We start from the raw sequence: 72089 nt of genomic DNA on the forward strand, positions 1-72089 counted from the left end.
GGGCTACTCTTCACATATACACGTATTCAAAACAACACGCTAAAGCACATCAGATTAGTCAGTCAATGCACAACAACCCATTAGCAGGGTTTCATGGTTGTTTTGTGCCAGCCAGATTCAGTGTGTTTTGTTTCTGCTCTGAACACACATGGAAGTAGTAACACAGTCTTTCACATTTTTAGGAACGGTCCTCAGAGGATTGAAGCTTCCCATTTTTAACAGGTTTGTTTGAAAGAGGAGAAAAGGAAGTCGCATAATAAATGGAGACCATCAATCATGGTTGAGCAGAATTCAAAACAAAAAACAATTTCTACAATTTGATTCTTTTCAACAGACTGTCACAAAGTGGTTAAAAAAAGAATTATGTAAAAAAAATATATAATTAGATGTATAAAATAATGTGTTTCCAAAGGAAAAAAAACATTATAGTCACAGATATTATTGGGTTACTAATAAAAAGTAAAAAAAAAAATTCTAGTTTTTAGACCTACAGTATGATCGTCAGTCAGAGAGATTTGTATGTAAATTCAAATCAAATGACAACTATTTTAAACTAACCCCCACAAATTAAAAGGCATTACACTTTTTCATAATGAAACACCAAGTTTTTAAGCTGTTAAATCATACACTCTCAGAAAAAAAAAAAATTAAAAATACTGAAGTTGTCACTGGGGCGTTACCTTTTCAAAAGGTACTAAAATGAACCATTTAGGTACTAATTAGAGATGCAGCGATTGCAATTTACTTGGCCGATTCCGATTTCCACATTTTTTGTAAGTGTGACCTGCCGATTCCGGTTTTCTTTCTAATAACTATAATTGGCATCGTATAAAAACAAAAATCTACTTTTATTTTTTCAATGCAAAAAAAAAAGAAAAAAAAAAAGAAAAAAGAAATAATAATAAAAGAAATAAAAGAAATGCATAATAAAAGAAATCATTAAACATTAAAGTTTCCCCAATCTGGACAAAGTTACAGATGTTCTCTCACTTAATTCTCAAAATAAAGTGCTCTGTGACTGGAAAGAGGTAGAAATTAGTTGCTATATATCAGGGGTTTTATAACAAAACAGATGTCATTTCCCACTGTTTATAAATGGACATTTTTTTCCCCCTAACCTTATTAAATGTATGTGTCATCTTTCACATCAAATTCTTAAATTGTGTCAATAGGATATATGTCAAACGTCACCTGACCAAACCCAGAAAACAGGTCTCAACATTTCCACTTGTCAGAGAACGTGCTAACAGCCGTAATAAATAATAGCGATAACTATGGACTTTTAAGATCATCAGTTAAACTAGCTAGCTGTTTTTATTGTTGAATTTTATTAAATTTTTATATATAAATGTTAATGTCAACTTTTAGATATCTTTCCGCATATGTGATGGACATTGGTTTTGATGGCATTTGTTTTGGTTAATCTTTGGTTTCTACTTTGGGGGTATTTTGTGTAAGTGTTTTTTATTTTTTGTGGTGTATGTGAAAAACTTTTGAATGTGGAGGCGAGACTAGATTAACAGAATACGGAAGTCTGTTGCGCATTACGCCTATTAATTCAGTTAGAATAATGAGAAACTGTAGTTTCATTCAAATGAAATCAGTATCAACAAACTCTATCCTTCCACCGCAGAAGAAACAGAAGCTGCATCTGAAGTGGCATTAGATGGATTTATTAGGCTGTTTGATAAGGCTGAGGTGCCATAAATGCATTTTCACTGCAAAATTACAAATGCATAACTAATATCATAAGATTAATGTTTTAAATATTTTTTTTGAACATACAAATAAGAAATGTTGGGGGAAAAAAGCAAGGATACTTTTAAGTATGAAACTAAACCACCAGTAGTTGGCAGCAAATGACTGTTTTAATGAGTCATTTAATCATTCATTCAACCAATTTGTTCAAATGGCTGATTCATTTACAAACGAGGCAACTGACTGTCTTCATAAATGGGTTATTGAATCATTGACTCACTCTATGCATTCAAAAATGGATTTATTCAGTAACAAAATACGTATGTGTTGCTTGGAAACACACAACAGCTCTGCTGTGACTTTGATTAGAACTATTTTCGTCAGCGAAATTGAGCAAAAACAGTCAATATTGTGACTAAAAAGTCACTTAATTTTAACTTCTTGTTTATTGAACTTCTATGGTATAAAATCCGTGTCACATTGTGATAATTCGGGAAACATCTTGGTCGTGTTAAGCTGATTATCTTCTACAGCAGTATGCTTCTTTAACGTTCTGTTAGTTACTTTGTGTGTGCTGTTGCACTCATTTGTTTTGATTTCTGCACGAGTCTCTCTCTCTCTCTCTCATTCAGACAGGCTGTGCAAGCCTCATCTGTAAAGACATCAATACATTATCACTCTCCATTTACACTGAATGCAATAAAATCACAATCATTATCGCGCAAACATTTTTGATGGCCAAGTTCCCTAGTTATTTTTGTTATTGACGTTTTAATCAGGCTTCTTGTCCAGTCAGACAAATCGGTCGGGAGCTATCGCTCCCCAAAGATCCACCATTTACCGGCTATAACTCCAGAGCCCCGTATGGGGCTAGTTGCAGTGGGACAGGGCCGAGGAGACCTACATTAAACATATTTAAAAGCATATTTATTTATAAAGCATATTTTATAACTTTATATTTCACATGTGCTTACATTTTCTCTGGTCTTACACGGATAACAAATTGCAAATTTTGTTTCTTCTTCACTCACAGTGAAGAACGTCCATGTTTACATGCGGATTTGAGTTGCACGAGCATAGCTTTGACGTCAAAATGGACTGACTCAGAATTGGCACGATGTGAGACTGACCAGCCGGTCACTGGTCCGGGCTGATCATGCGGAAAATCTGCTCATTCTGGTCCCTGGCCCATTGATCAGTACATCTGTAGTACTAATATATACATTTTAGGTACTAATACTTTTAAGATAATAATATGCACTCTTTACAGGTAAATAAAGTACAAAGGTGTACCTTTATCAAAGGTACCGCCCCAATGGCAGCTTTTGTACCTTTTTTTCTGAGAGTATAATAGGCCGTCAACAACAGAAGTATTGAGTGTGGAACAGGACATTGACTGTTATTTTACATGTTCACAGGTAAGGAATGTTTTCACTCAATTGTAATTGACACTAGTCTTTTCTTCTTCTTTCTTCCACCTCTGTCCTTCTCTCCCTCATCTTCCTCTGGGTCTTGCAGAGAGGTCACAGCAGCAGTGGACTTCGGATGGTCCACTTGTGAGGCCTCTCCTCCATGCCCTGACCTGGGGTTTGGGGTTTGGGAAGGAGGTGCAGAAGTGTGGTTGTCATAGTTCATGGTAGAGGAAACTTGAGAGATAACTGGTGTTTGGACTGAGGAAGAGGAGGAAGAAGCTTCAAAGGTCTGCTCACTCATCTCAAAGTGTCCCAGCCCCTCTTCCTCTTGCATGTGACTCAGGTAGTCTGGGAGGAGGAACTCACTAGGGCAACAAAGGGAGAGATGGGCCAATGTTCAGAAAATCATAATTGCCACCAATACTAACTCAGCATAAGGTAAAACTGACAAGTTAAATAAACTTAATTTATTTCTAAGCACCATAATCTCAAACATTTTCATGAAAAATACTTGCATAATGGGACTAAAACACAAAAGTAGGTTAAAGTAAAAGTTAGCGCTTTCAGTCTCCTCTGTGAAGCCACAATCTGAGGATGTCAAACCACTCAGACACAAGTTCAAAACAAAGTTATTTGTCAAAAAAAAAAAAAAAGTTTTTTTATGATTCATCAAAGACTGTGTTCCAAGTTTGGTATATGAGTCTTAGAATCTTTGGATCATCTTTCTTTCTTTCTTTTTTTTTTTTTTACGGACAGCCAGTCCTAGCATGCTCAAGTCTAATATATTTTGGCAAAATGTCCTCTGGCAAAACAGTCCAGTTATCTAAACGAAAGTCAAAATTGAAGCTTCAAAACTAGATTGAGGATTGTGGCTTGGCAGAAAAAGTGATATAGGAAGCACTTATAATTCAAACACTGATAGCTTAATCCATGAATAGGATTTAGATACTAATGACATTATTTCCTATTTTTTCACAGCAAGATGTTGCACTCTTTACACTGATTTCCAAAAGAAAAGTTCTTAGCAGAAACTTTAAAGCAAATTTTTTTTTTTTTTTTAATAATTGTTACAAAAATGTATTTAAAATATATATTTAAAATATGTGAGACATCTAAATAACCAAGTTATTTCTAGTCTTAAAATTAAACTAAAAAATGATGTCCCCGAAAGTAAAGATCTCTGAAAACTATAGCTGTAGTGCTGGCTGTTTCTTGCAATCACAACACACAAAACTTTATCAGCATACACTACACGACCACTCCCTTTCTTAATAAGCACATGCCAGAGCCAAACTGTGGCCTCAGCACTGGAACTTGCATAGACGCTGTTTATTTGTGCCTGACAAAGATGAATAGAACACAGATCCTAAGAGAGAGGGCTTAAATCAAATAAACGGTTGGATGAAATAAGGGAGTCTACGTGTAGCAGGAGCTCAATGAATAAAAGCACCTGTCTCATTTCCCTCTGCTGTAATGAAGGGCTACCGTCATGAAGATTACCTCAGAAGAATGTCTCTTAGAGTCTCCTCAGAACCATAGACAATGATTCCACTGAGCTTTTTTGAGAACTTCACATCAAAAAACCTATTCAGCAGTAATTAGCTGATGTAGGATTGATTTCCCTGCTCACTCCAAATGTTTACATCTCAGTGTTTCTTTTCCTAATACACAGTCCAACTCTCACTACTTCCAAAATGGAATCAAAGCCCTGATTATTCCATTTCGAAAATACTTGTTTTCAAACAGGAAAGTCGCTTAGTTGGTTTTCTCTGGAGAACACGTCTAGTAGGAATACACATGCCATTTTGAGAACAGAATAAAGGGAAAACTGAAGGGTGTGTGCCCATGTGTTAAAGCTAGTCAGAAACAGATAAACATTGTACTTGTCATAATACTAATCAGGAAAGTCAATAGAGGAGATGCTTTGATTTCCTGAAAGCTTTATTCATCGAATAACGTTCTGCCAAATGCAGCACAATGCAACTGGGTGTTACCCTGGACTGCAGTAAACCTCTTAAAACTAAGCAGGAAAGACATTTCATCTGAGGCATGCATTTTGTCAATCACACCTCAATGAGAAAAACCTGTCATCTTCAGCTGTGTTTGAAAATACACAATGTTTAACCAGGAACACTTACAAAAAAGGTTCAATCAGTTGACATTAATGCATTAGGTATCAATTGATTAATCCAAGTTAACTACTGGTCATTGTTAATTAATGTATGTTCACAATACATGACCTAATGTCAATTTGTTAATAAATGCACACTTCTGTTCAAAAGATTAAGGCGGGCACCAAATCGGAATAATAGAATGATTTCTGAAGGATCATGTGACACTGAAGACTAGAGTAATGACTGCTGCAAATTCAGCTTAGCAATCACAGGAATATATTCATTTTAAAATATAAATAGAAAATAGATCTTTTAAATTGTAGTAATATTTCACAATATTACTGTTTTTATTGTGTTTTTGATCGAATAAATGTAGCCTTTGTGAGCATGAGAGATATAAAATCTTCAACCTAACTTTTGAACGCAAGTTTATTCTTATTTGTGAAATTAACATTAATCAATATGAATACATGCCATAAAAGTACTGTTTATTGTTAGGTCATGACACCTAATGCATTTACTAATGTTAGCGAATTAAACCTTATTGTAATTTTTACCTAATACACATCTTTTTCAATACAGTTAGAGCATATCTACCCCCAATTCAAAAAACTCTTCTGCTACCTCAACATGGGATGAACGGCCGACCGAACAAAACTAAATTCGTACTTCTATATATTTTCTTAGAATGTTCAGCTCCTCCTCACCTGGTCTGGAAGTAGTTTGCTAGTTCTGATGCCTCATGGTTGAGACTCCTCAGGTGTACGATTAAATTGCCGGAGTTGGTAAACATGGCGCCGCACGTTTTGCACTCGTAAATCCGAGGCTTGCGGATGATGTGGCGAGACACCCTCATGTGATGCTTATATTCACCGAAGGAAGTGAAAGTGGCGCTACAGATCTGGCACCGGAAACAGCGTTTACCTTCGTGCTTCAGCCGGTGCATCTTCAGGGAGTAAGCCCGCGTAAACTTTTTCCCGCAGCGGTCACACTGGAATGGCTTAATACCTGTAGAAGAAAGATGTAAAAGATTACAGTCTACTATTTCGGAAAACTGGGGCTAATGGGTAAATAATGAAGATAATGAAGTTGAATAAGACTGAAAGGACGTAACAAAAACGTGTCTTTGTTTAAGTAGGTTGTGCTAACTGAAATACACACACATACAAAAAGATATGACAAAATAACTAAACACATCATTCTACTCACACAAATAAGCCAGGATGTTTATTGTGAAGGTTCAGTCTAGCAGTATATGTCATGTTGTTCACATAAGCCACAACTAAACCAACTGCATGCAATCACTTTCATCAGTCCATAACTAATCGCTGTAAAGAGGAGTTCTGTTTGGACATTCAACAGCAAACAAAACGGCACCCCTGTATAAACTACCAAGTAGATTAGGGTGAATCATGACGCACTCTTCTCCAAACAAAAAGTTTTATGTAATACAGGGCCAGATATAAAGCATTTCCATGTTCTTGTGTGAAAGCTTAAGTCAGCTCTCCTAAAATATTTTAACAATAAAGCTTCAGTAATTGAAGTATTAGCAAAATGGTCATAGACATAAGTAATCCACAGAGGTCTGCAAACACTACATGACCTAACAAGATTATAGTGACTATAATGTAGTGTTTTACTCTTAAGTAGTCTGGGCAGTGTGGCCAAAAATATTATGACTATATTTTTTCCACATCATACGATATTAATATTTATCACAGTATTCATTTACCATTAATTGAAATATGAATGAAAACATAGTTATATGATAATGCTTAAAAATAATAATATTATATTAATAATATGATATTATAATAATTATTATTATATATACGATTTTACTTTGAGAAGTAAATTTTTATATACAATAGTCATTTCTTCAAGTTAAAGTTAATACTTTTATTTTGACGGGTTATTGTGAAGATTAAGTTTCAGTGTGTAGTTGACAGTAGTTTTTCTCAAATGAAATGGTTTTGAGTGTGTTTTTGAAGTGACTCAGAACAACTCTGATGGAGATGAAGTTCATGTTTGTGTGTCTTTTTTTGATGTTATGGTAGTTGCTGAAATTAGTGATATTATTGGCATGCACTGATTTGCTGTTGTGTTTATTTCTGCTGTGTGACAGATTAATCCATAGACTAAAAATGTCCAGAGCCTATCATCAACATCATTTTTATTGTAATCTCAATATGATACTGTTTATCACCCAGCCCTACTTGAGTCCCTTTAAAAAAAAACAATGTAGAAAAAGTTATCTATCTATTCACACGCAATGCCTCTGTCAATGTTGAGTCCTGTAATAGCAGAGGTTCTCTCACCAGAGTGGATGAGCATGTGCTGCTTGAGATTCTGTATTCGAGTGAAGCGGACGCCACATGTAGGGCACTGGAAGGGCCGTTCAGGACTGTTGAGTCCTGGGCGAGTGGAAGGGCTAATGTACAGGTGGTATGGGTACTGGACATTCTCCAGTCTGGAGAAAGAGTGACAGGAAAAGAGGAAAAGTGACTAATTAGATGAGCCAACTGCACACAGAGTCTTAGTAGTCTTTAATGAGGAGAAATATAGTGCTTTTCAATAAAACTGAATTAAAATTAAATTCTGTTGACCAAAAAAAAAAAAAAAAAAACTTTTATCTAAACGTGTGCATTATATTATCTACACTAAATTAAAATAACTGAAGGGAACAATAGGCAACCAGGGCAAGTGTGCCTCTGAAAAAGTCATCTTAAATTGTAATACTTTTCCACAATAAACTGTTTTTACTATATTTTTGATAATAGTGTTGAGAATAATTAAAAGTCTGTAAAATTAGAAAAAGTCTGTAAAATTAGAAAAACAAAAGCATTTTCATTCAATAGCTCAGACACGTCGTTAAATATAAACTCCAGCAATGCATTTCTAATAGTTTGATCTTTTGGAAGGGCGTGCACAGTTTTTGAATCTTGAAGCCATTTGTCTACATCTAGGGAATGTATTGCTCTTGTGACTGATGGACAGACCTGCTTGTTTAGCATGTTAAGGGGTGTGTAGGGGAAAACCGTGACGTCATGAATGGGATGAAACTTGAAATACATTTTTATTGTAAAGTAACAGTAACATCTTATATATGTAGCAAAATACATCTAATATATAGCACATCTAGGAAATTCTTTTGATTTTCTATTTCATGACCACTTTAAACGAATAAAGGAAAATTTGGGTGGAATATGTCACACTGTTAAGTAAACTAGTCTTCAAATTGCCTACTGAGAATTTTACTTGTATTCATGCTACCATTACTCTTCCCTTTGTCCACAAACGTTTAAGGCTAACATATAGCACATTTAGTCAGGCACATCAAGTTGTCATATAAAAGCAGACTTCACTGCTCAGACAGAAAGCAGTGTCTTTTTTATCCCATTTGTTTTGCATCATACCATTTCCCTACTCTTCCAGTATTCCAAAAGGCAAATTCAGGTCCAAGAAGTTTCCAGAAGGTCTGCCAACTAGCTTCTCTGGCCTCTTGGCAAGAAATCCTCATCTTAATAGCCACTACAATATCACAGAAGCCTCTTCTGCTTATAAGTAAGTATACTTGAGGACAGACAATGATGAGAAGACTAAAAAATGATGTCCCTCCTCAGAGGGGCCCTTTAGCTCAATCATAAAAGTGAGACGATGTAAAAGGATACTCTGTAAAAATAACACAGACACCCAAAGGGTTCTTACCTCTCATCCTCCTCCATGTGACCAGTAGTGTTCGGAGTGCCCTGCAGGGATTGGAGACCCTCTGTCACCCCCTCATCCAGGGAGCCTGAAGAAATTCCAGAACATAGTTTTTGAACCTCTATTCCAGTTAAACCGAGTCAGTGTGATACATATGAGGTGAATTTGTTAAGTTAACATAAGGCTGATCCAGTGAAAGGATAACAGCAATAATGTGTGATAATCTACTGACTCACTAAAGACAAAGACACTTGGGTCAATGACATATTTATTTACAATAAAGAAATGTTACATGTGATTTAAACTTGATTTCTAAAACACTTTTCCAAGTTCTTATAAATGTACTCCTTGTATTCTGGTTGATTTCATATGGTTTGGAAGAACTTTTAGACCATTTACAAGAAGGATTTTAGTTTAATGACTTAATTGCGTGCAAAAATCAAGAGAAAAAAAAATCATATGTATGTGTACACGTCATAATTGCGAAAGTGTTTTGAAATAAATGTCTATGCAAAATTTTAGGTCTAGTAAGATTTTTCTTTGTTTCGAAAGACTCTTGCTCACCAAGGCTGCATTCATATGACAAAAATACAGTAAAACTATTATTGTTAAATAATTTCACAATAATTACAATAACTGTTTTCTGTTTTGTTATTTATGCCTGTGATGGCAAAGCTGATTTTTTCAGAAACCCTTTAGAAAATATTCTAATATGCTGATTTGGAGCAAGAAACATATCTTATCAATTATTATTATCAATGTTGAAAACAGTTGCTGCTATTTTATAGTAGTTTTATTTAATGAATAGAAAGTTCAAAAGATCAAAATTTTTTTGAAATAGAAAACTTTTGTAACATTATAAATGTCATTACTGTCACTTTTTAATTTAATGAATCTTTGCCAAATTAATTTTTTTTTTTTTTTTTAATTCATATACATCATTCCATTTTGGGGAGTCACACCACATGATATTTTACCAAATAACCAAAATATCTAAATACATTTAGGGTATCACTATTAGGTAAGTGTGTAAGACTAAAGAGTCTTACCAATGGATGAGGACTGAGGGCTGATGAGTAGATCCTCTTGGGTGTGTTCATTGCCAGGAACTGTCTGCTGGTCACTCAGAGAACTGTGTGGAGCACTGACTGGTTGAGAAACTTCTTCATGCACTTCTTCATCACTCAGCCTCTCCACCTTCACCTGCACATCCTCTTCTTCTTCCTCCTCCACCCCTGTCATGCCCAGGCCGCGTGGGCCCTCACAGGCCAGATACTCCACCAATGCCCGTCCACTAGAGTCCTGCCCCGACACTCCAGAAGGTTCCAGGAGACCTTCGGGTAGTTTTGACTTATCTGGTGCAAACCGCCGGTCCATACCAAAAGGGTATGTCCAGGAGAAGGTCAGAGATGGTTCCAGAGCCTGCGCTGAACTCTCTGGGAAGGAGGAAGAGGATGGAGAGGGGTTGGGGACTTGTGGAGAGGTTGAGGATGCTGGTTGCGGGCTCGCAAAGCCTTTGCGCTTGCGTCTAGACTCGCGACACACAGGGATGGGCCGCTCCGGTACACTGCACTCAGATGAGACCGGAGATGGCGAGAGGGCATCTACAGGGGCAAGGGTGCAGCTCGCATGGCCTTCAGGGGTCTCTTGGGGCCTGTGTAAAACTGGAGGCTGGGTGCTTCCAGGACCTCCTGCTCCTGAGGATGCCGAGTTCCACAGGATACTGGATTTCATGAACTCAGAGCAAGTGTTGGCCACTGCAAACATCTGCATATAGCTAGCTGCTGCAAGTACATCAATGATATTCTCCGTATTAATGGACAGGGTGGACGTGTAAGCATATTCCAGAAGAGGAGCGAAACCCGCGACCGTCACGTGTTGGAGATCCAGCACATGTTTGTTATCTTCACCTACAATTACAGTGTCTTCTTCAGCCGGCTTTCCAGACAGCTTTGCTCGAAGGAAGTCACTACAGCAGGCTAGCACTACCTTGTGGGCCGAGAACATCTGGCCCTGCACGCGAATAGTGACGTCACAGAAGTGGCCCTCACTGCGTAGGGTGTTGAGCTTATCCAAAAGCTCCTGGCTGTGACTGGGGGAGTTGTGAGTGAAGGTTTTAACACCCATCCTTCACAGCAGGACGAGGAGTCTGGACTGCCTGGAAAGAATACAAAGAGAACATACATTAGTGCAACAAAATGGCTAATAAAAAGCAAGTTATGTTTACATGTTACAAGTTTGCAGAAATATTCATAATTAACTGACAATAAAATGAAAGGGATAGTTCACGCATAAAATTTAAATTCTGTCAAAATGTACTCAACATAATGTCAAAGTTTCAAACTGTATGATTTCCTTTCTTCTATGGCACATTAAAGTAGATATGAGGGTGAGTAAACGATGACAAAAAAAATGTATGATATGTAGCATCATGAAAGACCTCTTACAGAACTTAGCATTTCACTTACACTTAACATTTACATTAAACATTTCAGAGTAATGAGGTTTTGAATGTGTAGGTTTCAAAGGAATTTTGAATTTCTCAAATATTGATAAAAAATATATTCTTGCATCAAACTGGTTTTTGCTGTAATTCTTGTAAAAGATTTTAAATTTGATAGAATTTCTCAGTTTTGTAATTAATAAAAAGTGGTTAAACAGGGCTCTATGCTTACTTTTCACAAGTGCTCCTAATTTAAACCATTTTTTAGGAGCACAGTCAAATATTTCAGGAGCACCCTCTAATCAATAATCAAAAATTCAGATCAAATATTAGCCTTTCTTTCTTTCTTTTTCTCTTGTTTTTAGGCATTTTTCTAACTCTATTTAAATAATGTCATCTTTTGTCAAATTCAAAAAAATTATATTTATAAGCTTTTTTAAAATTCCTAATTAAAACAACAGAATAAAAACAAGTAGAATAAGAGTAAGTTACCAATCAAATGTTAAAAAATCAGTGTTAAAAATTATCTGACACAGAAGAACACAAAAGTGTATTTTCAATTGGTTTGATGAGGCTCAGCGGTCACATGAGTGCAATTAAATTCATAACTTCATGCTGAGATTAATGTTTTAAATATAACATTTTGAATATAGAAATATTAAATTATTTAAAAAACAGAAAATATACTTAAAAAAAGTAAAACATCACTGAACGAAGCAAATTACTGTCTTTATGAATGGGTAATTGAATCAGATTTGTTTAAAAACGCCCATTCATACATAAACAAAACAACGCTGTGTTTGAATGGAGATGCAACAGCTCAGCTGTTACTTTGTTTCAAACTATTTTCGTTGACGAAATAGAGCAAAATCAGGCAATAGTGTTCAGACAATGCAAGTCACTTAATATTAACTTATTGTTTAATGAACTGTTGTATTAAATCAATATCATTTGCAAACTCCCATAATCATTAAAAGCTCTATATGTTGTTCTTTCATTGCGGTTTATCGGAGTTCTATTATAGTTAAATAATATTTATTGAATGTATAAGCTGTCTCTCATTTACAACCTGTCTACACTTTGTTTGTTGTAATGAGAGGATTCGTGAGCTTGCAGAACGTTTTGAGCAGTGAGTGTGTTCAAGGAATCAACAGATGTCGGTGATACATTACTCACCACTGCAAAAACGCGTTGTAAGTACGATAGAAAACTTGGAAGCTCCCTTCAGTGCAAACACAAATATACTGATTGGGTCATTTGCACTGGTGCTCCTAAATATTTTTTCGAAGATGCACACAGTAGGTTCATGAAGGGCTGTGCAATGTGCGTATCAGTTAGCATGCTAAGATTTTTTCGTGCGCTACCCCATCTCCACCCCAATCATTAGCGCTGTTTCTTTTTGCCTTTGACAGCGCATATAGGGAATTTTTGAAATAGCACCATTCTACTAAACAAAATGTATTTCAAATTTATTTTAAGCACTTTCAAGGACCTCTTTTTGTTTTCAAGTACTTTCCAGGCCTTGAATCCATTTGTCTGATATTCAAGTACTTTCAAGTAGCGTGGGAACCCTGTGAAATGTAGATACAGTGACAACCAACACTATGCTGAACGGTTTCATTTTATTTATTATTTGAAGGCCAAGTGCCTTTAGTGTTGTGTTTTTGTCATTTTAAAGGGTTAAAATAAAGGAGTTAAAGTATTATTGTTCTTTTATTACTGTAGTACCGATTTGGGTACAGAGTATCGTGTACTTTTGGTGGTATCAGTACTGACTACAAGATATTTGGCATTGTGACATCCTAATTGCCTTCTTTAAAACTGTAAGTAAATATTATATGTAATAATAAAAAGAGCCCAAAAACCAGCACAAAATGACTTTATCAAATTGTCCATTTTTAGTTTTTCCAAACATCCTGCCAAGTAATAGTTCAGCAATCTCACTTTTGTCACTGGCAAGGAATATTTCTCCTCACTGCTGATCTAGCAAAGCTACAGTGCACAGCATAAATAAGTACACCCCCTCTAAAACTTAATTCAGCAATTACTCTTGACTTAGAAGACATGTTAGGGTTCTTTGGAGATGTAATGTTCCAACAAGCCTGCTTGATCAATTACCAAAGAAGAATGCCAAAATTATTCAGCAAGATTTTCTTATCAAAGTGAGAAAACTGTGTGTTGCAAAAATGAGTACACCCTCCTGAAACTTAAAAAATAAAATAAAAATAAAAAGTGTATAGGATTAAGGCTATTTTGATCAACAGGTAAGTATATTGATCCAAAACTTTAAAAGACAAGTAATTTCCTGACAATTAAAAGTGTTATATAGCCCACTGAATCATACTAAGACTTAATGCTGGCAGCAGTGGAACAACTTGGGAGAGAACTGCCAGGTGACTTATTTCTTAGCATAAAAGAGGACAATGGTACAAGAGGAATACCAAATTATTGTTTTAAGTGTGAAAATATAGCAGAAGTAGCACAGATATTCAAAACAATGGACTTGTGATAAGGCTCCTGAAATAATCATGTCTTCACTTTAAGTTTTCATTTAGTGATGAGTGAATTTTTGCTATAAAAAGAGCAGGAGAAATAACATGCAAGTGTTTTAAAACCAGCAAATACTATGAAAAGAGTGACACTTTATCTCACAGAGTATGACCCAGCCTGCAGAAGTGACATGCAAAGCAAAATAAACTCATTTAACCTCTTCCAGGGCCCATATTTACAAAATATAGACTTCTGGGAATCAATACTCTGGTCTCAAGATATCAAGTCAATAATTTCGGATTCCAAAAGCATCCAAAATGTTCTGGTGTTGCTAGAGGAGGACAGTGAGAAGTGCTTGGTACCCACAGTGACGCTCAGTGGTAGTAAAGCTTTTATATAGGGATGAATGAGTGCTGAAGGTGTGAGGTAGTTGTGCTTTATCAATGCTGGCATGAATTCACACACTACTGTGTGATGTTATACAAAAACTTGAAACAGAAGATGCTCCCCTCCTCTCATTCCCTGCAATATTGGGCATTTTTTCAGCATGACAATGAAGATATTCATTCTCCCAAGGTGAAAATCCTTCAGTGGACATGTATTTCACTCAATCTTAACACTCTTGAGTGGCTGTGGGGGATTCTGTAGGGACGAGCTGAGTAAAACTCCTCATTAAAGACCAGAGCGTTTAAGGAGGTCGTCCTTCAGGAGTTAAACAGCACAGATGTAAAAAAATTTGTCATGAACTTGTACACTCAGTGCCAAGAAGGGTCAGAGCAGTATACTTTAAGTTCTAGAGGACATTCTAAGTACCAGAATATTATATATTTCCTGAATTAAATCTAGGGTGTACTCAATTCTGCAATCCTTCATTTAAACAAATCTGGCTAATTTACTTATCTTACAGAAAATATTGGCATATATTTTGTTGTTTTTATTAAGCATGTTTAATAAGTTAAAATTTTGCCATCTTTCCATGAATTATATTAGTGATCATTAAGAAAATACATCTTTTATATTTATTCATTTGGGTGTATTATTTTATTGTTTGTTATGTAATTATACAGACAGTATTTATTTGTATTTACACCTTCAGCACTTTTCAGCTCCAGTGGTCCTTATGACACAAAGCACAAGCACATACTTAGAATGATTAGGAGCTTAAGAATCCTGATTTTGTAACATTCCCGAGCCCAAATAATCTCCCTCAAATAACATCTGCCAGAAAGTGGTGTTGCAGTGCTTAGATCCAGCTGACAGCTAACAGAGGTATGGCAGATATGTCTAAACTATACAGACGCCCAAATGAGTCTAGCTGGGTTTAAAGAGAAATGGATCATCTTTGGTCCTTGACTCACTGTTAAATGTTTACACCTGCAGTGCCTAATCAAACAAGGAGATGAAGTAATCTAAGAAACAGCTAAAAAATCATTTAATTAGAAAGATAATACTTTCAGTTCTTAGAACAGTAAGCTGCATTCCACAGTCACAGAGACTTTACAACAATTTTGATAGAAATTAAAGTGAAGAGCTATAAAATAGCCATTAAAACCCCTTTGCCACTGCACATTTCTGATTTATTGCTCCAGCAGCAACCTCTACGACATGGTTGAAATATTGATAAAAGCACAGCCAACGGTTTTGAAGGTGTCAATGCTCTAAGTTTCAAAATGTGGCCCAGGGTTTTTTTTTTTTTTTTTTTTTTTTTTTTTGGTGGATATGTTTATAAAATGTATCTTTTAAGGATATTAAAATTAATGAAGTAACTTATTAACAGTAAATAAATTAAATTAGTTTATTTTAAAGGTTTATCCCACATCTATTATTAAAAAAATTTGAACAAAAAAAGTACTGTCAACAACGAAAGTTATAGAACCCCATTTCTGCCACATTAATAATAATAATAATTTATACATAAATATAATTCTGACATAAAAGGCAGAATTACGAAATCATTATGACACTGTTACATCAACTAGAATAAGAGAATTTTGTTTTTCTTTTCTTGAGTTAACTATCCCTTTAAAGGGCTTCCAAAACGAATATGAAGATGACAGGTTCGAAATATATAATGATTAAAGATTTATCCGTGAATTACCCATCTAAAATATTTTAGAAAGGAAAGTTTACGGGAAGCGCTTCAAAAATACCACATCAATATCAGATTTAAAAATAGATAAATAAATAAATCATCATCCATCCATACAAAACTACGGGAGGGGATAATGACATTTTATTGATGGCTGTCAAATTCATCCTCAGAGGACGTTAGAGGGGCGTGGCTTTACACACGAGTTGCTTTTGTTTACGTGTTAAATAGCAAGTACAGTAGTAGCCGTAACAATGTAGTTCTCAATAGTTTATATCCAGCTCCCTTGTCAAAGATTCATTAGATTCATGCATTTGATGCACTCTTGAATTTCTCATCACTAAAAACTACGTATTTTGACAGGTTGGATGTGGCCTGCTATTGTAAACTAGACGATGTATAAACTAGTTAGGTTACGATTAATACATGCAAAACCCGAGACTTAACAAGATGATATTAGCAGAAACCTGTGCATAAAATATGCTCAAGAATAAGAACACGCATTACGGTTTTCAGAGTCCAAAAACAAGGTCCAGCTAACCTGCAAGCATCCATTCATTGGCTAACACGCTAATCTCTGACGATGACTAAAACAATGTCGTCAGTGTCAAAACAGTGTACGAAACATTACTTGTGTTGGATGTATATCTGTGCAGCTCACCGGTAACAAAGAATGGACGAATCCGTTGAAATGTAAGACAACTATAAGCGCATGAATGTGATCCAGCAGCGAGCTAACTGGCTGCTAGCATTCTGACACTTGCACAGAAGTACCGTCGCTTCTTGACAGCATAGTCACATCCCGATAAATCACGAAGTCGAGTTCCCCCGTTTGTATTAAAAGGCAAAATCCGAGAAAAGAAGTCTGTTCAAATTTGCATTGTGTATCTCTCATCTGACAGGTTTGTTGCTGATGTTTACATAGTGTATCCCAGAATGCTTTTCACGGGGCTAGTGCGACTGACCTTTCATTTTTACTGATGACGTCAAAAGCGCTGTGATGACGCAATAACACAAAATAAAAGCATGAATTTCATTTTTCTAGACCATTTACAGGGTATCAAAGAGTTTTGTTTCAGACTGCAGATTACTGGTTCTAGAAAGCTCTTTTGTTAAGTGTCGTCTTTGCCCTTTTTGAGATTGTGAAATAACGTAGAAGCAGCATTTACTGTTGGATTTATGTTACTTGTGACAGGGTAGCTACTGTCTGTTTTTTTTTTTTTTTTTTTTTTTTTTTTAATGGTTTGTTTGAAAGTAGGAAATGTACCTTCCTCCTCACAAATTCTACCACAGTAAGCAGACATGCACATGTCTCTAACACAGACTCCTTATTTAACAACATTTACATCTTCTCTGTGTTTTGATTAGCACTCTTACGTTTTATCTTAGCATTTTGTTGGTCTGGACATTTAAGATTTCATGCGTATGTTCTGTATGCACAGCTTTTCATTGCTAAAATGTTTTATGAGTTAATTTGTATAATTAGGGCAACAATGTATTGGTAACAATGTGTTGACGTGGAGGCCTTACAAATGAATCAAGAACAATTTTATTGTAGACACATATTTAATTGATTTAAATTCATACATCAGTCATGTATAAGACAGACAGCAGCATCAAGAAAAAAAGTAGAAAAAAATAAATAGCTTGTAAAAGGAAGCTATAACAATAGCATTGTGCAGACCTTCATTGAAGGGATAGAATGCTTTAGTTTCAAATATGCACCATTTCAAAACTTGCATGATTTTGACTCAAATGGAATGCAAATTTTTTCTCTCATGTTTTCAAATTCTTACAGGGTCTATTCAATTACATTACAGGCTAAGTCAACTTGCAGGTATCAAATTAAATTACATTTTGCCATATGTGAAATGGCTCTTGCAACAAATATCAGTGCTCTTCTGGCTAAAGGGAAAATTTCAGAAATATCAGCCATGTCTGCTCAGAACTGCTGCATTTAAACAAACTGTTAACCTATAGTCGTTTCATTAAAAAAAAAAAAAAAAAATTATTAAAAACTTTCAGATTACTTTCTCTCTTCATTCCTATAATGGGTGTGTAGGTGGTAGATTTTTAAATGCATTTATACAGTGTCAACTAATGCTAATGACAAGTGAAGACAAATGCAATGCAATCTTAATGTGTCTTCCACAGGAAAAAGGAGTCTTTTCTCATTTTTGTGTCTTAGTAATCATTGCAATTATCTTGACGGCACGTGTGTGTCCAATAATATACAGTAATTATCCACTTCTAAATGAACATTTAGCAAATAAATAATTTTCTCCTGTAAACTCACATATGCCAGTATCGGTTATATTAAATGATCCCATTTAAGTAATATGCACCAGTGGATACCAATAGAAAAAAATAATTAATTTAAGGCACACTTTGCAGTCTTTACACTGTTGCTCTCAGACTGGCATAGCTTGTTGCCTAATGGCTGTATATATGCACAGAAAGACCAACAGTGTGAGAGAAAAAGCAATTCCACTTTCTTCATTACAAACTAAAATCATTCATCCAAATCAACAGTCATAACCATGCAACATTTTAAAGGTAAAACCAGCATATTTGTATCTATTCCAACAGCTCTTATCTGTGTACATTGTTCATATACACCTATTGTGTGACAAGTAAAGGACTTTACTTCCAAATATTGTTTCCTCCAGTGTTGTAATTTGAAAAATCTGAAAGCCTTTGAGGGTGATACCAGTATTAAAAGTAATAGATATAAATATGAAACAGACTCAATGCTACAAAACATAAGCTGGCAATTAAAATAAATGTAAAATTAATTAGTCTGGCATGTATAAAGATACTAAAATGCAGTCCGTTGTGGACAATTCTAAAAAGGTGGATGCTCTGACTTGAATAATTTATGTGACCACCTTTGAACAGAATTTCAGCAGGTTTGTGCAAATATTTTCCAAAGGACTCCTCTCTAAATGACTGTGAACATTATGAAGCTTGTATTGACTGAGGTAGATCTCCGTGGGAAGTTACCTTTGTGGTTAAAAGACAGAGAATTATATTAAACCATGATATAGATAATAATTCATATGTCCTGGTTATGCTTTATAAGTCATCTCCAATCTAATGTTCTATCCCCCAAGAGCTTCTTTAATTGTTTCTGAAGCTTTTTCTCAGTCACTAGAGACACAACGGATCCCACCACCTTCTCATTCTCTACTACTCCACACAATGTCAGCTTTAGCAGTCCTGGTAAAAACATTCCCCTACAACTACCTCTGGCCTCTTGTCTGGGTTGCACTTCTCATGCCCTAGAACCTTGCCCGTGTAGTCCACACAGACTACGGTGCGGTGGCGCTGTCCGACATCGCAAGTCTGTGAGCATGTTGACCATGGCCCCATTTGCCACATAGGACAGGGCAGATCCCCACAGGGCTGGATGTCTGCCGGTCGCAGGTCGGCATCGCAGAGGTAAGACAAGGATCCCTCCTCATCTCTGCACTCCACGCTTCTCCTGGACCATCCAGCACCACAGCTCTTGGAGCACTCAGACCACTCACCCAGGACCCAGTCAGCTCCCCCAAAAGGCAAGATGACATGTGGCGAAATTCTGCTCTCTGTGCCAGCCTTGCTAAAAGGCACATCCCTCGGCAAAAAGAAAGTATACTTGATCCTAGGGGGTGAGGTGTCCCCAGCGGTGGACAGCAGCTGGATGGTGATGGGCTCCCGAAGTCTGTGAAAGCTGAGGAGTCGCTCCAAGGTGGTGGAAGAGCCACTGTAGCGAAGCATGGCACCAGGTACTGGGATGTCCTGCTCTGCCATAGACACTGAGAAATTCCCATTCAGGATGTAGGTTCCATCTTCCGTCTTTACCGCCAAGTAGTTACCATCATGAGCAATGCCTCGATGACTACGTTGTTTTATGTCAATATTAGTCGCCCCAGCCGGGATGGTAACTATATCAATGTAGCCAATACTGTGGAGATATTATAAGTAAACAGTATATCATAAACTTGGATGATATGAATATTGGTACAATATTGGTCATCGGCCCACATTAAACTGTTAAATATAAGGGTTCTTTATTAGCATTTATGCTTCCATGAAATACCATTAACATCCATGGAATCTTTGCATCGCACAAAAGGTTCCTTGTAGTGGAAAAAGGTTCTTTAGATCATTAAAATGATTTTTATTCTGAGGGTGTAGTCACATTTCGCAAATCTGCAAAATTGTGTGCGCGAAATACAGGCATTCCAATAGTAATCCGTGCGATCAGAAGTTTTGGGAGAGGACAAAAACCATCCCCATGCAGGTTTTGCTCATTTTCAAGTTGGTCACATGAATCTTCCACATTGAATAATAAAAACCTGCTTGTTTTGAAAGTGACTTGCGTGTGAGGGGTGCCTTATACATCTCTACACTAGTGACAATAGAGGGTATTCATTGATGTCACTTTCGTGACTGAACATGCCCACTCAGTCAAACTGAGTGGCGAAATGTCTTGCAGCTTGGCTGGCACTAGTACAGTAAAACAAATGAACTGCTTAAATTAAAGGCGGTTGCAGCAAGATCTGTTTGACAGCAACATAGCTACATACAGACGATCATCATTATTGTCATGTCACCCAGCCCTAAAATATGTTAAAGGCAGAAATTACATTATGTCTTTCTGTAAAACTGCTTTGAAACGATGTGTATTGTGAAATGCTGTATAGCGTATTGAGGTGAAATCAAAGCGGCGAGAACACCAATGGATATTCTGGTTGTTTCAATATTTTGTAGAAACTGCATTTTGTTTTCACTGCATTCAAGCTGAACATTAATGTTGCCACTTAGGTGGGCACAACCACAGTGAATTCCGCCTACTGTGACATCATGTGCATACCCTCTATAATGGACCTTTTTTGCTGCAATTTCACTACCGTGACCATACCTTAAGTCAACAATGGTTCTTTTAAGAACTGTTAGCTGAAAAATGGTTCTTCTATGGTATCACTGTGAAAGCCTCCTTCTGGAGCTTGGAATTTTAAATTCATCGATATTATATTGGATACTTAATTTGAATATGATTATTTATTCTATTTTTTACAGTTATACTACCTTAGCTGTCTTTTAAAGCTCACTTGAAGACAATCTATAAAAAACAGAATAATTAAATAAAATGGTTTAGTTATATTTAGTATATCAGCAGCTCATTCCTTTGCCAGTTTTTATGTTCCATCGTTTTAAATGGTATTAGTAATGCTTATATATACAATATTTACTTACGTAGCTTTGTTTAGTGAGCCACTTATCTTCCTACAGGTGGTACCATCACCTCCGCAGACACCACACTTATCCAGCTTTTCACTGGAGCCTATCACCTGGTCACAACCGGCTTTGATGCACTGGCCCTGAACACAGATAGATGTGGTGTCTGGCCCACAGGTGGTGCCATCCACAACCTGCACAGCACATATGAAACATCAGCATTAGAATAGACAGAAACGAATGTTTAAAGAAATAATGTGCATTTTTATTGCAGTGGCAGCCTAAGCGCTCCAGTGTATTCTGTTCTAACATAATCGCTATTCCACACAAAGCGGAAAAGCAAAAACTCTGGGCTGATGATGTAAAAACAACTACATTTCAGCTGTATCTGAAATATCAGTTACAGAGGTGCACTCAAGAGCTTAAGCAAGTGGTTGGACTGAAGGGTTAGGGTGCTCAGGTTTCACATTTTACAACAGGGAAAATATTTCATGCATGAGAGTTTAGTGGGAGTTTAAAGATATCAATGGGCATGTGGCAAGAGGGAAGTTTAAAAAAGAGATCATCTGGCATCTTAGTAAAGCTTTAGAGCAGGCAGATACATAGAAGAGACTAAAATTTCTTTCACATATTGTCCTTATTGCTGATCAGATTAGATGAAAAGGAAAACGTTTTCAATGGATGTGCACCTTGGCTTCAAAAACTTTGAATTCATTGCTCCCTTTGGCTCGGCAGACGAGTTTGCAGCGGTCTCGTGGAGAGATGCCGGAATATTTGGGGATCCACTGCTTCATGTTTCCTTGAATGTCCAAGTAATGGTCACTGTTATACTTTTCACACTGCTCCTCTCTGAAGCTTTTTCCTGTGGATTGAAAATATGGTTACTGGTGCACCACCAAGAATAAGGTGATTATAAACAATGCTTGGTCTTTTGACCTCATTCACTCCCCTCACTCATTCTCTAGCCCTCAATAATGTGACCTATGCCACCCAATGGAGGTTTATTTATAAAATGTTACCATGGTCCTCTAGGCATGTCTGAGTATTGCAGGACTGGTATTTGACCCTCTGTCCCACACAGTACGATCCCCCATTCTGCGGCACTGGAGCAATGCACTCACGGTGAGAAAACTCCACACCCCCACCACATGTCCGTGAGCACGGCCCCCAAGGGCCCCACTCTCCCCATCCACCATTGACTGGCACCTGGAACACAAATAGAGACTGTTAGATACACATTTTACTGTAATATATAGCACCCAGAATAAAAAAAAATACAGTAAAAATACATATTTATAAAAATTATTACAATTTAAGATAATTGTTATATATTTCAGTATACTTGAAAATTTAGTTTATTCCAGAATTTATTAGCAGCCATTACTACAATCTTCAGTGTCACATGATCTTCAGAAATCATTCTAATATGCTGATTCTAATATGCTCAAGAACCATTTCTTATTATTATCATTGTTGAGAACAGCTAATATTTTAGTAGAAACTATGATACATTTTTTTTTCAGGATTCTTTGATAAATAGAAGGTTCAAAAGAACAGCCTTTATTTGAAATAGAAATATTTTGTGACATTATAAATGTCTTTACTGTCACTTTTGCCTTGCTAAGTGCTCCTAAACATCACTTCCAGTAAGCGCTGTGCTGACGGAATGTGAGCATACCACACTGCAGTTTTGTCAGGGTTTTTTATGAGTTGGCTAAGGGATGCCTTCTAACAGCCAGGCCGTCTAGGATCACAAGCTGGGGGTTTTAATACACTACACCAAATATAATCACACTTTTTTAAGAGGCTTTGCTGAATATATTGCAACTGCATCTTAAATGGAAAGCTCAAAAATAATTGAGCTTTTTAAAGGTTCCCTCTATATAAACTCTCTCTCTCTCTCTGGCATTAAGAAGCTGAATTTAGAGTAGATTGATTATTTAAAGCTGCTCAAAGACGAGGCCTGGTTGGGATCCAAGAGGAGAAATGAGTTTTATTTCTGAAGGTGAAAAAAAAAAGAACAGACTGACTCTGAGAATTCTGAGACTTTTTCAAACATGTAAACACTATGGTGAAAAGAATGTTTCATCTTTAATGTCGAAGGAAGGGAAATATGTAAAAGTTTTGAATAAGCTGAGAAGAGATCATTTAGACAGGATGTGTAAATGTTTACAATTTTTAAAAGGAAGAGTAGGGTGATGCACAAGAGGCCATAAGCAAGGCGTCACCAACAGTGTCAGATATTTGTTAATAGTGGCGCCCGTAAATCTGAACATGCGTGTTTTACATGCATATGTGCTAACAGGTAAAGTGTGATAAAACCGGATGACGCACATACACACATCCTTCTGGCCATGCATACCTTCTTGTCTCCCGCCTCCTGTAGTGCACTCGACAAGCACAAACCCTCACGGCATCTCCTGTCCTCTCCACATGAAGTACCGTCAGCCCAGGGGAGGCTTCCATTCCTGGTCGTGCACTGTATCTTTCCTTCTTCTCGACACCACAGCTGTGCACACATCTGATCTTCAGGGGCATTGGGACAGAGGGTGTATTCGTCCCCGAATGTCTGCTGGCATTGCCGGTCCAGACCAAATGTATGGCCGGGGAGCTCGGTGGGTAAAGGGATGCTCTTCTCGGGTGGATCCAGCAAACAGTCACCTGAGGAATGCAAAAGCAGGGTCTTATTTAGCTGTGTTTGTAGAGACTGCTTCAAATTCAATTTAAAGCTTGTCTTCCTGTTTATCATGCAGTAGTAAATGTTGATTGCAAGAAAAAGGTTATGGGTTTGATTCCCAGGGAAAGCAATTACTGAAAAAATGTCTGCCTTGAATACAATATAAGTTGCTTTGGATAAAAGCATCTCCCAAATACACATGGATTTAAATTATATTATGCTCATAAGGTGGTTTGCAGTGTTTTCTTTAAGCCCGTTGCTATTGACCAAGTGTTTACTTCAGCTAAAACAACCTCTTACGCACAGCAAGTCTAAAACAGGTGTGCATGTTAGCTTGAGGGGACTATTTTCATTGCAGAGAAATCTCACCGTACCTCCTCTCACCCCAATGCACGTAAGACATAATAGTCTCCCATCTGGAGATTTCCATTATGTAACCTATTATTGTGCAGCCTCAGTTAGGTTGTTCTAGAATAAAAAATGTATTCAGTAACAAAAGAAAGTGTAATTTTACTGTAAAGAATGTCTGGTCTGAGTTCTTTCTAAACATAGTTTTATCCATATGGATAAAGATATGGAGACAGTATAATGCCTAGAAACAATTACACAGACTTCTTGACTCCCTTTCTGTTTTTCCAAGATTGATACTGTAAAATCTAATTAAGCTTAAAGTATTGAGGACCCCTTAATATCTTAAGTACTAAGAATTTGGAAAGGTTAAATGAATGTTATTAATGCTTAGTAATGAAAGGCTTTTGTTGAAATAGATACAGACATAACAACAATGGAAAATAACAGCCTTGAAGTCGTATCAGTTCATAGTCTACCTGTGGCAACAGTGCAACCGGTAAAGACGGCATGTGCTTGGCAACGCATACTGCCTCTGCGAGGGAAAACAGTTGTTAAACCTGGAATGAGCGAGTCACTGAAGATGAGTCAGTGGAAGAGTGGGAACGAGAGTGTATAGACTGAGATATCGACTGAGATAAATCAACAACTGGATAAAATATGTCTACCATATTTCCTGAGCTGTCACTTTTTCTTATCGGAGTTCAACTTTATTGTGAAATCATAGTTAATATTAGGCTTCACTAATTGACAGCTGACGGATACACCTTCAGTATGTCCTTTTTAGATATTTTTCACTTTATGAGTTTATAGCACAACTTTACAGCTTCACATAGAGGAACATTTTAAAACATATTAAAATAGAAAACAGTTCTTTTAAACTGTAATAGTATTTTACAAAATTACTGTTTTTTACTACATTTTTGATCAAATAAATGCAGTCTTGGTGAGCATAAGAGACATTAGAAATCAGGGGTCTTTCTGATCCCAAACGTTTGAATGGTAGTGTATATATTCATACCATACATGAGTAGATAAAATGAGTGGAGTAAGCTTACTCTGTAAAGACTGATAGTTTTGACACTCTCAGCAAAACTGCTGAGTGTTGTCCCACCAGCCCAGTATTAGCGGTTAGAGAGTAAGTTAAGACAGAAGTGGCATTTAAACAAGAAACTTGAAAAATATTGAAAGAAAGTAAATTCATAAAACACAGGCATCTACATTATAGAGATTTTTAGAGACATTAAGATCAAAATTATACAGTAGATTATCTGTGACATGTTTCCATTAACTTTTGAATGACAGATTTGCTATTTAAGCCAAAAGTCTCAAAACTTCACTGAATGCTATTAAGTTTTTTTTTGTTTTGTTTTGTTTATCATTTTTTTCTCTGGGTCTCTAGGAAATATGCATCATTATGTTCTAAGGCCAAAACCAAATAAAAACTGAAAACCAAATGTTAACCGAGAGAAAACCAACAGTTAATAAAAAAATACATTTAGAAAGACAGGAGCAAAACAAATGTTGCTGCATTTCAGGGAGTTCTTTTTTACTGACATATAACTTTTAAAAAAGGGAAATGATTAAAAAAGCATCCTGACAGACAGAGAAGGATCATACCGTGGCCACTGTCGAAGAACTCTGTGATGTAGAGTGCACTACATGGAGACCAGGGAAGAGATTTGTTGAGGTGGACAAAGAAAGGAGCCATCATATGATGTCCATTGAGGTGCCCGAACAACTTCTCACAGTTTTTAGAATCATCATGTGGCATGCTGAGTACATGGCCTGAAAAAAGGAGAGGAAAACAGAAAGATGTTCTGTATCTGTACAGTGTAATAACTTTTCCACATTGCTGTACTCCTCCATATGACAGAGAGATCTACAGTATTATCTTTCACACTGATTTGTATAACTGCTGCTCACTGTGCGTTTTGCCTTTCCAGAGGATGTCGCTTACAACCAAACATTCAAACAGGCAACAACACTGCAGCTACTACTGCAACTTGGTGCTTATTCAACGGAGAGTCCAACTTTACCTGTATTTTGAACACTTGTTTGAGTGTGCATATTCTACATGTTTTTTTTGTTTTTAACTCACTCAAAAGAATGTGATTATTTAAAAATATATGAAATACAAGAAACTGTCCTGTATACCTTGGACATACAGACACCTCAATGATATTTACATTTTTAATACACTGACTTCTAAAGCCACTCTGCAGAATTCAAGTCTATTCGATTATTTACTGTTTTTTGAATTATCTTCTTTCTTAAATTTGACATGTGATTCATCATTTTACAATCAAATACTGACATGAAATTAATTGTGATTAAAATGACATATCATGCGATGAATTAAAATTTGTAATCAGTGAACGGCCCTAGTAGTAACACCAAGTTCTCTGTGTATTTCAGCTGCTGCAAACAGCTGGTCTACATTAATTAATGACTCAGTCTGGAACACATGCTCTTGTCCAGACAGTCGGTAAGGCTGAGATGTCTAACTACAGACTTTGAGTCTGGTTATGTGTGTGAACATACCGAGTTCATGTGACACAGTGAAAGCTGCCTGAAGGCCGTTGTCCTCTATAACTGAGCAGCTTCTTTTGGGGTCACACATAGTGCCAATATCAGCTACACCCAGAGTGTCACAATCCTTATATCCACAAATATCCTGAGGTCAAAAAGAGAGAGAGAGAGAGAGACAAATGGGCATATGAGACAGAGAGATGTGATATGAAAAAAGAGAAGCAAGAGGAGAGGGGGACACATCTGAGACACTGATATCCAGACATCGCTCCATTAGTTCCAGACAGCCCTTTTTTCCCCAAGCAGGATCTTGCCAGCAAAACATATTTGTCAGTGTTTCCATCATAAAATGAAGCAAATACATGGCAGACTGCATACTAGAAAAAAAAAAAAAAAAGGGTGGGAAAATTAACTGTGAGATAGCTGGACCACACAGCACATGTAGACCAAAGGGCTTGTCCACACTTCCCTGTCCATACAGGGATAACCTTGACTAGGGAAGACATCTCAGTGGAAGCCATATGAGCCAAACAGAGACACCCAGAACTCCTCCGCTAAATAAAAACCACCTGCTTCTCCATCCAGCCACAGCAGGACTGAGACCTCTGTTCGTTCTATTGTGTTGCTCTCAGCAGGAAGGCCAGCCAAATTTGTGTTTCTCCTACATCTATTTTATCATTTTTGGCAGAGCTACAATCTCATGCTTGCTGTCTCTAAGATTGGACAAGGGGTTCCCTGCTGAGCATTGTGATCATGACCCTGTCATTGACTCAATGAAATTATGTCTTGTTTTGGAAAAGTGGTAGCCAAGTGAGTTAGTCAAAAGCTGAAGGTAATTACATCTGTAAAATGTTGACTGGAAATGTTGGGGAGAAATAGTTGCCATCTTTCCTGATGGAAAAATGAATTAAATGACCTACATATAGTAAATCTGCTATTAAAAGTCCAGTTGTGCCATCATTTTAAGCCCAAAACACGTCTGATCGTTTGAACACGGGTTACTTACATGGTGCATGAGATGAAATTATTTCTACAGGATGTCAATTAATGTTGGTGGTTTTTCATTCAGATTGGATTCTGTTGTTCTAAAATGTGTCTGCTTTGTGTTTCTCACCTCTCTAGTGAACAAGATGGCAGTGTCATAGTGTTCAGGATGTCTCTGGCTGCCCGGGTTGAAAATTTGTTGCCACCTGCAGAAGTTGCGCAAGGCAACACCACCGTTGCTTGAAAGCTCAGGTCCCACCTCCTCATCCTCCACAAACACCATCTTCACTACTACCAGACTAACAGCATTTTTCAGGCTAGGATGCACATAGATCTGTGCTGCCATGGACATCACTGTCAGAAGATAGTGCTGTAAAAAGAAAGAAAGAAAGAAAGAAAGAAAGAAAGAAAGAAAGAAAGAAAGAAAGAACGAGAGAGAGAGAATAGAAATTTAGAAATCCAACCAAAATGGTCAAATCTCAAAGATACTGAATATACAGCCCTGGATATACAGTGCCAAAAACATGATGTCTTTTTGGCATTAAAGCTAGATGATTAAAGCAGTCTGACTGATTGTTTTCAGTTTCATTCATTAGGAGATAAGGACTTGACAACATTTTAGAAACAGGGATTCTTTCCATGTTAAATATACTGTATTCATAAGCTTTATCTTAGTCATCTGAAATAATGCAGCTGCCGCAAATATAGTAGGACCAGTACAGACAGCAGTTAAGCAAGTATTTTCTTAATTAAATTTGACACTACATATTTGGGGGGAGGGAATAAAATGGAGGCCCAAATCTGAAGGCCTGTGGGACCAAAACATTTAAACATTTGTTTTTCTTTCTATCAACTGAGAGTCACAAACAACTCCTGGGTGTTCTCCTTTTCCAGATGGTCCTTTCGCCCCCCCACCCTCTCTGTATTTTTTTTTTCTCCCACACTGATTCGCAGACAAGTTTCATATTTTGTTACACTCTGCATAACCAACCCCATAGTAACCCTCAAACCACAAGTCTTAGTGGTTTGCCTGATTTATGTTACTTTTCATACCTAAACCATAGACCGATTAGGAGTTAATTCATTTTAGCCTTTATTAAAAACATTTCTATGATACTTCAATTGACTTGTGAATACAGCTGCAGTTTTACATGGGAATAAAGACTGAATGGAATGAAAATGTGTCCCTGAATGACAGTTTTGTCCTGAAATCCTTGATAATGTGAAACAGCACATATGACAGCTGTTTTGAGTGCAATCATATTTAGTTAACAGCACATTAGTTAAATGGATAAACACATTTTCCGTTCTTTCAATGTTTACTTCAGTACAAATCTAGAGTTAGCAGTGTAAACTATATATTTTTCATATAGTGCTATAAGTAATTCACATTCAGAAACATGCATTTCTGACAAACCAGTTACTATTCATATTTCTATTTACACCAAGCTTCACATTTCTCCAAGCAATGTGCAGACTAAAACCGGACTATAAATTGTAGGTGGAATGGAGTGACAGATTTTGCTCAAAGCGTTCTAGGAGCCCCGAAAGAGACCTTTGCAAAAATAAAAAAATACACAGACCTTCGCATTACGCATGAGAAACTATTGCGTGCTCACAAGAAACTTTTCACATGTGAACGTGTTACAATGTTTAATGTACAATGTTTATTTAAACTATAACCTATTTCCTTTGTGCGTTATTGCAATTTTACTATGAAGAAAATGGATGCACATGAATTAATAAAGACCTATTTGTTCAAATTTTGGCTTTCTTTAAGGCATTATAGCCTACATCAATTATCATGGCAGGTGTACAGTAAAGAACAAAATAATTAACTAATAATTATAATAAACTATAATTTCCTAAATTTCAAGGTCATTGCTCAGTCCTTTTTGAAGTTATACTAACAGGAGTAGAAGGGCAGTTTTTTATTTCATAAATTAACTGTATTCTGAAGCACAGTATAACATATTAATATTAAATGAGATATTTGAAAAGGAGGTGTTATTGGTGTTAATCTGCATGGCACCTTGTGCTAATTTCTTTAATTATAACAAACCCTGTTTACGTGGCAGCATTCTTCCAATTTTCACTGAGATTGCAAGATGGCGTGACTGAAACCCTGCAACAGGAGGTTGTCCAGATGAAGGCCAAAGGGAGGACCCTTTCAGCCACTGCAAGAGAGGTTGGTCATCCTAAATCTGTGATTTCTTGAAAAATGCAGATTTACAATGACACTAATTCATTCAAGTCCCCCCAAAAGGCTGGTCGTCCATGTAAGACAAATGCACAAGAAGACAGGATAATGCAGAGACTCTCAATGGGAAATAGGTTCAACACTGCAGCTGGAATTGCTTGCCAATTCAGTGCTGAACAGGGTAAGGATCTGTCTCTGCACATTTAAGAGAAGTCGGACTGAAAGCACATTCTGCAGTGACCTAGCCTCTCATCAACAGAAAGAATCAAAAGGCTAGACTCTCTTTAAGCTATAGGAACTTTGCAATAATGAAATGGTTGGGCCAGAGTCCTGATCTAAACCCAACTGAAAATCTCTTGAAAAACCTTGACAACAAAGTTATGGCTAAGAAACCAATTACACCAAATTATGGAAGAAGAGGGCCAAGATAACACCAATTTTAGTTGTAATCTTATTTTGTGCTATACAGTGATTACTGTTCTCTAACTTCGATCACTGTGTTTTCCACAAAATAAAGATTTTTGTTGGAATGCCTTGGATATTTTGTCAAACATGTTAGTAGAACAGTGGTATACCTACAGCAAATATTCCTTCAAATTTAAGAGATGAAGATGAACAATATTTAAAAAAAAAAAAAAAAAAAACATATATATAGGTCTCTAGTTTTGATCTCCACTGTACGATTTAAGGCATCCTCTGATGGCCGAGAGGCCGCAACGTGACATGAGCTCATGGCTTAATAAAGCTGTGAGCATTTGCCAAGTTCAAGGGTCCATAAAAAAGACTGACACAGCCAAAAGATGCTCAAATTTTGCCTTTCGTTAGAGCAGTGTTCGTCATATTTCAAGGTCATATGTCCTGCTTAACACATGTAACTGGAGGCAGAGAAACTGTGCTGTGAAATGGGCTGATGGTGCAATGGGCGGTTTAGCATGCATTGTCCTATATGCTCAGTTTAAAGGTTCATTAAACAACAACAACAAAAAAAAAAAACAGATTGGTACAATAAAGAGTGCACAAATTTTGGATTTCGTTAGGGCAGTATATATACTGTTCCATATAAAACCTTAAAGGCCAATTTAAAAAATAGTACAGTAAAATTTTCGTATTTCACAAGATCAAAACATCCTTTAAACCACTTGTCGGATTTATTGTATCCTTGCAGAGTTTCAAGGCAGTTCACATGCACCGGACATTGTAACGCGTAGACACGTGAAGTTTTTCTTGCGCACACGAAAGGGTATTTCTGGGTATTTTTATTTTTGGTGTGTGCAAAGGTCCCTTTAGGGACGCCATAGTAACTCCAATCTAACTCCTGAGCTTTATCTCCGCGAGAGAAACCCCGCTGCAAGCAACCGAGGAAAGAAAGAAAACCTTTCGTGAGAGAAAACATGCCAAAACTTTCAAAAAGCCAGTTTCGCTCCAGGATCAGTGCTCACCACAACACTGCAGTATGTTGACCTAAAGTGCACTCTGAAGTGTGCTGGTAAATTCAGTTTTGTGTGTTAACACACACTTTCTTTGCGCGTGCTGAGAGATGTCAGATTGAATGTGACCCTGAAAACTTATTGAGGAGACTTGATGGGTCTCTGTGAAACGAATGTTTATTTAGGTACCTTATTAAAGGTGGGTGCATGTAGCAAATAAGCTACAGTTAAAATGTTTGTAATTTATTTTTTTTTTTTTTACAAATATTCCAAGTATATTGCAGTCACAGTTGTCCGTATTGCTAAGGACAAAAATTGGGGCATGCCTGAAAGATCTTAGCTTGTAAAATAAATTAATAAAATAAAATAAAAAAGGAAAATTACATACATTGCTATTCATATAAAGTGGCTTCACCAGGTGGTCTGCTTGAAGCCCCTCGGACAGTGGTGAAACGTCTTGAGTAAATGAATAGCCAGGTCGGTCTGAATTGTACATTATGTTTCAGAGCAAATCTAATATTAACCATTGCTCATGCCATTCAAAATAAAACGACTAGAAAATGTGTGACATGTAAAGGCAGCTTGACTCACCTTTATCTCGTCTCCATAGAAACGTGTCATAGAAGCGTCGGCGACTACCAGGGTCTCGATGTATCTCGCAGCTGACACGAATCTTTTTGCGCGTCTCACTTTGCCTTCTTCGTCTTTACTAGAGTTCAGGTCGCTCTTTTTCACAAAACTGTCAACTTTCTGTTGATCAAAGAGCATATTTGACGCTCTGCGATTTTTGGAAAAGGCTCGCCTTTTAACGACGTGCACCTGCAGAAAAGATTTCCCGGTGGTCTTGGCACTTGCTTTAGGCTGAATAAAGTACTCGTCCCCTTGCGTTATGAAGGTACCCTGGATGCCGTGACATAAACTGACTGCAACTACCGATTCCTTTTCAGAGTTGACCGTTCCTTTGTAGAAACAGTCTCTGAGGTCCGCACCGCTGTCTCCGTGCTGGGTGACATCCCTGAAAACACCTCCGCTCCTGGAGGCGTCCAGAACGGCTGGAAGGTGTTTTGCATTTACGCGCTGGATGTTTAACGATGGAGACACGAACTTGCTATCCGGTGTCAGGTCAAGCAGGAAAAGTTGACCAAATGCATTGATCTTAAAAAGCTGTCTCTCTTCATTTCTCCAAAAAACACCTTTTCTGAATGCAAGGTTTACTGGCACGGTCTCCTCTTCCTCGTTTAGCTCACCCAGAGTTAACTGAGACATAAGATTTGCTAAGAAAAACATATAACAAACAATTGTGGATACCATTTTAATAGTGAATACAAAAAAAAATACCTTAACGGCACTGGAATCACAGATAATTATATTTTAAAACAAAGATACAGATGAACATAATCCACTGAAAATCAAAAGAAAAAAAATATTATTAATATTGTCTTATAAGAATTCAAATTGAGTCTCGAGAGTTCACAGAAACAGTCTTGTAAGAAAATACTCATCATCCGGCTCAGTGTATAAGCGAAGAATATTCTTGCGCTGGTATTTATACAGGCTTGGGCTTCTCCAGCGTACGCGGTTTATTTTTGATATTCATTCTCTCTCCTCCCCCTCGTGCGCCAAAGCAAGAAAAAAACTGGGTTTGATCCAATAGGACTGTCGGCACGGCCCCTTTTCACTACTGCGGGTCTTGCTTACAGCTATTATTATAACAGCCGGCTGGAATGCTGTAGGACACTTGAGGTATGTGTTGAGTGTCAACCAGATGCTAGAGAGCGTGTTAGACCAGTTAAAAACTAGGAACAAACTTAATGTACCCACGAGCAAATGGTGTCTTCCTAGATAGCAGCGGACTGTGAAGGTGACATCTGAATAGATCCTGGCTGGAGGTTAACCATTAATCAAAAAAAAAAAAAGTTTTCACAAATAGCCTACGTGCAAATCACGTAATGCACATCAAATTGGAATAATGTTAATGTTAATAATGTTATTTCAAATAATTGACGCACAACCCTGAGCTCCTCACTCTCTTTGTGGCATTGATTTAGTTAAAGCTTGCACACTTTAAACTCATAAAACCTCTTAAGGACAAATAGATAGACACATAATTTAAGAATTAAGAGAGGAACATATAATATGTTATTTACAATACACACAGTAAGAGATTTGAAGGAGGTGTTGATTATCTTAGCGCAGTGCATGCGTAACGCAGCGTCATGTACAGAGACGGATATCAGGTTGAATTGTAAACCACCGCTCAGGGGCAACATTTTATCATTTGTATCAGCCGGATATTTTTCTGGCAATTAAACAATTTAACGAGAGATCATATGGGATCCTATACTGTTTAAAAACACTGTCCAACACTATATATATATATATATATATATCTATTTTTTTTTTTTTTTTATTTTTTTTTTTTATTTTTGTTTTTTTGTTATTTTTTTTTGTGTTAATATTTGTATGAGTCTTGATATGTAGCAAGCTGCATTGAAATGTTTTCACCACAAGATGTCGCTCTTACACCTGTGCATAATCGAATGGGATCAACTGAGCAAGGATATCAAATTGACCATTTTTAGATTCAGAAGTCCTTACAGAAGCACAAAGAAATTGCTTGTCAGCGGGACGACACCCCCAAAGGCACCCCTTAGCTATAGCCCTAGTGGGGGAATATTACTTAATGTATAATGTAGCTGTAATGTCGGTTACTGTAAGCATGGGATACGTGTATCTTTCAGGGTACTGCCACAATGATAAATTGTATCCCTAAAAGTACAATTGTCAGTTTTTTTTTTTTTTTTTTTTTTGTAATCAAATCAAATCAAGTCAACTCACTTTTACTTCTATAGCGTTTTTATACAATACATTGTGTCAACAAAAATGTGTTTGGAAAATGACAAGCACCATGGATGCTCTTCACTGAATAATTTAATGAATTTTGGAAATGAATATACATTTTTGGTGTGCCATTATATAACCTCCCTTTAAATGATAATGTCCCTCACTTGCGGCTACACATTCATTTCCTACCACAACAAGTGCTAGTATTAAATGTAGTCTATGCAGGTTTCAGAAAAGAAAAGAGAAATAAAATCATACATAGGCCTCCAAACTCAGAGTTAAAAGTTAAGATCACTTGAATAGAATATGTATAGAACTTTGCAATATATAATATATGAGTTATTCATGTGCTCTCCTCTCCCAAGTCAGTTTGGATGCTGTAAATTTAGTGGGAGGGAACCACGGTTCTTGGAGCGCTGCGCGCTGATGATGCGAAAGCTCAGAGCCACAAGTAGTTGCTGGCTTAACCTTAAAACTAAAGCATACCCAATGAGCGCACTCGAGCACCTCCCCAAAATCTTCTGATTACAAGCGCTGGATGTTTACAAATGACGCGAGCGCATAAAGGCGACAGATGAGCAGAGCTGCTTCAGTATACAGGTACAAGAAAGGGATGGATCACAGACCGGCAGATTTCACTCTTTGTGGACGCGCAAAGTCAACATTTTAGTGCAACCGCATCCTGGAATATTCTTGCATTTACATCTCACTGTCTGTCTCATTTTGCGCTTTAAAAATCAAAGTTTTTTCGCGCACAAAAATGTTTTTGTTGGTAAGGTCAGTTCTTCTTGTTAACGTGTTTTATGCTCAATTGGAAATTGTGAATTCTATGCAGAGTCAGTTGTGCGTGCCCGTCAGACTGGATCATGTCAAGAGCAATTTAGTCAGTAATGAAGACTTCACGTTGCCGAAAACAGTTGCGTTCAAAATAAGTGCATTTGAACAAGATTTTGTACTCGAATTACAGTCGGACTCCAGCTTCATTGCGCCTGCTTTCTCGACGCACACCGACGCAACTGCTCAAAATTCCGCGCACAGTGAAGATCTGAGCCGGTGTTTTTATGCCGGTGAGGTGAATTCTGATCCCTATTCCTATGCAGCGCTCAGCTTGTGCAAGGGACTGCAGGGCGCATTCGGTTACGATGGCTGGGAATATTTCATCAAGCCGGCTTTAAACGACACCGACTGGGACAGTATGCACGCGCATCTCATCAGCCGCAGATCTAATGCCAATCTGAGTGGCAACTCCACGTCAAGATGCGGCGTGGACAGCGGTGTGACCCAAACCGTTGCACAGTCTTTGGCGAAGTTTAAGCACTTAAAGGAACAACACATGAGTAACGTCACTATGTCAGTTCTGAAAAACCGCTCGAAGAGATTTGTCTCCATTCCGCGTTATGTAGAGACATTAGTGGTGGCCGATGAATCCATGGCCAAATTCCACGGTGACGACCTCAAGCATTACGTGCTGACCTTAATGTCAGTGGCAGCTAAGCTTTACAAACACCCCACTATTCTTAACTCTATCAACATCGTGGTTGTCAAGTTTATCGTGATTAACGAGGAAGAGAAAGGACCTAAGGTTTCCGGGAACGCGGCGATGACCCTGCGTAATTTCTGCACCTGGCAAAAGAAGCTGAACAAAAACAGCGACAAGCATGCGGAGTACTGGGATACGGCCATCCTATTTACTAAACAGGTAAGGTGTAATGCGCCTTTTGTCACTAGGGGGCAGTATGAGAATGAACGAATCCTAGAATGAGCCGTCTAATGTATCTTGTGGTAATTATATCAAGATGGCAGGCAACAAGAAACAAAACTGAACACCACACAGGCTGCTGCAATTTACTTACCCAATAATCAAACCAATTTAGACCTGATTTATGGTGACATTGTAATCACAGATTTTAAGGTGAACTGCATAACAGGTGTTTTAATTGTTGTCTGTAAAAAAAAGCACATGCTTTTACTCTAACCTAAATGTTTTTATCTGAGCACTGGTACATAAAAGCTTGGTTAAATTCTGAAATATGTTTTGTAACTCATAAAGTAATGGGCAGACTGCAACAAGAGTGGCCTCTCCAGTTACCTGCAGTTCCCATCATGTTTATAAGAGTTGTTAAGGTCATTGGTCAGGTCTGCCTTTGAGCTATTGCCCTGTCTCGGAACTGCAAGTAGGAATGTGTGCTCTAAATCAGCAAAGATACAATTCATGTATGCAGAATACTTAGCAGAGTGCTAAAATTGATCAAGTCTCATTGTCTACATTTTTGCAACACAACCTTTATTCAATTTTACACAAATTATGATTATTGGGACAGATTATCAATTAATAGCATTGTTCCTTGCACAATACTATGTTATAACCTCAAAACACTTTTACCACAGCGCATGATTTGCAAACTAATACATTCTGACATTTGCAGAACACAACCAGGTCCATATGATTTTCTTTTTTTAAGCATGTTTATGGGCCATTTATTTTTGAAAGTACAGTGGAGAGATGACAGGAAAGTATCAAGGCAGGGTTTGAACTCGGCTCAGTGTGAGTGCAGTTGCACTATACGTCGACATACTAACCACAAGGCTATCGGCGCCAACCCATATGACTTTTCTGATGTAGTAAATTTGCTCGGTGACCCACCTGATACAGCCAGATGTTCAGGTTCATCTATTTTAGAGTAAACACTTTTAGCAGCACTCACTGGACTTTGAAACACTTTGAAAGTGTTGCAAAACAAACAAGAAACAATTTAATATTTTGCAGAAATAACACAGGCACAGTTTCCCAGTAAGCCTGGAATGAGGACTATTGCTTAAATTAAACTAAATGCAGTATTTTGAAATGACTGACTGGCTTCACTGGTTACCAACTTGTATATAATTTTGTTTGTAGTATCAGCTTCCTACAACTTCACATCTTCCTGCCTTTATTTAACCCAACCGCAGAATAAATGGAGCGTTGTTTTAATTTATTTCAGTACTGTTATCAGCTGTTTGTCAATGACACTGACCAGGGCAATATTAAGGAATGGCTGGACAAAGCTTAGCATTCAGTCCTCAGATTATGATGTTATGCACACATAAACCCCTGCTTTGTAAAGACTCAACCATGAACTAATTTTATGCTGTCAGCTGTTTTTTAGGAACGCTTGTATGTGTGAAAACATTTCCAGTTCCAAACACATCAGATGAGCACAACCATTGTATCCTCTGGCAGTCTGCTGCAGTTACACATGACCTGAACTGGACATCCAGACCAGTCATGTCTGCCTAGTCTAGATGACAGCTGTAGTGAATCATTCTGAGGGGAGTAAATGTTTTATTGTTTCTTCTCCAAAGGGAACTTATGAAGCATTTTAGCAAGAGAGCAGAGTTACTCCCTACATTCTTCCACTCATTATATGTTCATTACTCCCTATGGCCAGAGAGAGATTGTCAGGTTTCTCCATGGTCTTGGATGACTCAAGATGAGTTGGAGAGGGGCTAGACTTGTACATCTGCTAACCTATATTAATGTTTCCAACCTGAGTATGTGATTATGCAAGTCTGCATAAATAATACAGAGAGAAAATGAATGAAATTACAAATGTAAATTGATGAGCAAATGAATGGATGGAAAGAATGATAGTTGGTTAGATGAATTAATGGGTGGATAAGTGAACAGTACAGGAGGTATATAATGAATGTACAGGCATACTACATATAAAACTACTATAAAACTATAGATTCTGCAGACATTTAAATGAAGATTATCACATTATTTAGTTAGTGCATTGCAACCTATCATGTTAAATATCTTAAATAGGAATATTAGTTGCTGTTTTCCATTCAGTTAAAATAAATTGGGACTAGAGCTTTAAATCTTCAAAAAAAGACCAGAAAAGGATCATAAAAGTAGCTCATATGATGTATGCAATATTTCAAGTCTTCTGAAGGCACTATAGCTTTGTTAAAGAAAAAGACTGAAAAGTTGTTACTCTCCTTTCTGCACTGAGAGAGTTCATGAGAGAAGAAGCATTAATTTGGAACGAAATGTTCTTTTGAGTCAGATCTTACAGATGAATCAGGTTCGCAAAGCAGGTTTTTAATAATGTGATCACAAATCAGATTGATCCAGGTCTTGACTTAATGAGGACTAACTTCAGATGACTTGAAATAAATTGTATTTCATGGTTCGTTTGCATCCTTGTTGAAGTTTTAAAGTGCCTTGTACTTGAATGGAAAAGTGTTACAAGTACATTTTTTGATTTTTCTTCTTTTGTGTTCAACTGAAGAAAGTCAAATGGGTTTGGAACAGCATGAGGGTGAGTAAATAATGACAGAACTATTTCTTTAACTTGTTTATGTCAGCAAGGCCAATGTATACAAAAGAGGTAAAGGGAGTTTCATACAGGACTATGGGAGATACACTAACGGGAAGTGTGCAGTTTCGTGGGGAGCTTCCCCTAACCTCAGTCCCAGCTGCAAACGATCTGACTCTTTACCCCTCTTTCTCCTCCTACCCCCTTTCAGCCTGTTTCCCATTACAAGTATTTAATGAAGGAGAGGCTGAGAGTGGTGAAGAGAGAGAAAAGCAGGAAAGACAGAGAGAGAAAACCTGTGCCCGCTGTGTCCAGGCCCACCTGCTGCAGAGCTCCAATCCCAGCTGCAGCCTGAGAGTAAAACCATATCTTTCCATTCAGGTTGTTCTGTTATGACCTCATTTTCTGTCAAATGATGTAGTGACATCGAAACCAGCAGTGGATTATTGTAGGTATTTTAATCACCAATTAAATATTATGGCAGCAAATATGATTTTTAATAAGTACATTTGTTGCAAGAAACAAGAAAAGTCCCAGAATGAGTCATGCTGGCCAGTAATGCAAAAATGCAACAGTTCATGTTTAATAAAAACCAGAGTAAAAAATTGTAACTAGGCCACTGTTGCAAGAGAGACTGAGAGTCATGATATGGCAACATGTAATATAACTATTACATTCACAAAGCTCTACATGCAACTGCAGCACAAGAACTAAAGTTTACAGGTACAAGTGTAATAGCATTAAGTTCACAGCATCACATTTATGAACCTGTTTCAAATAATCAAATTAACTATCATCGTTAGCCTCCCAGTAAATACTGCTTTCTTCAACGTTGAACAAGCTAAATTAATCTACTTTATTTCGTAAAGTTTGCTTTTTGTGTACATTCGATATGGAGATTGCACATTCTGTTGAGGGCTTATTTTTGGTTGTAAATATATCTGTGTACTCATACACTTCTTACTACGTTTCATGTAGAACATTACTGGTATTTTATAATGGATCCTTGTGTTATGTAATTTAGGTAATTGGGAACAGCAAGCCAGCTGAAAAGTTTGACTCAGCTGTTCATCACAGAGACAAAAAGGCACATCTGAAGTTTATTTGCATTTTCTAAATACAGCCCTTATCAAAGGCATTTGTTCACTATATGAGACACTATTGGAAAGTGAAGGATTTGTGCTGATAGCATTATTCTTTAAGAGTCAAGCATTTAAGCATTTTTTTTTTTACATAAATATAGGACCCCCAACCACATCTATCTAACTCTATATAACAATAAAATAAAAAATACTGGCAAAAAATTACCAGCATCAAACATTTGCACAATCTGCCTTATAAATATGTTCCTTAGCTAGCTGGCAAACTAAAAGAAACCAGCAGCCTTGGGCTACATAGGCCCATCTCCTATTTTTATATAACAACATATTTGGTTTGAAAATGATCACTAGCTTGGAGCTTGTTGACTGCCATGTGAGCTTGTTTTTTGCAGTTCATGTGGTTCTCAAGTTCGTCAGATGGTACGATTTGAAAGAAACTTTTTCATTGCGTTTGTTTGGCAGTTGAAATTCAGAGCCAAATAAAATAAGATGGCAAAAACGAAATGCCTCAAATATTGTTGCAATCATTACAAGAAACATCTCATTTTTATAATGTTTAAGAACTATAATGTAAATTGCTATATGGCCTGTATTTAATTATGTGCTTGTTTGCATAGACACTCTGCTGGAAGTGAACATCTACCTGGGTGGCTAACCATATAACCACTACTGCCCTGCAGGGATAGTGTTAGATAGTTTATCAGAGAAAGTACAACAATGATATAGATAGAAAGTGCGAAGAAAGGCAAGAGTTAGCGAGAGAGGGAAAAGGGGAGAGAAATGCACATATGGAACAGTTTGAATTTTATAAAGGCATAATGAAAGTCGTATGTTTGCAATGCTGGATGCCAATTAGGTCAGCGCTGCTTGTGGAGAGTATGGGCAAGTTTTCCCCCTGTTTTTCAAAGGATAAAGAGATATCTTGCCAAACATAGAGGTTGGATAAAAACAATAAAAAAAAAAAAAACAATGGATAGATAAGTTAACTGAAATGACTTGGATGTCTGCTCTCATTGCTTATCTAACATTGTCAGTGCACAGGACCATTAGCTAAACCAGAACCTAAAATGGTCTGGTTCTGTTTCCTCCACCTGGCACAGGCAGATGGCTAGAATCCAAAAGGCTTATACCATATTTTATTTCCAAATCATGTCATCAGGCACTTGGAGTCTGATATTCCATATTTTATTTTTAAATCATGTTATCAGGAGTTTGGGGTTTTGTCTGTGGATGGTTTTGGTTTACAGTTTTTTTTGTTTGTATTTTGATGTTTTATTTGTGTTATTTCATTATATCATTTTATTGGAGTTTAGAAAACTTGCAAATTCTAATAATAAATTAAACTATTATTCTCACAGCTGAACTGCAGGTGTTATATGAATAAGATGAAGAGTTTGGGCCGAAGAAGTGCAACTGTTCATGAAATTGTCATGGAGGGCCTGTGTCCTGCAGAGTTTAGCTCCTTGATTAACTGGTTCAGGTGTTTAATTAGGATTGGAACTAAACTCTGCAGGACACCAGCCCTCCAGGACCAAGTTTGGAGAACCCCGTTCTAGAAGTTTCTGAACTACATACAGTATGATCAAAGTAACAACCTAAACACCATAACTGTGAACAACCACAATTGTTAGTGTTCTTTAGTAATCCAATCAGCAAACCATCTGCATTCAGATTTGTTTGTGTATGTTTGTAACTAGAGCAGAATGACTCATTTAAGCACTAATGTAAAGTTAAATCCCTTGTGCATAAAGCAGCTGGTGTTGAGGCAGCATTGGCTGGAGTGTTTTAGAAAGACAGGTCACACCTTTCCTTTTTCTAGCATTTGTGGGAGAAGGTCATGTTGCCTTCATTTAATAATAGGCTACATTTAAAAAAGAGTTGGCAACATTGCCGTATTTTCATCCTGTGAGTGTAGAGTCAGGTCTCAGAGTGAGTCATATTTTGTCTAACTAAACTAAACTAAAGTAAAATGAATTTTCTGGTGGATGCCTATTTTACAGACTGGTGTTTGTTACATGTAAAATTAATTTTGTCTTGAATGAAGATTTATTACTGCATTTGTCTCAGATCAGTTGTCACACAAAATGATGTCTTAATACACTCCCAACCAATATATTTATGGCAGATTTGGAACATTTGGACACAGTTGATGTTTGAACAAGACATCCATCGTCAGAAGGTCTAAAAAGACTAGGGAGACTTCATGATTAGCCCCATGATGATTCTTGGGAGTTAGCAGCTGGATTCACATCCATCAAGAAATGCAGAGAGATTGTGAGAACTAGGTCAAATTAAAGGGGCCATGAACCACCGTTTTTTATTATTTTGTACTGTTCTCTGAGGTCCACTTATAATGTTATCAAGATTTGTACATCAAAAAACATCGGAAAGCGGATAGGCGTGGTGGATTGTAGACTCGGAAGTAAATGCCCAGTGCTATGATTGGCTTACAGTTGTGTAGCAGATGAACGCTGTTTTGATTTAGGTTAAAAACACAAAAATACTCAGTAAATATCAAATGATTTGTAATAACAGACAAAGTCACATAATTAAAACACAACATGAGTGAAGTGTTACTCACACTTGTGTGGTGCGATATTACTGTCGGATCCAGTATAGTCAGCACAGCATTGTCTTTTAGTTTCAATCTTTCTGAAAATACAGTGTCAAATTGTGCTTTCTTTGTAAAAGAATCCGCTGTAAAATGAAGTGAAGAAAGGTCCGAGTTCGGTAACACTTTCTGTGAAACCCGTATTTATATATTCATATAATACATTATAAGGGTATTCTTAAGACATTATAATAAATGCATAATGCATTATAAAAACCTTATAATATGTTGTTTCATCTCATAAATAATCATAGTAACAATTATAATACATTGTAATACTTATGTATTTGTGGTTATAACTTCTAAGAGTATGATTATTTATAACACACAATTAATACCATATTAAATTCACTTAATTTATAATGGATTATCTCATATCGTGACATTGTTTATTTACGATCTGCACAGTATCTTACTTAATCTTGTGAGTTGTTAGGAATGTTTTTGAGTGTTTCCTGTGAGGTTAATGTAATTTTGCTGTAAGATCAGTTGTAATACTTTCAAATAAAAAAAAAAAATGCAATGTTTTTTTTTTTTGGATATTTCATAAAATTTTATTTTGATGTCCCCTTAGTCTGTTGACTATAAGCAACTTTGCAGCTACATGCCAACTATCTCTTGTTTAGAGTATTAGTAGATTTGAGTTAAGGTTAGGGTTGGTAGAATAATTTGACACTTGCAAAGTTGCTGATAGTCAGTAGAATGTCTGTTGGGGAACCATCAAAATAATGTGATAGCAGATATTTAACAGATGTACTACTAATACTCCAATGATTGCTAGTTGACGTAGTTGCAAAGTTACTTATCAACAGTTGTCTAAAGAGTACCCTCTCAATATGACCATACTGATATTACAATAAAAAATAGTTCAAACGAAATTTGTACACATTCATCTGATCTGATTTTATGGCTGTTTGAGAAAAATTATAATAATAATAATTATTATTATCATTAATATTTATAAGTGGTCTTTGTCTGCTTTAAGTAAAGTGAAGTCACTTTACTTAAAGTAGACAAAGAACACATAAATAATAAGACCGCATTATAAAGCCGTTTTTATGAAAAGCCTTTTAAGGGTACTTTTGGCCACAGACTTTGTATTTGTCTATGGGAAATTTTTTATTGTAACTTAAGTGGCAAAAAACGGACTCCCAATAAGGGTTGTGAGTCGAGTCTCGGGCCGGCAGGAAGTTAGTGCATGTACAGTTCTCTCTCCACCTTCAAACCATGACTTAGGTGCCCTTGAGCAAGATATCGAACCCCCAACTTCCCCGGGGCGCGGCAGCATAAAATGGCTGCCCACTGCTCCATGTGTTCACAGTGTGTGTGTGTGTTCACTGCTATGGGAAATACTTCGGATGGGTTATTGCACGAATTCTGAGTATGGGTCACCATAAGGCTGAAATATTATTTATTGTAACTTAAGTGGATGCAGCATGTTCATTGTGTGTTATAAATCATCATACTCTTAAAAGCTATAAAAACGGTTATTTTGGTTTTTTATGTTATGATGGTTTTTATTATTATGTTTTTTTTATAATGCATTATTCATTCATTATAATGGCTTAAGAGTACCCGTATTATAAGTATGGCCTTCATAGAAAGTGTTACCCCGAGGTCTTACTGATGCGGTCTGAATCGTCATTAAAAAAAAGGTTCATCCACTCTTTCTTGACATTGGGACCTCTTATATGTCAAAAGATCAAGGGAATTTTGATTTCTCAGTTCATGACCCCTTTGTGAGAGAGAGAGAGAGAGAGAGAGGGAGAGAGAGATGTAAAATACACAAGAAACCCTTTGTCCTTGTAGGCTTCGATGTTTACTAAAAACTTTTTGATTGTTATGTATAAATGTGAGTAACATGTCACACTGATTTGGAATTTCATCCTAGACAGAGCAATTTAATATGTGATCAAAAATGTCAGAGCCTTTGGGCTTCTGGGAGCAAAATGTGTTTTTGAGGGTTAAATGAGTTATGCTGTTGAATAACAGGAGTTGAACTGTTTCTCCTGAGTGTTGTGAAGCTTCTGTTCCCTTTAAGTGTGTTGTGGCCAGAGAGAAACTCTACTTTTAATGCTAAGGTTACGACCACAGTCAATGCTAGTCCTTTTTTGGGAGTTGGTATACTGTAGGGTGTTGCACCATGGGATAAGGGTGAATAGCAAACCTGCTATTATGATGTTAAGTCAGTAGGGCTCAGATATTTTGAGCAAATCCATTTTAAACTGTGGAAACATAATTTAGGTCAGTTGGAAATTTGGATTGAGATACTGCATTTTTGACCAATAAAAATGAGAGATATTTTGAGCATGTAAAATATTTCCATGTCAATTAAAAGCACATTATTCTAGCTACCTATTTCCTATTTTCACCCACTGTTTCTCACCCAGTGCTAGTGTGATTCTTCAGTTAAATTTACTTGCATATCTATGTTACCATTTTTTTTTTAAATTATTATTAATATATAACTTTACACCAGGATTTATGCGCCAATGATTGAAACCATATGCCAATGGTTGATTTGCCCAGCAGCATCACCAATTTATATATTTGCTAAATATTCAGCTGTAAACTTAATCTAAATAATTTAGTTTTAGATATGTACTGAAGGCTAAAAGTATATAAAAAAATAATAATTAAAATTACACTTACCTTTTTATGGGTTAAATATGATAAAATATCATTTGTATTCACACTGACTTGTAATTACAAAACAAATCCTCATTTAGAATGTTAAAAATTCAGAATAAGAATGATGACCACAATTTGTTTATGTTCTACTGATCTAGGACCTGTGCGGAGCCTCAACATGTGACACACTGGGTATGGCAGATGTCGGCACCATGTGTGATCCCAAGAGAAGTTGTTCTGTGATTGAAGATGATGGGTTGCCATCTGCCTTCACTACTGCCCATGAGCTTGGTAAGTGTAAACAGATGTATAAAGCGCAACTGTAGGGTTCTGGCAGTTAATCCATTGAGAACCTTTCAAGAGAGGCCTATACTGTACAGTACCATGAGCTACAAGATTGTTAAACAATGATGTATGCTTCTGTAGAAGCCCCGAATCAGGATGACTGACTTCTTAGCAGTTTGCCATAATAGCAGTTATTATCTGGTAATAAACTTAAAATATTGATTTAATACATTGCACACAGAATATCACTGACTATGACTAACATTAACCGCAGTTTCTCCTACACTTGCATTAATTTTATCACTCCTAGTATAAGCATGATGCTCCAATAACAAGCCTCTTGCATTGTCATTTATTATATTTGGAGGTGCTGAAATCTCCTAATTGAATGCTTGCCAGTCCTACTCAATATGTGGGTTTAGAACCAGTGATTTCAGCATCCAAAATCCTTTGGAGGATCTCCACCACATCGTCCCAGAGATGATGTTCATTCAGTTCAGATTATCTCAGTGGAGCAGCTGAGGAAAGATAAGCTCTATTGAAGTGGCTTATTTCCCTGTAGGAAACCTCATAGGCGGTTTTGCAAAAGTTTCCTCTCAAGGCCAGGGAGGAAATGTGGGGAGATGTTGGAGGTATTGTAGTAGTGACTCAGCATAGCTGTGGTCCGACTGCTGACAGGAAAATTGTATTGGAATGACTGGTGATTTAAAAGGCAAAAATCTAAATTAACGTTTGGGTAATTTCTAGAGATGGTTCATTTACATCAGTGTAAAGTGCTGACACACATCGCATTTTGTTTTTTGTCTTTTTTTCCCTCTTGTATCCTCACTTCTTTCTCCTCTCCTTTACTCCTGCAATGCTACAGGACATGTCTTCAATATGCCACATGATAATGTTAAGGCATGTGAGGAAGTATTTGGCAAGCTGCAGGACAATCACATGATGTCTCCCACTCTGATCCGAATCAACCGCACTAGTCCCTGGTCACCATGCAGTGCTGCCATTATCACTGACTACCTGGACAGTGGTTACGGTAAATAAATGAAAGCAATACTGTACATTTCCTGTAGACCTACACTTAATCTGTGATGCTTAGGGGTCTGAGAGCAGTTTGAAATAATGTATAACACTTTTTTTTTTTGACACATGATTAATCTATCAAAAATTGAATTTGCTGAAATTTGCCTTTAAATATGCATATATCAAATGTTTATATCTAAGTATATGTGTTCAGTTTAAAAACATTTATTTTCTATTTTAAGCTCTAGAAAACAAAATAAAGATATTTTTATTTATTTCATTAGTGTATAATGAAGCTACATAATAATGTGAGGATAGAGAAGCTGTGTGCACTCTACTGTAAAAAAAAATGCTTGGGATCAGTTTGTAAATACATTCATAAAGTTTTAAATACATTTATAAAATACAAATAAAATGCTGTTCTTTTGAACTTTCTATAATTTAAAGAATTCTGAAAAAATGGATCACAGTTACTGACTGTTTTTACAGTTTTTTTGTTTGTTTGTTTTTTACTGTATTTTGATCAAATAAATGCAGCCTTGGGGTGCATAAGAGAGTTCTTTCAAAAACAAACAAACAAAAAAAAAATCTTACTGAGACCTTTTGAATAGTAGTGTATATGAGCGTGCTCAGGGCTAATAGTGATGAGTGAGTCTGGGTTTAACATCTCAGTGTTGGTGCTTTCTGAAAAGCTGTCTTCAGAGAAATAAACATCCCAAAGTCAGCTTACGTTACAGCTTGCAGATTTAAATTTTTGTTGAAACAGTGTGGAGACTGACGCAACTGTTTGACTGGAGTGTTTCAGTGAAGGTTTACAGTGGGGTCATTGGGGGATTCAGAACTCCTCCCAGGAATGATATTTGGCTTGAAATACTGGAAGAAAAACATTAATTTTGAATTTGGGTAGGGGTTAATATGAATGTATTTCTGAGAAGTGACTGTCTTCAGAAAAGTTTCTAATTTTGTTTTCCTCTTACCTCCATAAAATACATATTATAGGAGTGTTTGTATATGCAGCGGTGCTTGTGTAGAACAGTTACCAAGAAAAAGCTGTATCTGCTGTCAGAGAGTGAATTTGCTTTTTCAGTGCAACCTTAAATGGAATACAGTTAGACCTTCCTAAAAACCTAAAAAAAAAAGCTTGGTTCAGTTCATTTCATCATACTATTGCATGTATTTGTGCTAAATGGTTATCATTTATTACAATACAAGGTTACGGTCAACAGTGAAAACAATAAGTCTAATTAATTCATTCATTTGTTTGTTTGTTTATTTTGACAAGGCCAGTGAAATTTTTGCCTGGGTCAGTAGAAATTTTCCTTAGCGTTGAGCTTTGTCAATCATCATCATAACAGCTACAGAATGAATTTTTTAAATTGTAAAAAATTAAAAACTGTACTAAAAAAAAGAATACAGGATGACTTTAAATAGCATAACTTTTTTAGTCAAAAATTTTTGAGTCCCAAATGACGAACTATACACTATGCCCTTTTACACTGTGTACTTATGCACCATGTATTCAACCATGTAGTGTATGAATTATATAAGGTTATTTTGTCATTCATTAGTGGAGTCCGATAGCCCCTCTCCCTTCACTACGTCATTAAAGTTGTGATAGTTGAGTTCATCAAGTGTTCAACATTCCACACTTAGTGCCATATAGATCTAAAGATCTAAGCACATGGTCTAAAGCGCAAGGCGCGAGTGCACGTAGGGTGTGTCCGAATCCACTTTTGCTAGTTTAACGATGGGAAAAACAGTCGGCGCCCCGGGCAAATGGTCCAAAAGAGTTATATATATATCCTCTTAATGATTGTTTTAGGTGTAGCGTGCAATAAACCAATCAGAGTCTCATCTCCTATTCCTTTTTAAAAGCCAGTTGCGCTTGCACCATGCTATTTACATGGCGAATTTGCAAGCGCAAAGACTGAACGCTTCTCCAGAGAGGAAAGGTTCTGCTCGTGAGTTTATGTGCATTGTTCACCAATCTATAGGTGCATATTACTAACGCGCTCTTTAATTATATATAAAAAATATATTGCGCCATTGACTTTAGACCAGGTTTCAGTTGGTCAAAGGCACAGTCTATTTCAGTTGCCTCAAAATAGCAATGTGCCAACAATGCGCCTGAACACACCTCGTTTCCCATGGGCGCAAGGATGGGCGCAAATACATTTGCTATTTAAACAATGTGGGACAGGACATGAAAATGATAACTGTGTTGGGCTGAAACTAGCAAAAAACACTTGCGTTCTGCCTGGCGCCGCATTGCGGTGGGTGTATGATAGGGCCTTTGGTTTTTTCTGTTATTAAAGTGCATCATTCGTGTAGTTAGAGTGCACTTTTTCTTTTTGGAATTTTCTGTATGGGTTTTGGGTATTCACTATAGAATACCCAAGACGTGTCACTCGTATAATTTTGAATGGGAAAAAATACAATGTTCAATATGGCCACTCTATCGAAGGAAGCCCCACCTTCTGAGTAAAAGTGCCAATCACTAATCGGTAAAGTCATCGCGTCAATGCAGCTGCCATTAGAAGTCCTGGTTGCTATAGAAACAGCATTCTGAGATGCACACTTAGGACTGAGCATGCATACTGGGTGGTCTAGCCTGAAAGAAAACTTTTTTAAATGGTATTTGACGAAAATAAACAATTATGAGAAAGTTGTTCTCAAATTTCATTGGTGATTTCAAATATGAAATTTAATCGTAAGCTTGTTGAACACATTGGGAAAATTTGAAGTTTCCCCATTCAAAGAGACAGGAGCTGCCCTTGCATGCCCGAGAGAAGTTTCAAAGATGGTCGCCGAGTGAAATTACTTGCCTTAAAGGGACTTTTTGGTATAGGCCTAGCTGTATTAGCATGAGCTATGCAAGTTTTGCATATGTATTTCCTGGTTTGAGAGTGACTTACTGGAATAAAGAATTACAGGTAAAATGAGTGTAAACAAAAGTCTCTGAAGTGTTGTAAATACAATTTCATACAACTGTGTGTAACATTCTCTTATTATTTGACATCTTTGTAGGCGATTGTCTGCTGGATCAGCCTCAGAAACCATTAGCTCTTCCAGATGTGCTCCCAGGTGCATCCTATGGTTTAGAGCGGCAATGTGAGCTTGCCTTCGGTGCCGGCTCAAAGCCTTGCCCGTTCATGCAGGCACCATGTCAGCGCTTGTGGTGTACAGGGAAGACCCGCGGGCAACTGGTGTGCCAGACAAGACACTTTCCATGGGCAGACGGTACCAGCTGCGGGGACAGACAGCTCTGCATGAGGGGCACATGCATGGACAAACAAGAGATCACCAAAACTAAGGTACATTCACACATTTCAGTATCTCAAATACTTGGATGGATGGATGGATGGATGGATGAATGGATGGATGAACACTAAATATACAACCTGTCACTGATGTTTTGATCATGCTCACTAGCATAATTCAGAATTTTAGAAAAGAGGATTTACACTTTTGTTGTATGAACACATTAAATGCATTTTAAAGGAACTCTCACTGCAGTGTGAAAGATGTCGTGACCACAACAGCGATTTGACATACCGATGTCAGCCTGTTAAACATACTCCACCTGACCTGTTATTTGGTATATTTGCCCTGTTTCTTGAACATGACCCCTGAAAGGGTTCTTGGTGGCCAAGTAATTTGGGGTTTAGAAGTAGAATAGAATCTGTTGTCAAGGGATGTCAGTGTTCAAATGTCAAGTGAGACAAACCCCTCTTCCTGTTTCTTCTGTATTAGGTGGATGGCAGATGGGGTAAATGGGGGCCGTTTGGTACCTGCTCCAGAACTTGTGGAGGTGGAGTGCAGCTGTCCAAGAGAAAGTGTGACAATCCTGTGCCAGTCAATGGCGGCAAATACTGCCAGGGAGTGAGGGTCAAATACCGCTCCTGCAACCTCTTCCCATGCCCTGACACAGGTTTAAAACCCTTTCAAAATGTTTTTTCTCTATTTAACACAAAATCAGCATCAGTGTAAACCAAAGTAAACAAGGATAATTTTATTATTTGTAAAAATTTATGCTTTTCTGCATTGCATATGGAATAAAATAAGCATTTCAAGAATGTGCTCCACTGACATCTGCCTCATTGTCATTTTAGGCAAGAGCTATCGTGAGGAGCAGTGTGAATCTTACAATGGGTTTAGTCTGAATACTAACCGGCTTACCCCCTCTGTGGTGTGGGTCCCCAAATATTCTGGTGTTTCGGCTAAAGATACATGCAAGCTGATCTGCAGGGCAAGTGGAACAGGCTACTTCCACATTCTTGCACCAAAGGTGGGCAGTTAAAGTGTTAGCAACCATCTGTCATGTTTAAAAATTATTTAAAAAAACAATATAAAAAGAAGTTTGGGTTTAAGGAATCAAAAATATATATCAAACATAATTTTAATATCAGTTTTATCAGTTCATGCAATGGAAAATATGAGTAAATATAACAATGGGGCCTATATATTATAACTAGTATTATGTAATTTAATATAATAGCTAAAAAATATATAATCTAAAGTTCTCATGAATAAGAGCTCCTCTTATTGGAGATTATGACGCCTGAGTGCGTTATGGGGGATGCGGGGATATAATCTGTCAGTGAGTCCGGGAATTGAACACACCTTAACACCATAAAATACATTTGCAATAGTTTGGTAAATGAATGCTACACATGCAATCTCAGGACAGTTATGAGTTATTAAGCATTCATCTAAGAATTTATTAAAAGGAAAAGAATCATTAAATTAAAACCATATATTACTATAGGCATGTAAGAGTAGAAAGGATGTGGTGAGCATACCTGCTGTTTAATGGCTGCTTTACACTCGCATCAGATTTCACTACAGACAGACAAACAGAACTGGTGAAAGAGAGGAAAGATAAGGAAGGTGAAAGGGCCTACCTTTGCTAAATACTGTTGTGCAGAGTGAAACTGTACAGGCGCAACAGTTACGTCAAGACTAGAGCATGGCTAGAGGTACTGTATATGAGACATGCTGTTTTAACCGGGATTAGACATCGAAGAAACTATGCAGAGCCTGAACTCTTAAAGAGACGGCAATTAACTCTAATCTGCTAAAGACATGTTTTGCCAAAGGCAAAAAAAAGAGAAAGAAATAAGCAATACCAAAGACTAGTGCATATTAATTCAGTAAGCCCCATTGCTAGTTTGAAGTGTGACTCATCCAAAATAAATGGTCAACAGAATAGGGACAGAAATAGATTAATAGTAGACATGCTAGACCCATTTGTTTCAATGCACCCCCATGTATATTGTCATAGTTAGAAATCAGCCTGTTTTGCAAAGCTGCTTTAAAACTGAGCAACAGGAACCATTAAGAATTTCCCTACATGTTTGTCACCATAAAATTATGCGTATCCACAAGATTGTTGGCATGCAAATAATTTTTCCCTGCTTATTATAGGTTGTTGATGGTACACCATGTTCTCCTGACTCCTCATCAGTCTGTGTCCAAGGCAAATGCATCAAGGCAGGATGTGATGGAAAACTGGGATCCAACAAGAAGTTTGACAAGTGTGGTGTCTGTGGGGGAGATAATAAGAACTGCAAAAAGGTCTCAGGCCTTTTCACCAAGCCCATGTGAGTGAAGTTGGGTCACAAATAATCTGATAATAATTAATGTATCGATTATTAAACTCATGTTTTTGGTAAGCCTGGGTATCGATACGGATTTCCTGATTTGTTTCAGATTTTGATTAGATTGATTTTTTTTTTTTTTTTTAGTATTTTTTTTTTTTGTTATAATGTCCTTTTTTTTGTGTATATATATATTTTATTGTGGAGTGTTTTTGAGTGTTTTTTTTTTTCTATAAAGAGATGTTTTTTATGAGAGTCATTTTTTGTGAATCAGACATTTCTTGCCATTATTTATAGATATGCTGTCACAATTCAGCACAGACTTCAAACGCACATTCTTAATATTTATTTTTGAATTGGTCAAGTGATGTACTAAGAAAGAAAATAATATTCCAAAACCATTCTAATCCTTCTTTTGACCTTTCTCTTCTCAGGCATGGTTACAATTTTGTGGTCATGCTTCCTGTGGGAGCGTCTAACGTTGACATCAGGCAGCGTGGCTACAAGGGCATTGTGAGCGATGACAACTATCTTGCGGTCAAGAACAGCCAGGGCAAGTACCTGTTGAATGGAAACTATGTGGTTTCAGCCATGGAGAAGGATATTCTGGTGAAAGGGAGTCTGCTCCGCTACAGTGGAACAGTTGGCTCCTCAGAAACTCTTCATGTTGTGAAGCCTCTGAGTGAAGCTCTGGTAATTGAAGTGCTCTCTGTGGGCCAGATGACTCCTCCACGTATACGCTACTCTTTCTACTTGCCACGAGAGAGCAAAGATACCAAGGTGCAAAAGAAAGAAGAAAAGGCACGTGCTGAAAACAGTGTTCTCAGAGAAGAGGGCGGAATCAATAAAGGTGGAAAAGAGGCAGATCTTCTTAAGGTTAAAATCTCACCTTTATATGTCAAAGATATTGTGCCGAAACCAGGGAAGTGGGTGGCGGCAGGATGGGATGTGTGCTCGGTTACTTGCGGTAATGGACTCCAGAGGAGGATGGTGCAGTGTCTTGGGGGAGATGGTGGGCCTGGAATAGACTGTGAGCCTGCCCAAAAGCCCAGTGCTATTCGGGCATGTGGAGACCCTTGCCCCATGTGGGAGGTGGGCAGCTGGTCCCCCTGCTCCAAGACCTGTGGGAAGGGCTTCAAACGGCGCCTGATTCACTGCGTTACAAATGTGGGAAAGTTGCTTCCCAGGGAGAAGTGTGCAGACAAAAAGAAGCCACAGGAGCTGGACTTCTGTTCATTAGTCCCGTGTAAATAATCCCTCCCTCCCTTTATATCTCTACATGGACCTTCTATTTTGTCAAATTGCATATTCAACAGAGAAAAGAACGAAGACAAAAGACTATATGTTCTGGTTCAAAGTTTAGAATTTGAAAAAATTAACAGCTGTGGAAAAAAATACTGTCAAAAGACAAAAGACAACTGAGATTGTGAGATAAACAGGCTTGAACACAAATGCAAATAGTACTCTACCTCTAATTCTAACCAAGTTATATAATCCATCAACTGTAAATCATCCAGACCAGACCAAATTCATAATCATGCCTGATGTCATTAAAATTCATAGGTATTTATAAGTAATGTTTACACATACATTTTTTGTATGTTTGAATATATGTGATAAAGACGTATTGACAGCATTTAAAACATAAAAGTATTTAAGTATGTTCTGCATCTAAACAAAAAAAAAAAACTTTCATATTATTTTTTATATTAGGAATAAATTTGTATAGTTACATTTCACTATTATAACCTAATCCCACCTCTACATTAAAGCTAACCACTTCTCATCACTACAAAACACAACAGGAAGATAATTGTAGTGACAATTATTTTTACTACATTATACCATTTTGTAAACTTTTTTCATTAATTATACTGTAATGTTAAATTAGTTGAAAAAGCATGACAAAAACCTAAAGATTCATTTAATTGATTAAATGCAGTAAAATCAATGTATTCTATCAGTTCAATATTCTATAAACCTAAAAGGATTTTAAACATTTGTGTGCCTATAATCCATTCACATGGAAAACATTTACATCTTAGATGCTGTTAATATGTCAATAATGTAGGCATACACGTCTATGTAAGCATATGGAAATTTATGTGATAGAACCACACTATACAAATATTTGTGATTACTAATGAGATCACTTTGGACATTGCTGTCCAAGTCCAAAACATCAGTGTAATTATTAAGCATAAACTGCAAAAATCCATTGCTTTTAACTGAAACCCCGCAGACATCAGTGTAAACATCTCTATTTGTGCGAGCAATTAATGTTTGAAATGGCCATTAATGAATGTGTGCAGTGGAGGCCAAACTAATTTCTGATATATTCCATCTGGGTTAACAGAAACATTCCACAGGGTATAAAACAAACTAGCTCACAAACGCCCTTGAACTGCATGGAACTGGCTGCAATCTACCCTTTGATACCCTCTGTTCTTCAAAACTCATGAGATGTAGAGAAAATTAACTGGGGAGCGATTCATTATTAACCAAAAATTAAGATCAACATCCAAGAATGAGACTGGAGTATTTGTAACAGAGTTTTTCCATTTTCCATTTTACTAGTTTTTCCATTTTTTTTTTCACATTGCTTAAGGACTGAGAGGAAGCACAATCTTCATGTCAGCAAACAGGACTAAATATTAGCATTTTTTCACAAATAGAGCGAAGGAAGCCGGTTATCCCAATGCTTTACGTCATGCAAATAAATGAAGTCATCTGTGTAGTATTATAACTGGAAGTCTTCTAACTACTTTCCACATGGCCTTTCGTGAAATTCAGCAATCCACCTTTACCGTTGCAATATGACATGCAGTAACTCAGAGGGGCCATTTTGACAAAGTACAGATCATGGAAATGTTTAAGTCTTTGCCAGTGTATTAGCCCCTAAAACAAAAACAGCAAAGAGAAAGCCTTATGTACTCGAGGCCTGTGTTTTATCAGTACGTGTGTGTTAGCATGTTAACCATCTGTTGTTAAAGTCTTTTTGCATGTCCATTCATCTCCTTGAAGTCACTGTTATTTAGCTCAGCAGACCTAATTTTTTTTTTTTTTTTTTTCTGGCCAGCATATTTCCTGCTGTCAGCCATGTTCTGTACTGCCAAACACACTCCTTCCTCATCCAGCTTTCAACCAGATCCTTTTTTTTTGTTTGTTGTAATGCTGTTTATCTCCTCTACTCTACCTACCACTGAGCCAGAGGTGCAGCTGCTATAATCATGCCCTGTCTGGTACAGTTGCCATTTTAATTAAGTTATTGCTATTACAATGAATTTTAAGAACTGGTGGCACAAGGTTGTACAGTGTCATACCCTGTGCTTTAGTGGCAAGACGGTTTTTGTTCACAGTAAGTGAAAATCCCTGTAATACGCTAAACATGTTACGTTAATGGTCAAGGTTCGTCAGAGTGACTATATCATCCATCTAAAAGATGGTTTCTGTATTACTTAAATGCATATTTTTCTTTTGCGCTTTTGTTCAGCAAAAGATTTCAATGTCCTGCATTGGCTTGTATACCATGTATACATCCATCTGGCTGTGCAGTCATGTAAATACCTATTATGTCTTGTTATACATGAATATTTTTTTTTCCTGTCATGCTTCAAGGTATTTATTCCAAATAAAACATTTAGAAAAAAATTGCAGTCTGTGTAATTTTTTCTATTATTTTTTTTATATATATTAATAAGTGTCTCTAAACTCTCATTTGACTTAGTTGCTAACTAAGGATGTCTACATGCAGGAATAAAAAAAGAAAAAAAAAAAGAAAGAAAGAAATATTTTTAAACTCCAGAGACAATGAAAGGAGAGAAAGATGGAAAAAATAAGTAATATTTCAAGCTGTTGAATGTAACAGCTGCATGCTCACCGTCTAGGGTGTTTGACCTCGATCAGATGAGTATATAACTTGGAGAGTGATATCAGGGCTGTGCATTGTGGCTAGTGGGACAGACTAGTGCAATTACATCAAGCAAAAAGCATTGTTCTGTCAGGGGCCAAAAACAATCTGATTACAACTGACCTACATAAGGACCAGCACGGACTACAGAATAAGATTGGACAGCAATAAAAGAAGATGATTTACTTTCTTCTTCCTTACTCTAAGTTTTATCTTCTTTAACCTTTTTTTAATCCTGATATGAAACACTGTTTGAAGTCCTCTTTATCCTTGAAGAAATATGCTTGTATCTCTTTGAATGCTTTGCTCTTTTAACACCAGTTTTTTCACACTTTTGTGGAAGGATCTTTTTTTCCCTTCACTGTTTGTCAATATTCCACCATAACCACCCTCTATGTTACATATCATTAACAGACAAGAAAAGAAAATATAGTCTTCACAGTACAACACTTTCTTGATATCCTGTTTGAAACTACTGACCCACAATCCTTTGTCCATAAAACATTCTTTGGGGATCTCATATTCACCCACGTTTGATGGACAGAAGAGCAGAAAAATAGTTGAGGAAAGTTCTCTGTAGAAGCTATGGAAGAAATTCATATTTCTATTGGAGAAACTGGTGTTTTCCTAATGACAGCCATAACAAAAACCACAACCAAAATGAACTGGCAAGGACATTTGTACTCAGGAATTTCTGTGCTAGAATCACAACAAACACCTCGAAGCATCAACAAATCTGCCTGATTAAATGAATGATTCAATCATTTAATGGATGCTTTTATTCAAAGTGACTTACAAATTAGAAGAATTTAAATCCAGCAATTTACAGGAGCTAACAATATTAGCAGAACCACAATACAGAGTTTTTATAAAAGAATAGACCATAAAGAACCAGAAAATTATGGAAAAGAAAGAAAGGAGGTGCTAAAGGAAGTGTAGTTTATAGTGCTCTTGTTTATGGTTATGGAAGTATTTTGTTAATGGAAAAGAGGAGTCTTCAGCTATTTCTTAAAGTTTGTGATGGTCTGAGAAGATCAGCAAAGCAGACTTTCACTTGTTATTTTGCAAAGACCAGTAAAAAACATCTTCTGTTAATGTGTCCCGATACATTTTGTTTATAAAGCTCTGAAATCAAATTTTTGTCCAGTTACAACAAGCTAAATGCCAAATGATTTCTCAGCCAGGTGAGTCATATTGTTGCATGAGGTGAGAGTTTTGAAATATAGGAACCCATTTCACTTTCATTGCAGCTGCTGGCTAAATGTTTGCATCAAATTCAATGTACAAACTATATGTTGTTCCTTCTTTTAGTCTATAGGAGAGATACAACAATAAATGTGACTAACTACCAGCTGTTATTAATTCAGTAGTCTTCTTGAAATTTTTCCTACAGCAAGAACATTTTGCATAGCTCTCAATAAAGTGGAAAGAAAAAACTAAACAAAATAAAATAGAGCTTCAGGTTTACAACATCAATCACTGTATACAATCCAAGTGTTTGTGGGTCTCATTATGTTGCAAATGGGCTGCCATAGAACATCAGATCTATAGATCCATGATTTATACTGGCATTGGAGTAACACTGGTCTAACATTGGAGTGATGACATCATACTTTGGTACTTTATGCATACGTTTTAGTAGTGTGAGGTATTTTGGTTAAAGTTGAGAAAAGTTTAGTTTGTGGTGTAGTAGCAGTGCATTTCATCTCAATATTATCTCTTCATTGACTCATCAACTTCAGTCATGTAACAAATAGATGGTTTACAGCAAAACGTTTCTGAACCCAAGTGGTGCTCCTTTTATTAAAAGTGACAAAAATACAAATATATCCGACCCCCAAGAGCAAGGGAAATGAGAAAAAAGAAAGAGCTGAAAACAGACCTCAATATGGAAACCATCTAAAAAGTTTACACTGGACAAAGAATTGGAATAAACACATAGCTATATATAACATGCTAATCAGGTTAAACAAGACACAGGTGCTAATAATTTTTAACAATAATGAAACACAAGAACCAGGAAGTCCAGGCAGAGGAAACATAATAACACTTCAAAATAGGAGTCCCCCTAAAAAACACAGACACTATGACCCCTATTGGTGACAATAATAATAAATTAAATTACTTACAAGCAATTACTACATACCGTAGGTAAAAATATGATGTACAATTAAATCTAATGACAATGAATCTACACTAAGCCCAAACCCTAACTGTAGATATAAATTGCTTATATTGCCTGAATTCAGTCAGATTTACTGAATAGAAAGTGCCTGTCACTGCATGTGGATTTCTTTATCAAGCCCAATAACTTTTAATGTAATCAGAATGTTATGATGGCAAATATAGCCAGTATTACACAGCACTGTGCCACTAATGCTGCAGTGTGAATACGGTAACTTGTTAATATGGCTGTCACAATAAATAAATGTGTTGTGAAATAGTCCTAAGGTCACATGAATAAGAGACCTACAAGACAAATGAAAGTGTATGAAACTTCCTCATTTCACTTCACATGAAAGTTTGAATACTCATAATTTTTTTCCGCCCCGGAGGTGTCCTAGAGGTTGTAGGGAAGTAGGGAACCATTTTCTGTAAAACTGCACTGAAACAAAGAGCATTGTGAAAAGCACCATACAAACGAAATGGACTTTTCAGAATCAGCCAAATGTATCCAGTTGATGTCTTTTACAAGTGTTACAAGAACATCTCTGTTTTCATCAGAATAGTCTTCAAATGGATTAAGAATACTGAACTTTGTGACAGGATGGAGATATTTGAGAAGGCAGTGGGTCCTGCGCATTAAGTTCTAGAGCAAAACTGCTTTATTTAATCTCCTTAAAGGAACACTCCGACTTTTTGGGACTTTAGCTTATTCACAGTATCCCCCAGAGTTAGATAAGTCCATACATACCTTTTTCATTTCTGTGCGTTCTGTAAGTGTTATTTGAGGCACCCACCGCTAGCCTAGCTTAGCACAAAGACTGGATGTAAATGGATAATGGTAGCATAGTAATCCCAATAAGTGACAAAATAATGCAAACATTTTCTATTTACATGTTGTGATCTGTATAGTCACAGCGTGTACAAATAACACGGCTATATGAGACAGAGACCATTTTTAATCGTATAAATACTGGGAACTATATTCTCACTAGGCGTAGGAGCACAGTTAAAGTTACTTGGGCGGATTGGCTACTTGGGCGGAGTGATTAGCGCAGCACTCGAGACGCGCCGTGGTGAGGAGCAGAGAGTTCGCTCAGAGTTGGAGTAATAGAGCCAGCAATTACTAGATAGTAAATTTATAGTGTACAATCATGGGTGTTCGCTGTATTGTAAAGAGCTGCGACAATAAACAGGGGAGACCAGGTAATACTATGATGTTTCATAGAATTCCAACCAAAAACGCTGACATGGAAAATATTTGCATTATTGTGTCACTTATTGGGATTACTATGCTACCATTATCCATCTACATCCAGTCTTTGTGCTAAGCTTGGATAGCGGTGGGTGTGTCAAATAACACTTACAGAACGCACAGAAATGAAAAAGGTATGTATGGACTTATCTAACTCTGGGGGATACTGTGAATAAGCTAAAGTCCCAAAAAGTCGGAGTGTTCCTTTAAATGCATTACAGTTTGAAGTGAACCTCTTGAAAATGTAAAATATGCATGTGAACAAACTATTTATGTTAGGAAAACAGTGACCAAAGCTTGACATATCATTGCCCATTGCTGCATTAGAATAGAGATCAATGTGACAAAACAAAGAGAAGAAAAGAAAAAGCCAAGGATCAGATCTGGGAAGCGGGTATATAATGAGAAGTGTAAGAAGATACTTGATTCTAGTTGGCACTCACCTGCTACATGTGAGAAATAGACCTAAACATTCATATTATCCCACCTCAAGAGAGATCTGACTCAGATCAGATCTGGACAGAAATAGGATGAAGTCATCCAAACAATTCAATAACATCCTGCTGTTTCTATGGTTGAACTACTTACATTTGTTTAATTTTTAGTTTACTGACTCTCTGAAAGAAATGCGAACTGATACTATACTGTCATCTACATGTTCAGTTGTGCGCTGGGTTTTGCCTCATAACTTGGCTTTCTTTCGCTTGTGGTTTGAGAGCAGTTGGGCTCTGGCCATGTCAATTTGCTTGCCAGACCTTGAAGACTGGCTCGATGGCTTGCAATGCAGGACAACTTAAGAGAAGCATACAGCGGAATGAAAGAGAGAGGGATGAAGTCATACCTCTGTGCTATAAATCCCTACAAGTAGAGCTCTCTGCAGGAGTGAGGTTCATTACAACCTGACACAGTTAGAGGGATTCCTGCTTTCTCAATTTCTCTCAGATGGAAAACTGGACTGTAAACACAAACATGCAGATTCATCCTGTTTTATGCTGAACAAACAACCAGCTAGACTTAATAAATCTGGGCCTGGGGGCTGCACTAATAAAAATAATGATTTTTACACTGATTTGATGTTGACTGATAAAAGTCCAAAAGCTCTAGAACATTAACATAATTAGATATTAAAACATGGACAATAAAAGAATGACAGAGTTTCAATGAAAGGTGCAAACACTAATGATAATATACAAAAAATAGTGGATAAACACATGGTTATTAAGGAAAAGTAACAGTATGCAAAATGTGCAATTTATTAAACAACTCTCTGGAATACTTGAATCTGATTGGTCAAACACCACATTCAGTGTTCAGTTATTGGCTAATTTTGGGCACTGTCCATGGCAATGCTGTATATCAGTCTGTTCATTAAGATAACTGCAACTGATGCTACTTTCATGTCTCTTACACCAGACATTCATTTACAATCACAACTAGCACGATCTTGTGTCTCTGTTATAGACTGTACTAAAAATGACTTCAGAGGTCTTCTGTATTTATATTACTTTAATATTGTTTCGGCATATTCAGTGTGTTTTGTACATTTTAGCGGAAGCTTTAAGAAACTATAGAGGTAAAATTTAAAAAAAATTTCAACTCAAAATAATGTTTCCTATCCACATATTTATTTCATTGGTGGCTAACTATGTAATAAGCTGGATAATGTACAGTCAGCCAGTCATTATTGCAAAATGAACCCCTTCAGGGTAATACAAGACTTCTCAGCTTACATTTATTTTTTCATACTGTTTAATAGGAGATATTATTTGCTAAAAGGGGGTTAAAGAAACCATATTTTGCATAACATGTCCATGATCAAGCAAATCTAAAGATTTTCTGCCTCAACTGCACTGTGACTCTAAACAAATGACCTAATATGTCTGGTTTAATAAACTGTTTTTTTTTCTATAATTATTGTTGGTAGAGGGGGTGGTTTTTTTATTTTTTTATTGCGGTTCTGTTTATGAAAAACCATCAGGAAATCCCCCATTTTAAGATGAAATAAAAGACAAAGAAGCAGGATATGTACAGCCATTAATTAAGTACAGGGACGCTGACACAGACGATCAGGGAGGTCTCAGTCAATGAACTCACTGTGCCTCATCAGTATTTATACAGAGCTTCTTGGCTCAAAAGTTTATTTGTTCCAGACATACATGCAAATAAGCCACTTGGCTACTCTTGGATAGAATAGTGTGGCTTATGCAAGATCAACCAAAAAGCAAATGTAAACAACATCAATAAACTTACTGTATGCCTCGTCACACGAGAGGTTGGCGCTGTGGTGTGAGCGAATTCATTTCTCTCAAGCTGAAGTGCATTCTCAAATCAGCTCTTATGGAGATGTAAACTGTGAGCAGAGTCAAATAAACAACTGATAAAGAGATCCATGTGATTCAACTTTGTCTCCATGATCTATTTCTGAAAAATGTTTACTTAACTACTCCTTTGAGCTCTTTGGATAACGTGTTGATTTTAAGCATGGATTGCTATGCTATTTAGATATACTTCTATTTTTAACAGCATTATATAAGAAAAGCTTCAGACAGAAGCATATAAATTAAACCTGTAAATTAAAACCAAATATATAATCCACCATCTCGATTTATGAATTGTATTGTAAAATCATTTTATTTATACAAGCATATAATGTCTACAGTGACTACATTATTAAATTGTATAGCCTACATAAGTGTTTTAAATAACATCACAATGAAAGAATGTTTCAAATTTGAACTAGCTGCCTTTTTTTGGTTTTCTTTTATATGAAAAAATAGGCATCACCCAACCAAAACCACTGCACCTGCTCCAACCCATTTCAAATGATCTCACCATTTGCTCAACTGACAAGACCTTGGCCGATCTACAGTATGTTGATGATGTGGTCTGGAGGCGAAGAAAAGTAAGGAATTTCCTGGGGATTTTTTTTTTTTTTTCAGTTTCAAGTTGTTTTCCTAAATCCAGCCATACGGCAATGTGCATGTAGGTCCAATGTTAACATTATTTTCAACTGAGTTTGAGTTTTAAAATGATTGAGAACATTACATGTGTTCTGAATAAACCAAGATATGAACTAACACTGGATCCATTTTAGAAGGCAAAATTGATCTTAAGCAGGCTATTCTGAAAGATTTAAGGTTTTTAAATTAAACTGATTAACTAAAGGTTACAATTTAGCTTAAATAAAAAGAATCTCCTCCAAAAGCTGAGAGAGAACAAATCAAATTAAGAACAAGACCCCACCCCGCTGTATAACCTTATGGAACCTTTCTCTCCCAGCATCTGCAGCTAAACAGATTTAAACCCAAGTGACCTTTTTCAGGCCGTCCCGCCCTTTACTGTAACCATTAAAAGCCTTCAGTTTTATAGCTTTCCCCCTAAGCAAAATCTTACCCCAAAATACTACCAGACAGCCGCATATCCCTTACGAAAAAGAAGATTATTCAAGTGGGCTATTAGTATACTTCTTTTAAACTAAAAATAGGAAAGTATGCTTTTAGTTTACTTTTTATGTACTTCTCAGAAATGGGCTTTATGTACTTCTCAGAAATATACTTAAAATGACATTTAAGTATTCTTGACTTATTCTTACCAAAAGTCTAAATATATTTGAGCTATACTTGTGCTCCTAGAATCCGTGTTTTCATTGTTATACGGTAGAGGGTGCTAGTACACATCTTCTGTACAGAATTTCCAAAAAAACACAATTGAAGAAGAAAAAGAAACAACAGATACTAACACATGTAACACGATCATCTGACATGAAACAGCATCAAAACTGTAACGTTATGGAATAAAATGTTGACCGATTAAGAGGTAATAATTACAGTCAAGCTTTGGGGTGTTGATCGACTCCATCTACGTTTTGATTTTATTCTGAATCCAATTCATGGTCTTTTTCAGCTTTTTGTTCAAAATGTTATTTCTTTATTTTTTTATGAAACTTACCCACATTAAAGTGTTTAAAAAAAGAATGCATGAAGGTAGAATAAAATGTTTTTATTTACAAGTAGATTCCCTGTTCTTTCTTTTGGTGTTTTGTATGTTCAGATATTCATATAACAAAATATATACAAATTAAAACATAAATCGGGACATAGTAGTATACTTAAAGTATGATGTAAAGTTCACTTATGAGTAAAACTTATGAGTATACTTGCAGTATAAAACTACTAAACTAGTAGTTTACTGAGACTATACTTCAAAGTGTACAAAGTATTTAATTAGTAAAGTATCAGTATACCTATAAGTTCACTTTTAGTATAATTGTGTACTCAAAGTTTGCTACTGCTATACTTAAAGTATACTTTAAAGTATATTCTATATACTAGAAAGTGGGCCAATGAGTTAGTTAGTCCCAAGGAGTATTGAAACAGTACACTAACAAGTATACTACTAGAACACTGATATTTGTATACTTGCTACATCAAGTATACTTAAAAATATACTTGAACTTTACTTAAGTATACTTAATAAAATAAACTTTAAGTATACTACTTTTTGGTAAGGGATAGCAGGCTGTTCAATTTTGACACTGTGAAGGGTTTAAAATCTACCCTAAAGTGAGGCAGACCTGAGTGATAAGCCTCCATTCCTGCCAATTTTAAAATCATTACCTGCGACAAAGGCTTTAACTGGAAAAACCCTAAATTTAATCTTTCAATGGTACAAAAACTTTAATTGCTTTGAGTAGAGCAGTGATTCTCAAATCTGGCTCTCGAGATCCACTTTGCTGCAGAGTTTAGCTCTAACCCTAATCAAACACACCTGAGTTTGTTAATCAATGTCTTCAGAATCATAAGTGCCGCGTCCAAAAGCTGTAAAAGGCTGCCTTTGGAGGCAGCATTCCAAAGCAGGAAGGCATCAAGGCATGTTAGAATCCAAATTCTGCTTTACTTCCTGTCTCCGGAGGTACCTTCTTCTGATCGAATTTTGAAGGCAGCAGATATGTATCCTTCGCTGCCTTTGATATCCCACAATCCTGTGAGTTCCATTCCATAAATGTTGAGCTAAAAACTAAAGATGGTGTCTGAAAGTTGAGTTTGATGGTCAGTTTGTGTGTAAATGTATATTTCTGACTAACTTTTTGCACTTTTGATATAATTTCAAGTGAGAAATCAGTATTATAGTAATTAAATATTTGTTTATTAATCACCAAAATTCATTCTATTTTGTTGATCATTAAACCGTACGCTGCCTCAGAAGCCTGTCCAAAATCAGTTTCATGAGGTGCCTTCATGCAAAAACGCTGCCTGCAAAGTCATTGCCTCATACGGCAGCGAGACAGCAAGCTGCCTAGGCTTTTGGACACAGCCTAGAAAATCACAGGTAGGTTTTTTGATTAGGGTTGGAGCTAAACTCTGAAGGAAAGTGGATCTTGCGAGCCAGATATGAGGATCACTGGAGTAAAGCATACTATTTTTGTAAGGTATGTTGTCATTTTCCAAAACCGGTGGAGAGATTTTGATGTAAGAGGCTTTAAAGATTGGAAACATATAGGCTAATGATGTTTTATAAACATGAGGTGAGTAAGTAGCAAGATTAAGCACGAGCACAGGCTGAAGCACTCAAAGAGAGACTCAAGCAAGGAAGCTGAGGACATATAATTAATCAGCTAAAAAAGATACTTCTAACCACTGCCGTCTTTTCTTGAAAGAGACTGATAGCACGTAAGAGTCGTTTAGCTCATTTATTTTGTTTGAAGCATGGGCAATATGACACTTAACAAAGGGCCTTTTTGGAATTATTTAGTAATACGCAGAAAAACAATCAAATGTAATTGACTGCCAAATAATTGGAAACTCATGAGCCCTGCCGTGGAGAATAAATAAATATCATACTCTGTTTATGTTATGGTCTGAGATATTTTACTAGCCATGCCCACCTTGCTACAGTGTTTTACTGATTGCTTCATCCAGTGTTACACGCTCCTTGTCTACTGCTTTAGAAACTAATTATAGAGCATTGTGAGTTCTCAATGCTCAAAAAATAAGGAAGCTAATCAGAGATCTAGAGTATCTTATTAATACACATACAGTAAACACAAATGAGAGAACGGGCCTGTTTATTTTTGCATGGTGCATCAGACTGTTTTCTACATTCTTGAATATAAAAAAGGGGGAAACACCTTTTTATTGCAATTGGTGGTTTTAATTTTATATTTGTCCAGATGCCCATCCATTTGTCTAGAGACTCGCCCAAATACAAAATCACACCTATGCCTCTGCTAACAGGCCTTTTATGTCCAGTATCTGACAACATTACATTTAATAAAATGGCACTTGGCAAATGGTTACAACAAATAATAACAGAAGAAAAACTGATTTTGCTGAGAAATGTTTACTTTTTTCAAATTCAATAAACAAATTTACTGTTATCTAGATTACCAGGCCTACTGTGATTCTGACTCTCTTTGCCACATTCAAAGAGAAAAGGATTGTAGAGAATTCTGGGAAAATGAATTCACTAAATTATAATAATCATTATCATCAAACATAAAAATTTTAGGCTAGTATGTGAAAAAAAAAGCTAGAAAGCCTCTTGTGGACTGGGGGTTTGGAGAAATGAAAAATAGTCCAAAATGATTTAAGTTTTATTAGAAACATCTGAGCCCAATCAAAGTGCTCATAAAATCTTAATTTCCCTGAATGTAACCTCTGATTACTGTCTGCCATTAGTAAATTATTGCTTTTTTTGTGAACTACAGTACCGTGTTGGGTATATTATGGGTTCAGATATTTTACTAACCATACTCTTACATGACTATTTGATGAATTTTGTCTTACAAGATACACACTATGCAGTTAGAATAACCAAATCCATGAAGAACTTTGAGCATTAATAGCTACTCTCAGACAGCAGTATCCTGTTTTATAAACAAATTATAAAGCATTTTTAGTTTAATGATCTTTCTCAGCTAAGACATTTGTCAGAGTGTATATTATCTCAAATACTGCTTGGGTATTGCAGGAGGATAGTATGTGGGATGTCTATAAAAAAAAAAAAAAAAAAAAAAAAAAAACTGACCATACTGTAGAGTTTACGATGACTATAGGAAGGCCAAAACAGCATATAATGTATTTGTGACCCTGGACCACAAAACCAGTCTTAAGTCGCTGGGGTATATTTGTAGCAATAGCCAAAAAAAAACATTGTATGGGACATATTATGGATTTTTCTGTTATGCCAAAAATCATTAGGATATTAAGTAATAAATCTCAATTTCGAAAAAATTGACCCTTATGACTGGTTTTGTGGTCCCGGGTCACATTTATGCATTATTTACCTAGTCAAGTCACCTTTATTTATATAGCGCTTTATACAATACAGATTGTGTCAAAGCAGCTTTAGAATATTAAACAGGAAAACAGTGTGTCTGTAATGCAAGAGAGCAATAATAAACAGTCAATTTTTCAGTTAAAGTCAGTTCATCATTGATTCAGTGATGCCATCATCCTGTTCAGTTCAGTTCAAACAGTGTCTGTGCAATCAAAAAATGATATTGCCAGAAATGAAGTGTCCCCAACTAAACAAGACAAAGAAGGCAGTGGCAATAAACCAAAACTCCACTGCTGACAGAAATGGAGAAAAGAAACCTTAGAAGAAACCAGGCTCAGTCAGGGGGGGCAGACGAAACCAGCATGGTATGGTTTAATTCCAGGCTGCAATACAAGTCAGATTGAGCAGAGGACTCGTCTGGTTCTTGTGGTCTAGTGTCATTGGCCGTCTTTAACAAGTCTTTGCAGGGGATCTGTCACTGGGGAGTCTGAGACTCCCATTAGGCCAAGGTTATTCAGTTTAACATCTGTATTATATCTGTTTTTTATTTGTTGAACATCAATTAAATTGTTACCTTATACATTTTTGTATTTGATAGTTGGGGGAACAGACACAGTCTCTGTAGGATGATATCTAGGCAGCCTGCAGACAGTCGGATTAGCCACTTTTTCTACTTCCTGACCTGGGCCCCAGTTACTCAAGTAACAACTCTAAGACTGTGTGCCATATTTCTAGAAAGAAGAGCGGCACCACCCCTGGAGTATAAATACCATCTCTTTTCAACAGGTCAAGTCGGCCTGCAGGGAGGGGACAAGAGCATATTACAGTGTCTGACATCGTACTTGCACGTTCACACACCTCTTTAATGTTATTGTGGCGAGTGGGGCGGGGCCGAGAGCCGTGGGAACGGAGCGAGGCCGGTGGAGTGATTGGGAAATGAGCGACACCTGCTCCACTCACCTGTCTCGAGTCCCACGGAGGAGATCGGAAGGATATAAAAGAGGAGCGACGACAGTGAAGGACGAGAGAGGACCAGGCCTGGGTTTTATTTTGTGTTTGGTTTTTGTTTATGCGCGGCAGTCGCCCGTGAGGGGCTGTCGCGCTGTTTTGTATTTATTTTGGTGATTAAAGTTTTATTTGAATGTTCGCCGGTTCCCGCCTCCTTCTTCCCGTAATTATGGAGTTTTTATTGTTACAGTTATTTTTAGTTATCTCCGACTGACAAAGTCGAACATCATTAGTGCCAACTTGAATAACAATCTTACTGAATTTACATTTAATATTAGCCAGCTCTTTTAAATTTGCCAATATTTCAGGCTCTCTGGCTCCCAGTAAACATTGGACTATGGTGACTGGTGTCTCTTTTTTGACCATCGTTACAATAAAATCTCCAATAACTAGGGCACTTTCATCAGGTTTCTCAGTGGGTGCATCACTGAGTGGAGAAAACCAGTTTAATGTTTTGATCAGAATGGAAAAGCTGTGTTTTGTCCCGTGAATATGGTGCCTCACAGTCACCCAGTTGCCCTGCTGCGGGGACTCTGCAACCAGAACCGAACAATGTACTGGACTTGCTAAGCTAGTCGCATACAAAGCCATATTTGAGGCTCTCACATTCTCACTATCCTCGATTAAAATTTAGATGCGTGTCTAGTTTTGAATTCTTCTTTTTCAGCCTAACTATCTCCCTGCATTTATCACATGTGAATCGCTTACCGCTAATATAGAAGGCTACACTAAACATGTGGCAAGCAGTGCAAGTGACAATAACAGAAGAAGCCATGACTCACCGTGATTGTTAAATGATTCCGACTTACCACAGTTGTCTGATGAGCTCATAGCAGATTAAGAGAGAGAAAATAAACTTTTATTTTATATTTAAATGTTATTTTATATTTTAATAAAAACACAAAGACAGACAGACAGACAGACAGACAGACAGACATTCAGACAGATAGACACAGACAGACAGAGAGACAGACAGACAGACAGATAGACAGATAGACAGATAGATAGATAGATAGATACAGACAGATAGACAGATAGACAGACAGATAGATAGATAGATAGATAGATAGATAGATATGCATTAAAAGACAAGTTTGACAATTTTCAACTAGCTTTATATTGCTACAATGTCAGTCGTATACTGTATGTAAATGAACAATGTGTACTCCTTCTCCAGGTTACCTGAACCCAGGCCTCCATTGTTTATTTGTCAGCCTAATTAAACTTCTGACAGCTTTATGGATTTCCTTAAAACAGATTTCTGCATTTTTCAGATACCACCAGTGCAGCTTTTTTTTTCTTTAGCCATGTACAGTAGCACCATTTTTTGAAATGCCTTTCTACTGCATAGACAACCTTCTTGCCAATGTTGAATTATTCCTTTAACATGCCATATTAAAAAGATCTGCAATTCAAGAATCTATCTGTTGGTGGAGTCCAACAAATGTTTGACAGCATCAATCAACAGTTTTACATACAAACTACACAGTCTGGGTCATGTACTGTACATTTTAACCTCATGGTATCAAGGCTATCAATGTTTCTTCCAAAGAAAATGTAAACTTGAATCTGTTCCTCTAACAAATCTATCATATGGCTTAACATCTGAAACATCTGAGATTTTTTTCTCTTTTTTTTAGTTTTACATGTAGATATATAAGCAACTTACTGTAACCATATTGTTAATAATGTACATAGGGGACACATCTTGGAACAACAGGTAACCAGAATATATAAAGGGTTTGTAGGATAGTCATTTAATGGATTAAACACATATTATCTGGGTCAGGATGTACCTACATCTGTAAACATATCCCATACCTCAGTCATTACCTCTCCTGTACCAGAGGGCATGGCTCCATCCCAACAGCACTAACATAAGGTTTATGGGCCTTTGATTAAGATGTTTCTTTATCAAAACTATCACTGTAACCCCCAGGCTCTTTCAGCACTTGCCCAATTCAGGAACAGCAAGGTTGAAACAGGTGTTCACAATGAGCATACCTGATGATGAAAACTTGTTTGAGCTGAGAGAATAAATCAGTGTCTGAGCACACTGCACATTTAGGCTAGTGAAGCTAGTCCATGCGGAGTATCCAGTTGTATACAGTTATTAGTTAAGACTGGTTAAACAAGAAAGCAAATCAGGAAGAAGTTAAATGCTACATGCATGTTTTTTTTGTTTGTTTGTTTGTTTGTTTTTTTACCCACTTCCCTTATTTTAACCAAACTCTCATTATAATAAAGACATTTCATGATTTTGCTAGACTTTTGTGTAACACAAATTCAGCAAACACATTATTTCAGCTAACAGGAATGCTAACAGCATGATTTCACACAAGCACTGCCAGTTCTGGTATCCAGAGTCTTAGCCTGTTTGTTGCCAGGAGATTGATAAGACATTCTGACATAGAAAGAATCAAAGAAACCCATTTACACACACTTTTAAAACAATGAGAAAAAAAATATGTTTCATTAGAGCAATACATTTTAATGTTCTACCACAAATAATGTTGTTCAATGAAAAAATTTTGGTTGGTTTTGGCAAATGCACTTGGATCTGCACACCAACTTCCCTCCTTTAGTTAGTTTGGATTAATAAGGATAAAGAAACATTGTTGAGGAAACAAATGAGAAACATGCCAATCTCCTGCCCATAAGAAAGGTGTAATTTTCAGTGATTTACAACATTTTAATGGAAAGTAGGTCATGGTTACATGTATACCTGACACCTTTAAGTCATGTTTTGAATTTAAGAGAATTTAGCAATTTTTCCCTTATAAATAAATCTGCTAACTGATACAGTGAGCAAGGACTGCCAAGCTCCAAAAAGCACCATAAAACGGCCCATGTGATTGTGGATTAAACTGTCATTTTTCCAAAGCCATTTGATATCTTTGTGTTAGAAACAGACCAAAATTTGAACTTACATTTTAGTCTGTTTCTTACACAAAGCTATTGTAAGAATATAATGCAGAAATCAATTGGACATTTTGCACTGTTTTATTGTGCTTTTTTGGACCTTCACAGCCTCTGATCATTGTAAGTTTTCATTGTGTACTTTATGCCCAGCAGACTTTAAACTATTCAATTGCACAAAAACGCATTTGTTTGGACCCCCAGCAGGGCTTGTGGAAACTGTCCAGATGTTGGTGTGTGTGTGTGTTGAATTTAACCTTATTGTTAAGAGAAAGAGAAAAATAAACAATGTTAGCAGCATGACTGGACAAGTATACTTTTTTTCCTTCTATTTCTGGACACTGGACTATTAGTTAATAATCGATTTTTTTTAAGAAATGAGGACTCCATTGGATAACAAAGGTTCTACAAGGTTGACAAGTTAAATGAAAAGCTGGCTAAGATATTTTTGCTGGTATATGTTGTGTATGTGGTTATGAGTGTATGTTTGATCAGATGAGAAAAGAACTACACAGACCTTATGATTTCCAAGGCCTATTCTATTCTATTCTATTCTATTCTATTCTATTCTATTCTATTCTATTCTATTCTATTCTATTCTAATCTAATCTAATCTAATCTAATCTAATCTAATCTAATCTAATAATGAATGATTGTTGCAATAGCTGAGAGCCCAAATGCTGCCACAGATGTTTCTACTTTTGCTGAAGATGCAGAACAAGATTAAACCCTATATATGGGGAATCTGTTTGTAAAACTCACTCATAAGGACAGGCATTAAATAATAAATTACATGATTACTTGTTTGCATCCCAAAATGATCACATTTAGCACTTGATCCGATTTTCTTTCTGGACACAGTCAATATATTTGAAGGATGGAACATAATCTATTCCAAAAGAGTCCAGGACCAATTAAAGCAGGTTTGATGAAGCTTCTAAAGAGATCCTCTACCTCAGTTTCTCTCCTTCTCTGACTTATTGGAGCATGAACTGCCTTGCTTCACCTGCTAAAGTCATTAATGACCTGTAGATTAGTTCCACGTGTAAAAAATGCTCTGGTGCACAATGTCAGGTCCCATAAAAGCAGAACTCTGGGCAAGAAACCGTGTGAGAAAGTGATGTAATATTTAAAGGCTTTGGGTTACAGTGCATTTGAAAGCATTAAGGTTATGACCCATTTTAAACAAATAAAACATTGGATGACAAGAAAAATTTCACAGATGGCCACAAGCAAGTGTTTATGTGCATGTGTACATTTATATGCAAGAAACGGCTTCTAGTGGTTTATAAAGACCTATCCAAAAAGAAATCATTAGCACCAGTGCATCAGCTATAGCATTTTGGGCTGGACCCTGAATAGTTGCATATGCACTTGATAGTCATGGTTGAATGGTGGTTCTAACTATGCATGCTCATGCAGGCTCCCTCTGTACGCACGCACGCACACACACACACACACATTGGACCAGCTACAGCAATATGAGTCATGGCGTGGTGTGTGTGTACTGAGAACTTAGACTAGGGGCTGAAACCACAGCCACCCTGAAGTCCTTTGGATCCTCCCCTAATCACTCCTAAAATGTGACACACATTATGAAGAGTGGCCTCAAATCGACTAATCTAGTGTTTCCACAGACAGAATCTTCTTTCACTGTTTCACTGGGATACACTATGAGAGAGATCTCTTAATGGTGTTGCATTACTTCTTTACTGTAGATAATCTCTAATGTGTATGTTTGTTTGTAAGTGTGTGTATATTGCATGTTGAATAACAAAGGTACGTATAAAAGGTCACTTGTTCATCAAACAGAATACGA

The 72089-nt window shown here is 36.8% G+C and overlaps 3 protein-coding genes across 4 annotated transcripts; 1 reads left to right on the top strand and 2 right to left on the bottom strand.

Moving 5' to 3' along the window:
* Positions 1-1984: 1984 nt before the first annotated feature.
* On the bottom strand, positions 1985-16936 carry LOC109054806 (zinc finger and BTB domain-containing protein 44-like). 2 transcript variants are annotated; one of them, XM_042755840.1, is made up of 6 exons: positions 16613-16932; positions 9979-11087; positions 8933-9017; positions 7543-7694; positions 5932-6232; positions 1985-3475 (listed from the first exon to the last, which is right to left on the bottom strand). In XM_042755840.1, exons 2-6 carry the CDS (start codon positions 11054-11056, stop codon positions 3130-3132), a joined length of 1962 nt encoding a protein of 653 aa, XP_042611774.1. In that variant the 5' UTR covers positions 11057-11087; positions 16613-16932; the 3' UTR covers positions 1985-3129. The 2 variants fall into 2 exon arrangements, with proteins under 2 accessions (XP_042611774.1, XP_042611779.1); XM_042755845.1 differs by having other exon boundaries at positions 3299-3475; positions 6149-6232; positions 16613-16936.
* A 339-nt stretch (positions 16937-17275) lies between these two features.
* LOC109054842 (A disintegrin and metalloproteinase with thrombospondin motifs 8-like) lies at positions 17276-33229 on the bottom strand. The gene is made up of 9 exons (XM_042755853.1): positions 31934-33229; positions 27846-28085; positions 26744-26876; positions 25820-25987; positions 23537-23835; positions 22194-22380; positions 21864-22036; positions 21193-21368; positions 17276-19897 (listed from the first exon to the last, which is right to left on the bottom strand). The coding sequence occupies exons 1-9, from the start codon at positions 32651-32653 to the stop codon at positions 19162-19164; spliced, it is 2832 nt and encodes a 943-aa protein (XP_042611787.1). The 5' UTR covers positions 32654-33229; the 3' UTR covers positions 17276-19161.
* Positions 33230-34636: 1407 nt separating this feature from the next.
* LOC109107180 (A disintegrin and metalloproteinase with thrombospondin motifs 15-like) lies at positions 34637-53636 on the top strand. Its single transcript, XM_019120446.2, has 8 exons — positions 34637-35885; positions 44991-45123; positions 45983-46150; positions 49165-49451; positions 49891-50068; positions 50250-50425; positions 51565-51740; positions 52172-53636. Exons 1-8 carry the CDS (start codon positions 34947-34949, stop codon positions 52989-52991), a joined length of 2877 nt encoding a protein of 958 aa, XP_018975991.1. The 5' UTR covers positions 34637-34946; the 3' UTR covers positions 52992-53636.
* Positions 53637-72089: the final 18453 nt, after the last annotated feature.

This window comes from Cyprinus carpio, chromosome A5 (assembly GCF_018340385.1).
Source record: "Cyprinus carpio isolate SPL01 chromosome A5, ASM1834038v1, whole genome shotgun sequence".
In the NCBI taxonomy this organism is placed as follows: Eukaryota; Metazoa; Chordata; class Actinopteri; order Cypriniformes; family Cyprinidae; genus Cyprinus; species Cyprinus carpio.

Coding starts and splice junctions, on each gene's coding strand:
- LOC109054842 (XM_042755853.1), bottom strand. CDS start 32,653: ATGGTATCCACAATTGTTTGTTATATGTTTTTCTTAGCAAATCTTATG. Junction 28,086..31,933: donor TCTATGGAGACGAGATAAAG/GTGAGTCAAGCT, acceptor TTCTTTTTACAG/CACTATCTTCTGACAGTGAT. Junction 26,877..27,845: donor CCATCTTGTTCACTAGAGAG/GTGAGAAACACA, acceptor TTTTGACCTCAG/GATATTTGTGGATATAAGGA.
- LOC109107180 (XM_019120446.2), top strand. CDS start 34,947: ATGTTTTTGTTGGTAAGGTCAGTTCTTCTTGTTAACGTGTTTTATGCT. Junction 49,452..49,890: donor AAGAGATCACCAAAACTAAG/GTACATTCACAC, acceptor CTTCTGTATTAG/GTGGATGGCAGATGGGGTAA. Junction 50,426..51,564: donor TCCACATTCTTGCACCAAAG/GTGGGCAGTTAA, acceptor TGCTTATTATAG/GTTGTTGATGGTACACCATG.
- LOC109054806 (XM_042755840.1), bottom strand. CDS start 11,056: ATGGGTGTTAAAACCTTCACTCACAACTCCCCCAGTCACAGCCAGGAG. Junction 9,018..9,978: donor CCCTCAGTCCTCATCCATTG/GTAAGACTCTTT, acceptor GAATTTCTTCAG/GCTCCCTGGATGAGGGGGTG. Junction 3,476..5,931: donor GCAAACTACTTCCAGACCAG/GTGAGGAGGAGC, acceptor TTGTTGCCCTAG/TGAGTTCCTCCTCCCAGACT.